General features: G+C 37.5%; 1 protein-coding gene across 3 annotated transcripts; it reads right to left on the bottom strand.

Annotated features, from left to right (window-relative positions):
• Positions 1–795: 795 nt before the first annotated feature.
• Positions 796–53,058, bottom strand: KLHDC1 (kelch domain containing 1). Of its 3 annotated transcripts, none has more exons than XM_059182030.1 (13): positions 52,549–52,995; positions 38,334–38,404; positions 37,511–37,664; positions 37,001–37,119; positions 30,409–30,487; positions 28,758–28,841; positions 24,766–24,849; positions 24,236–24,294; positions 19,153–19,265; positions 17,193–17,265; positions 12,337–12,421; positions 10,620–10,672; positions 796–2,198 (listed from the first exon to the last, which is right to left on the bottom strand). In XM_059182030.1, the coding sequence occupies exons 1-13, from the start codon at positions 52,681–52,683 to the stop codon at positions 2,075–2,077; spliced, it is 1,233 nt and encodes a 410-aa protein (XP_059038013.1). In that variant the 5' UTR covers positions 52,684–52,995; the 3' UTR covers positions 796–2,074. The 3 variants fall into 3 exon arrangements, 2 of the variants coding, with proteins under 2 accessions (XP_059038013.1, XP_059038014.1); XM_059182031.1 differs by having other exon boundaries at positions 799–2,198; positions 37,547–37,664; positions 52,549–52,975; XR_009355653.1 differs by lacking the exon at positions 796–2,198 and adding an exon at positions 13,472–13,530 and having other exon boundaries at positions 10,619–10,672; positions 52,549–53,058.
• Between the last annotated feature and the right edge of the window lie 2,024 nt (positions 53,059–55,082).

The following is a 55,082-nucleotide window of genomic DNA, read 5'->3' as shown; positions in this document are numbered from 1 at the left end:
AATTATTATATGGTTTCACACATAAGGAATAGCACGGAGAACATTAGGAGAAGGAAGGGAAAAATGAAGGGGGAAGAATTGGAGGGGGGAGATGAACCATGAGAAACTATGACTCCAGGAAACAAACCGAGGGTTTTAGAGAGGAGGAGGGTAGGAGGGATGGACGAGCCCGGTGATGGGTATTAAGGAGGGCACGTATTGATTGGAAGACTGGGTGTTATACACAAACAATGAATCATGGAACACTATATCAGAAAGCAATGATGTACTGTATGGTGACTAATATAACATTTTTTTTTTTAAGTAAATCATTTCAAACCGGAAGTGCTTTTCTAAGAGGCTACAGAAGGCATCTGTATAATCTAGAATTTAAATTCACATGATCCACATTTTAAAAGATGTTCATTCCATTCACTTTCATCTATCACAGTTGAATAGGTTTTGATATTTTTCCCTTAAAAATGCTGATAACAGAAGTTCATATAATAATTAATTCTAAGATGTATATTGCCTGAGAGATTCGTTTTCTAAATCTGTTATTCAGCCTAAAAATAGTAAAGAAAATTAAAAAAAGAAAACTTACACTGAAATAGTTTGCACCATCAACTCTAGTGACTGGTTCACACTAATGAAACTAGGAAAATAGTATATCTATATAGTTCATATAATAAATAAAATGTAAGCACAAAGTATTTCAATACATAAATAAAAGCTTTACACATCCAAAATATGGTGTGTGTATGTATATATATATATATATATATATATATATATATATCTGTAAAATTTAATTAGCTACTATAATTATTATAAATTACATATTATTTCAATATAGAAATATATTCTAATGTTTTAAATTTTAGGGATAACTTGAATGGTGCTGTTATGGAGAATAATTTCATGTACTAAGCTTTTTAATAATTCATTGTTATTAGTAATTCAATGGAAGGGTATAACTGATAATATGAGTAATTTCTTAATTATGGCAAAAGTACTGGTTGAAGGAATATAAAGACAAAGACAGTGGGCCATTTCCGTAGAAGCAGTTAATACTGACAGTCAATAGAAAGAGAACATATTTCCAATACGGTGGGTCTTTGAGGACCAGCTCTGTAGGATGGTATGGGCCAAATAGTAGGGTTTCTATGCAGGCAAATTATTAGGTGACCATCTCATTTCATTACTTACAGAAACTACTTTAGGAGAATTCTTCCAAGGCAACAATGTATTTTAATGTGTCTGGAAAGTTAATATATCTACTGCTTCTCAATATTTCAAAGTCTGTATGATAAATATACCTCCACTTTAGATATTTTAAAACATGGTCTTTATATCTACCAATTTGGACAAATTAATGACTTAAGGGTAATGGAGAGATAGTTGAAGACATTTATTCTGCTCCTCAAGTAAAGGTGAGGAAAAGTTATGGTTATGTTTAACGAGAGACTTTGCTACGTAAGCACTGAAGGGCAGGAGGCCAGTACTGAACACATACTAGTGTTTGCCCATTTTATCATTTTGCCCAGATGGATCAGTTATTCAGAGAGATGTTTTTAAATAACTGGGCTATTTAATGAGAAGCTGTAGATAATTTTAAAGTGGTTTGAGAAAATCCATTCTTTCTGAAAGTTGATGTATAGTGTTTTTATCTATCTATCTATTATTGTGTTGGGGGATTTCTACAGTCCTTGGGTTATTATCTCATTCTTGTCAAATTCATATAAACTTTCCGGTAAAGAGTACACCGTGAGTTAAAAATCTCTTACAACTGTACTTACTTTCAGAAAGTATATTTCTTCCTACAGCTTATTAGGAAATTAGTTTACAAATATAAATATAAATTAATTTTCCATTCACATCTTATTCCCATATATTCCATGACATATAATCACTTTAACATAGCATTTTTGCTTCAGATTTTATCTTCTAAATAAAGCCTCCAATTTGGGGGGTAAATATACAGTCTGATTAAAATGTTTACACATGTTAAATATATAGAGTATATAACAATTTAATTACTAGTGATCCACTGATACTTATTTTCTGTTTCTTCTTTTTGGGCTCTTTGTTCTTCTCAGTGATTTGCTGCAGTCCAAAATGTTATTTTTTTGACTACTTGTTGCAGAAGTTTAGGAGGTAATAAAGATATCTGACTTTCTAAAATTAAAGCATTTTTGCCAATGCAGTCAAGGCATGACCTGTAAACAAAACATAACAGAATTGTTAGTTTTTGAACCTGAAGTTATAAAATATTTATAGGTAAGTATTCTTCATAAAAATGATTATAAAATTTTTACATGATAATGTATTTCCTCTGTATTGTTTGGAACATGAGAAGATACACGTTCTTCCCAGAACACCACAGTAATTACGTATTTTTATAGCATAGAGGCCATATCTGGCCAAAATCCAATAGAAACAGAAATTACAATTTACCATGGACCGTGCGTAATGTTATTTAAGCAGAAAAGACTCAGACTTAATATCAAAGCAGTGTAGTCTATAGCAGATGTTTTTTTCATTTATCCTTCCAGTCCAATAATCATTTAATCTTCTCTGAGAACTAATCTTTTTCTTCTATCACCCCAAGATGAATTATCTAATAACCATTTTTATGCCGCAGGACCCGGTCCTCCCCCTTCCCCATTCTGTAACTCACTGCACTGGCACACTCCACTTACACTGACCCAGGGAGAACAGGTCTGAGGAGAGGAATGAAGGGAACAGCAATATAGAAAGAGCCCAAGAGAGACCACCTAAGGTCCACCCTTTCTGGGTACCTCATTCACTTGTTGCCTTTGATTCTCCTAGACAGTGTGTTCTTCCAAATACAGTTCCCTTTTTATCTTCTGCTATGTTGAAGAGGATTTCATATTTTAAAACCAAGAGAAACTTGCTTGTGAACTATCAAGAAAGCATCTATTTCAATGGATAAACTTTTTTTTAAAGATTTTATTTATTTATTTGACAGACAGATCACAAGTAGGCAGAGAGGCAGGCAGAGAGAGAGGAGGAAGCAGGCCCCCTGCTGAGCAGAGAGCCTGATGTGAGGCTCCATCAGAGGACCCTGGGATCATGACCTGAGCCTAAGGCAGAGGCTTTAACCCACTGAGCCACCCAGGTGCCCCAATGCATAAACTTTTAATCAAAAAGGTAAGTAAATCTTTTTAAAATCTTGTAAAGATAGATTCATTTGATTCTGCTGTAGGTAACCCCAGTTGTAATTTTATAAGGACTTACACTCTAGATATTTCAATCTTCTTCCTTACTTTCATGAAGCCTTTTTTTCTCTACCCTGTGACAACTCTAAGGAGAATGAAAAGCAAATGACACAAATCCTACACTTGACTTAAACTTAACTTAGCCACTCTGGTAACACAAGAACTCCTGCACCCCTACCACGACCATGGGGAGGTGGAGTGGAGAGTCAGATGGACTCCGTCATTACTGTTCATTCACTGACACAACAAGTATTAATTTGTGTACACAACTTAGGAAGAGGAAGCCCAATTTTGAGGAAACCCCCATTTCAACTTTTTTTTTTTTTAAGATTTTATTTATTTGAAACACAGAGAGAAAGCATAAAGGGAGAAGGGAAGGAGCAGACAGAGAGGAAGAAGCAGATTCCCTGAGCAGGAAGCCTGATGCTGGGGCTCCATACCAGAACCCTGGGATCATGACCTGAGCCAAAGGCAGATGCTTAACTGACTGAGCCACCCAGGGGCCCCCGACTATTTCACCTTCCAAGGAGATTACAATTTAGTGAAGATAAACAATGTTGTGACTAGGATAACATGAAATTTCCATGCCAGGTACAGGATTCTAGGGGACTCAGAGAGAAAGAATAACCAGGACAACTGCAGCAAGGAAAACCTTCCAGATGGGACGTCCAAGCTGAGACCCTGAGGGTCTCAACAAATAAAAGTATTCCATGATAGAGGAACCACACCTGCAAAGCCCTAGAAATGAGAAATAAGATTTATTACAGAAACTGCAACTGAGAGGTTCAAATATAGCTCTGGCAGAGTATGAGGGGTCAGGGGATATGCGAAGAAATGAGGTACAGAGATCCATGGAGGCTGGGAACATCATGGTAAGGAATCTGCAGTTTGTCTAAGGGCATCACAGTGTAAAATGTGCATTTGCCTTGATCCACCAACATCCTTTGTAGGAATTTCCTCCTGAGAAGATATGCAAGTTTTCCAAAAGCATATACAAGAATATTATACACATAATTTTTTATAATAGCTCCAAATTTTAGATATCCTGAATACATATAAATAGACTAGTAAGTAAATTATAACTTCCACGAAATAGAATACTGTATAGCCATTACAAACATAAATGTAAATCTGTAACTCACTGAATGATTATATATCTACATAAAATATGCCCACAATCTGAGTTTCAAAAGCAGACTATAAACAGGATGCATAATCTGACCCTTTATACCCAAGTGAGTGCGCACACACACACCCTGTGTATACTGCTTTCGCTAAGGTTTGAGGGACTTCTTAGCATGGTTAAATCAACAACATTTTTCATTTTAAAGTGTGGAAGGAGAAACATCAAACTGCTAACAATGATCATTGTAGCTAACAGCTTTTTTTTTTTTTTTAACCATATATTTTTTCATATTGTATGAGTTTTCTTGGTAGACACATTTTATTTTTTATCAGAATAAATAACAGGTATTTTAAAACTATGTATGTAACGGCGTGCGTGTACGATGCGCAGGACCCCCCCAGATCCATCAGATCATGTCAGTTCTCTGAGAGGAGGAACCGCGGCGCACCCATCCTAGCCGTCTTTCCCCCACTGTCTCAACACCGTAAGTGCTAATGTCTTCTGACTGAAATTTTTAAAATAAAGAGAGGGCTCTGGCTGCGCTGCGGGCGGCAGGTTGTGGTGGATATGCCTCACACTAAGCCACTCAATTCCCGCTGGTTTAATTTTAAATTCAAGGCTTTTAAAACAAAGACTTTTTAAAAGTCACCTCCACACCCGAGGTGGGGCTCCAACTCACAACGCCAAGATCAAGAGTCGGGGCTCCACCGACCTGAGCGAGCCAGGCGCCCCTTTTGCAGTCTAGCTCCGGTGCTGGCCTCGGGGAGATGCAGTGCTGGGGCGGGGGGTGCCCCGGAGAAGCCCGCGGGGGGCCGCCTCCGTCCCAGCCGCCGACACCGGCGCCGGCGGCCTGCGCTCCCGGTTACCCGCGTCTCTCCGCCGAGGCCTCTTCCCCACCACCGCTCTCCGCCCATCCGAGCTCCGTGCTTTCTGGAGCAGCGGCCACACGGCCAACACCCTGCCCGTGCCGGCTTCCTCGGCTTCCTCGCTCTAACTGCTCTCTCGGCCGCGGCTCCGCGCAGCCTTCCGGAGAGGAGCGCAGCCCGCCCGCGCCTCGGCGAGCGCCGTCCAGGGGCTGCGGCCGCTGCTCGCGCTCCTCGGCGGCCCCGGGGCCGCTCCCTCCGCCGGCCGGGCTCGCCTCTGTTAACCGATTGCTTCTCCCCGTCCCTGCGGACTTCGTGTGGAAAACCCGTTTGGTCTTCCGAACCTCACTCAGGACAGAGCCGCCTCCGAGATCTTCCACGTCCACCCTCTCCTGCAGGAGACCGGAGGGAGCAGGCTCCCCGCTGCGCAGAGAGCCCGAGGCGAGGCTCGATCGCAAGACCCTGAGATCGCCACCTGAGCCGAAGGCAGAGGCTTAACCACCCAGGCGCCCCCGGCTTTACCTGCTTTTGCTGCCCGCCCAGTGCGTCTGCACTTCGTGCTCTGGCCCGCAACTGGACCCCTCGCCCCGCGGGCCTCGGTGACACTCAGCTCCCACAGGGGCGGACTCGGCGCCCCGTCCTTCCCGCGCGGCCCACCCCGCAGCCTAGTGCGGCTGCAGCGGAGCCTGTGTGGGCTGACCTGCCCTCCCGGCCCGTTCTCTTCAGCCTCGGCGGGGCCGCGAGTGCTCGGCTGTGTGACCGGGTCCTCGACCACACCTTCTCCAAGCCACCGCGGAAGGGATCTCCAGTCTTCCGCGCGCCTCTTACCTTCGTATGTCACCTCTCCTCCTTCCCCGACGACCTCACTACCAACTACAACTTTCTCAGCGCCCTGTCCCCCACGCCCCAGCCAACAAATTCCTCTGCCTTTATATTCCTACTTCCCTCATTTTAAAGCATTCTTTCCTCAACAACTGATTCAGTTAGCTGCTGACTAAAATCCATCTTCTCAAGACCCTGCTCTGACAATTTATTGCGCTTCCAACAACTGGCTGCTGCTTCCCAGCATATAAACAAATACAGTCACCTTTCAACAGCGACAGGGTTAGGGGCACCCAGGTCCCATGCAGCAGAAAAATCCACACATAACTTTTGACTCCCCCCAAACTTAATTACTAATAGCCTACTGTTGACTGGAAACTTTATGGATAACATACTCAGTTAATATACATTTTGTATGTTATATGTTATATACTGTATTCTTACAATAAAGGAAACGGGGAAAAAAGAAATGTTACTAAGAAAATCCTAGGAAGGGGCGCCTGGGCGGCTCAGTCCTTAAGCGTCTATCTTCAGCTCAGGTCATGATCCAAGGGTTCCTGGAGTCGAGCCCCACATCAGGCTCCTTGTTCAGCCGGGAAGCCTGCTTCTCCCTCTCTCACTCCCCCTGCTTGTGTTCCCTCTCTTGCTGTCTCTCTCTCTCTCTCTGATAAATAAGTAAAATCTTTAAAAAAAAAAAAAAAGGGAAGGGCGCCTGGGTGGCTCAGTGGGTTAAATATCTGCCTTCCACTCAGGTTATGGAGATCAAGTTCCACATCCCTGCTCAGTGGAAAATCTGCTTCTCCCGCTCTCCCTCTGACCCTTTCCACTGCTCATTCTGTCTCAAATATTTATTTAGTATTTATTAGTCAGAGAGAGAGAGAAGGAGAGGGAGCACAGGCCGACAGAGTGGCAGGCAGAGGCAGAGGGTGCAGAAGGCTCCCTGCCGAGCAAGGAGCGGATGTGGGACTCAATCCTAGGACTCTGGGATCATGACCTGAGCTGAAGGCAACTGCTTAACCAACTGAGCCACCCAGGCATCCCTCAAATAAATTAAAAAAAAAAAGAGAAAATCCTAGGGAAGAGAAAACACATTTACAGTGTTGTGTGGATTTATGGGGAAAAGCCTGTGTACAAGTGAACCTGTGCACCTCAGACATGTGCTGTTCAAGGGTCAACGGGCTCCTCACTCTTCCTGTAGCCTTGGTGCTGCTTGGGAGAAATGATCCTTATGATTATGGCCAAACACCATAGCACTTTTAGATCCAGATATTCTGTGACCTCTTTACAGTTAGTAGTCTCTCTGTCTTCAGTTCTTTCCTCCCTCCGTTTTTCATTTCTCATTTCCAGTATCTCTTGGCAGTATCTCCTGGTTCACCTTTCACTTCCCTGGTTATTCTCTTGTACCTCTTTTCCTCTAACTCCTCAGATATTGAGTTCTTAGCACTCAGTTGTTAGCTTCATCCCTTTTTTTTTTTTTTTTTTTAGATTTTATTTATTTATTTGACAGACAGAGATCACAAGTAGGCAGAGAGGCAGGCAGAGAGAGAGAGAGAGGAGGAGGAAGTAGGTTCCCTGCAGAGCAGAGAGCCCGACTTGGGACTCTATCCCAGGACCCTGAGATCATGACCTGAGCCAAAGGCAGAGGCTTTAACCCACTGAGCCACCCAGGCACCCTGTTGGCTTCATCCTTACTCTTAAAATTCTTTTTAGGCAGAGCTACACATGCCCATTTATAATTCAGTGATTCTTTTTTTTTTTTTTTTAAGATTTTATTTACTTCTTTGACAGAGAGAGTACGCACTAGTAGGCAGAGTGGCAGGCAGAGGGAGAAGCAGGCTCCCCACTGAGCAGAGTGCCAGATGTGGGACTTGATTCCAGTACACTGGGATCATGACCTGAGCCAAAGGCAGGTGCTTAACTGATTGAGCCACCCAGGCACCCCATGATTTTTTTTTAAAAGTAGGCTCCCTGCACCAACATGGGGCTTGAACTCATGACTCTGACATGAGGACCTGAGCTGAGATCACGAGTTGGATGCTTAACCAACTGAGCCACCTGAGAGTCCCTATCCTCCAATGATTCTTTATGTCTATCACAGATATCTCTCCATATACTTATCTAGTTAATGAATAGCTCCATTAAAGATGCCATAAGTACTTCAAGATCAAAAGGTCCCAAACCAAATTCATCTTTCTAAGCCATCCCACCTTCATTCTCAAACGCATCTTCATAGACTCCCTATTACTAATTCTTCCCTCTTCTTTTCCTACCAAGCCCATTCTACCTCCATCCCTTCACCAGCCCCATGGCCACTTTCAAGATCAGTCCCACACTTTGTGTTTGACCCCTGTAAGACTCTATTAACTTTCCTTACACAGTCATATAACCCTCTAATCTCTTATCCACATTGTTCTCAAAGGAGCTTTCTTATTTGTAATATGATCATCTCATTCCTCTGCTCCAAATTTTTCAGTGGTTCTTGATCTCCCACAAGATAATGTAAATTCATCTGCATGAAACACAAAGGCTCTAGATGATATACGGTTTCTGATTTCTTGTCCAATTCCCTACCTCATGCATATGTCTGGGAACGCTCAAGAATTCAGTTTCCAGGATATATATATTTGTGTATCTTGTACTAACACCCTTGCACTGCTTGTTTGTAGCAAACTGTCTCAAACTTTTCCTCTTCTGCAAAGATTCCCCTACCCCTCACCATCTTAACCACATGGGTAGAAGGTCTTCTTTGTCAGTAGTCCTATTAACTTCGTATATGCTTCTCTTAAAACAATTTTATTTTTCTTTTACAGTTGTTGAACACCTGCCTTCTATATGACTAGCAATTTAAGGGAAAGAGCATGACTTTTCACTTCATAGTATAGTGCCTTCCCATGGCAGGCACTTGAATACTATATTGTTTGGTCCCTGCATATAAAGAACTTACAGTCTACTTAGTGAAAGTAGTTATGTTCACAGCAAAAGTTAAGTAACAGTACAAGACAGTATAATCATGACATCTGCACTTTAGAACTATGGGGCACCTAGGTGGCTCAGTAGGTTAAGCCCCTGCCTTCGGCTCAGGCCATGATCACAGGGTCCTGGGATCGAGCCCCGCATCGGGCTCTCTGCTCGGTGGGGAGCCTGCTTCTCCTCCTCTCTCTCTTGCCTCTCTGCCTCTCTGCCTACTTGAGATCTGTCTGTCAAATGAATAAATAAAATCTTTAAAAAAAAAAAAAAAAGAACTATGTTGGGGTCTTCCAAAAATTCCTAAGTTCAGGCCCTGCCCCAGACAAATTAAATCATAACACATGGGCGGGGGACACAGGCATTAATACTTTTTGAAGTTCCCTATGAGATTATATAACATGCAGTCACAGAAGGAACCATTGCAGTAATAGAAGGAGGGGTCGGTTTCTCTCTCTCTCTCTCTCAAATAAATAAAATCTTTAAAAAGCAAAACAAAACGGAACAAACTTGGTCACTGAGCAACTTCTACTTCACTCAAATCCTTCCTCCTGACCCTCACAAGAAGAAATGGGATTTTAAAAAAAAGATTTTATTTATTTATTTGACAGAGAGAGAGAGAGAGAGAGATCACAGGTAGGCAGAGAAGCTGGCAGAGAGAGAGGGGGAAGCAGGCTCCCCACTAAGCAGAGAGCTCAATGAAGGGCTGGATCCCAGGACCCTGGGATCATGATGTGAGCTGAAGGCAGAGGGTTTAACCCACTGAGCCACTCAGGCACCCCAAGAAATGGGATTTTTTTTCACTATCTTCCAACTAAACCTCGTATATACTCCTTTTAAAGCAAGAATGTATGAGCGAAGACATCGTAAGTCACACCACCAATTATAACAGCTTTGGTATTAAAAAAAAAAAAGAGAGAGAGAGAGAAATTCTACTAAATTAATTGCATATATATGTGTGTCTATTATTGGACACACTTTGATTTCAGAAAAGTTAAAATATGAAATATTTCAGGCTTAGAATCAAGGAAATATAGTAAGTTTAATATTCCCATATAAAAAATATGCTTGTACTATATATTTTAATTTTTAAAAATCACATTGGTGTATGGTTCACTATTGTAAATTTGATTATACTTTTAGGAAGATATAAACATTTTCCTAAATTCAAATCATAAACTACTTGAAAAGTTATCACACTTCTCAAAAAGGAAGATGAAAGAAATTATCATATCTTAATAGCATATACATATCATATCTTTTTTAAAAAATATTTATTTATTTGACAGACAGAAATTACAAGTAGATAGAGGCAGGCAGAGAGAGAAGGGGAAGCAGGCTCCCCACTGAGCAGAGAGCCCGATGTAGGGCTCAATCCCAGCAACCTGAGATCATGACCTGAGCCGAAGGCAGAGGCTTTAACCCACTGAGCCACCCAGGCACCCCCTACTTATCGTATCTTAATAGCATATAATTACATGCTATTATACCTTAATATAATATATTAATATTTATTTTATATATATAGCATATACTAATAAGATATGATAATTTCTTTCATCTTCCTTTATATATATGTATATTTGTATATAGCATATATATATATATAATGAATTTACTTACCTGAATAGTGAATAAGGCTGTGTTTGAAAGATCAATAAATCATTACAGTGGCCCTAATCAACATAAAAAAAGAATTACCAAGGTGTTTAAAAGAATAAAAATGCATTAATAATTTAATATTTTTATTTTGTAAATGTAAAAGAAATTATAAGCACAAATAAATCTCTCCCCCTAGTTATTCATACACACACACACAAACCATACATATACACACACTGCTAGCCACACAAACTTTGGTAGGCCACTACCATTTCTCAGTGACCAAGTTTTTACCTAACCACAACATATACAACTGCAAATTTAAAATTCAGATACATGTTTTTCTCTTAGAACAATGAGCTCAAAATGAGAAAAATAGTGATTTTCAAGCTTTTTTGTTTTTAAGGATAACTTTTCTCTTCCAAATGACTCTTACTTTAAAATCTCTTTATCTTGTCTCTATTTTCCAAATGGTCCCAGGAGTCCCTGGGAATTCTTCATTTGGAAATCTCAGATCCCAGAAGATTTTTTGAATAATGATTCTCTCATCTAAAAGTTAATGTGGAAGAATCAACAGAAAAATGTCCCTAATCCTTTCAAATAAGCCTTTAGAAATTCATAATTTATGATCATGATTTTAATCAGGATTCCTGTTTTAATGATAAACTCTGTATCCTACCAATTTCTAGTGCCAAGAAAAAGAAGACAAACCACAAAATTCGCTTTTCAATTAAATGCAAAGTCGTGGTTTTAATCTTTTGTTGAAACACTGAATTCTCACCCAAAGAAAGTTCTCAGACTTTCAATGTATGAAACGTTTAAATTGGAGGCTTCAAAACTATAAAGTAAACCAAATCCCCTGGAGAGAAGCCAGCTCATTTCAGGGTTCGCCACTTGGCAGGCACAACTCTGGAGATAACTATGTCTAGAAAGATGTCAGGGAGAGTGCTGGCACCAAAATGGCTGGATTCTGGCTGGTGCCTCCTGTCCCTGCCAGTTCTGAGTCCCGCTGTTCCCAGATGTCCTACACAAACCAGAGCAACCAGTCCTGAGCTGCTGTCCCATCACAACACAATAGGAGCGTGGCCACCTTGCTCTGAAATTCCCAAGGTGCAAGGAGTGAAAGAACAATACTCTCCAAATGCTTTTCATTTATTTATTTGACCTTAGTTTTATCAAATTTTAAAACTGCAATGCTTTACTCTTAAATATAAGGTGGGTAAAGCTGTGGCAAAAGACACATAAAGTAAAAAGAAAGTACACTTAAAAATTTCAAGCTACTTTCTTCTTGATGGGAGAAGTTAGCATTGATTTTCCAGTTATTAGGTGAGGTACCAATTTCATGGGGACTTACTACTATACTTAGTAGTTTACGTATACATTATATATATTCTTATGAAATATCAATTATGACTTGGAAACATTTTAATCTAATAAAATTGCAAACACCCATACTATCGTGAGACTCAGGAAAAGAAGGTCACCTTTTAAAAGCTCTTAATAACTTGGCTAATGAGGTTTGTCATTAGTCAAACTAATGAGTTTGATTTGTTAACTCAAAATATCCTGAAATACTTCACAAAAGCTACTCATTCTGAAGATTAATCACACTATCAAGTAACATTTCATATTCTCCTATATTTGGCAATGTGGGAATATCAACAATTCTGCTGAATAGCCATTTAGTTAGAAAAACAAAACCACTCAGAGGAAATAGTTAGATGTGAAATTTTCTTACTGTATCCAAGGAAAGTAAATCATCTTTGCTCCCACCAAATACCATTATTTCATTTTCTTTCCCCAAACAGGCTGTATGCCATAACCTATAATTGAAAATTATAAGCAGAGTAAAATACTATGAAGAAGGAAACTATATATGACATATAAATCAATTTTAAACTGCACAACTTCACATTTAATCTATTTCAAAATGGGCATGATTGAATTTGAACTTTTGGCATATCCTAAAAGAGATTTTGAAGATTCCTCTAGAATCACTAAATCATTAAATTCTCATTAAATCACATCAATTAAGGAGATGACCCCTAATAATTCTTTTCTATTATATCCCCCAACTTTTTTCTAGCCTCTTTATCTTATAGTTATTATCAGTGAAATAAAATTAATTAAAAAGGAACTGATCATCCTATTGCTGAAAAATGGAACTTTCCCCTAATTTTCTTATTATTATCTGCCACGTTCCTGTTTTCATCATTTTTGGCTTTTCTTTCCTGTTCTCTGTTCCCCATCCCCTAACAAACCCAAGTTGGCCATCCCTTCACGCTAACAGTGTCACACTACTTATCACTCTGGGCACAGAATACCAGAATTGTTCCTTATTTTTCTGTCTCTAGTCTCTCTCAGCTACACTTGACTGTTAAATAATATTTCTGAAATGTTTTTAACCACGGACATGTCCTGATCAGGAAGCAACTGTGCCATTTTTCTCAGCCTCATATATATGATCAACAATTATTTCTTTTTCTCATAATTCTTAATTCTTGGCCCCTCCCCCTGCAATGAACCCTCTCTTCCTCCCAAGTTCATTATTTGCATCCCCTAAGAGAAAAGCTGATCTGTCTGTAGGCTTTTGCTCACCCCATTTCTTATGCTTAAGATGATAAGTCATTCTTTCAGGGCCTTAAGCACAGGTTCAAAATCTCCAGGAATCATCCAAATACCCAAACAAACCGGCTCGGTTACCCTCCCTGGTTAGCACCTTTGAAGATTTCCATGTTTATTTTATAATCTTCTGACTTACGACAGAAACTGCTCTATATACTACTTTAATTATCTCATGTGTGGATCTTCTAAAGGTCACACGTGAGGTCCTTAGATCAAAACTTGCCAGTGGTGTGCTGGAAGGAGCTTACCGGCTCGGTGAAACCAAGTCTCTGTCCAAATCCACGTTCAGTACCATCTCAGTGGGAGCCTGAAATTGGCCATGGTGGGCACCAGCAAATACTACAAATTAGGGCTTTTTGTTTTGTTTTTCCTGGAAAGCAGTCATTTAAGCCTTTACCAGCACACCACTGCAACTTGGGAAATCTAATTATATGCTTCTCCTTAAAAATGCCTAAATATGGTATTTTGCATCCAGTGGGGGGTCAAAAACTCTAATTAACAAAAGGAAATGCAAAAAAACACTATAATGTATTCAATTATTAAATAAGTTATTTCGTAGGAGTAGAGCATCTAATGTTCTTTCAGAAATGGTCTGATAGTTCATAGTCATCTCCAATTTCACATAATTTAAAAAGCATAAACATATGTTTGATAAAATTCAGTACTTTGGGGAGCTCTAAATCTCAGGACAAAAAAGTACATGTAAAGTTCTCAATTTTAGAAGATAAATTGAGAATTTTACAAACTCATTGCTTTGACTCTGAATTTTGATGACTTCCCTTAATAGACCAAATTATTGAAGCAACAGACACCCCAGTTACACATTATCACTTATCTTATTACCACATCACTTATTTTTAGGACATTCATCCTTTTCACTTAACTCCCACGAGTGCAAACAGTAGGATTATGCACAATTGGCTACATCAAGTACTTTCCTCAAACGATCACTCACACATTCAATGACAGTTGCACTCGGCACCCAGGATAGAACTGAGTCATAAGGGATTTTGTTTCGGAAATGCTCTGCCCAATTCTCCAACTTATATGTTAGAACATAAATTGATGTAAGTCTTCACTGACACCCAGATTATGGTGTGAGCTTGGGGACGAGGAATTGGATAAAGGAAATGGACTACAAGGAACATTTAATTTCTGGGAGAGGAAGGCCGTGTGTAACCTCGGCAACAATCATGGGATCCATCAGGAAGTACTGGAGGCTCCATAAGTCAATGCTATGTTGGACTTCTTCTATAGACATGTTATTAAAAAAGGTCCTTGCTGACAGCTATTTATCCAGGCAGTTAGATATGGCTAGAAAGATGGCCTTTCAATCACGCCTTGCTCTAAGATGCGACCTGGAGAAGAGAGTGCAATGCTACAAAATGATGGTTTTCGACCAGGGCTGATTTTGCCCCCAAAGGACATTTGCCAATATCTGAAATAGTTTGATTGTCACAACTCCAGATGTGTGTGTGAGGGGGGCACAGTACTACTAGGCTCTAGTGGGTGAAGGCAAAAAATGCCACTAAACACCCTCCAGGGCATAGGACACCCCTAGTAACAAAGAATAATTTGGTCCAAAATGTCAATTGTGCCGAGGTTGAGAAACCCTGCTGTAGGATTACAAGAGGAGAATTGGGCCATTTACATTTCAAATTATAACTTGAAACAGCACAAAATGTATTTAGATGTTAAGTAAATTCTCACTCATAAAAAATTAGTACACATACATATATATATATATGTTCTCCTTACACTAAACTGTATCCCACCTGTTCTCCTCCTCACCTCATACCTGAAGATAGATCTGCCTCTGTCTTATCTGCCTTAGGGAAACTCTGGCCTGGACTTCATCATCGAAGAACACTGGAAAGCCTTTCCTGCCTTGATTTTGGTGACATCTAGCTTGCAACCTGATGTTTGTCTATAGACTGATAGTTTATGTCCTCTCACAGCTGCTCTAAACTTATCACCTAAACATTCTAATAAAGCATATTATTTACATGACACATCAGCTGAATTCAAAGAAATCTCTTTACATAGCTCAGTTCTAACTAATATCATTATTAATAATAGTTGTGTTGCTCTAAATACTTATTAAGGATTGAGTTATAAAATAGGAGCAATTTAAAAATTAAACATATTCTTACTAACATTTTGGTCCAAAATTACTGCAGTCATACATTCAAACAATTGAAAGAGAACTAAGAGCTTTTCTAGTCCAACTCCCTCATTTCGCAGCATGAAGAAATTAATGCTCAGTTTTGTTAAGTGACTTTCCCAAAGCCAAAAAGCTAGTTAGCCAAAAAGCTGAGCAAGGACTAGAACACTGGGTTCCCATATTTTAATATACAACTCTTTAAGTTAAAAATGCATTTCAAAAGATCGAAATTGCTAAAATAATACATTTCAATGCATTTTTATACATGAAAATATAAGAATCATGTATGTAATTATGATAAACTCTGTTTTATGCATATTAATATAAATATAGACACTGAAAGATATACAAATTCCTTTATGCCTTTATCTCAAGTAAGTTACTTGTCATTTATTAAACTTCTGAAATGCACATGACTCAGTTAACTTGACACTTGTATACATAATCTATAGCAAAAAAATTTCTGAAATACATGGCATGCAAAAGAGTAAAATCTATTACTAACTGTAATGATTATAATGTGTTGACTCTGAATTTCCTAAGAATTTATTTTTATTATACTATTCTCTCAAATTAGAAAAAAAAGTATTACAATTCTAATATGGTTTTCTTTGTACAGTTGACCCTTGAACAACACAGGGGTTGGGGCAGTGATACCCCCCAGAACTGAAGATTGACATACGATTTTTGGCTCCTCAAAACTTAAGTACTAATAGTTAACTGTTGCCCAGAAGCCTTACCAATAGCATAAATCCAATTAATACATATTTTGTATGTAATTTGTATTATGTACTGTATTCTTACAATAAAGGAAGCTAGAGAAAAAAAATTATAAAAAATGAGTAAATAAATAAAAAGCAAAATCAGACCTACAAATACAGAGAACAAAGTGATGACTGAGAGAGGAAAAGGGAGTGGGGAGGATGGGCAAAACAGGTGAAGGGGATTGGGAGATACAGGCTTCCGGTTATGGATGAGTAAATCGTAGGAATAAAAGGTACAGCATGGGAATACAGTCAGTGACACTGTAGTAGCATTGCATAGTGACAGATGGCACCTATAACTGTGGTGAGCATAGGTTAATGTATAGAGCTGTTGAATCACCATGTTATACCCCTGAGACTAATGTAACATTGTGTGTCAATTACTCACATTTTAAAAAAGAGAATGTTATTAAGAAACTCATATGGAAAATACATTTATAGTACTGTGTTTATTTAAAAAAAAATGTATGTAGTAAGTGGATCCATGCAATTCAAACTTGTGTTGTTAAGGATCAATTGTAGTATGATCATACATTGTTTCTACAACTTTTACTCTATAATATACGACAAATAATTTACATGTCTTTTTTTAAAAATTCATATTAATGACTACATCAGTTAATTAAAATAATAATCTTCCATCTATTTGATCAACATTAAAGTAATCTTCTAATTAAATTGCAAAAAACCTCTTCTAAAAACAAATAACTACTAAAGCCAACCTCATCCTTGTCTACTTATCAAAAATATTAACATTATATGATACTTCCAATTTCTTAGCCTTTTCATATTATCAGGCAAGATTACATTTACATAAAAGTAACATTTTTAAGTATGCAAACATGGATGAAAACAGAATAGACCATATCTAACAATCAGACATAATTAAAATGATAACTACTTAGGTAACATCTAGCTTATTTGAAAGATATCTTTCTTGATTATTTACAATTTTAATGTCAAACACTATAAAATCAGTGCTATATTTTAATACTTCAGAAATTCTTAACTACTTTACTAGTCATTAACTTCTAGAGTTACCTGGGTCTTGTTTTAGGTAAGTGTGTAAGTTGTTTCCAACCATTTGTTATGACATTATAAATCCAACCATCACCTGCAATTATGACAGTTCAGAAAGTAAGATTAGGTCTTTAGTATAAAATTTAAACTTTTTCCTATATGCTATATTTATATATATATGTACATATATATATGTATAAATATGCTATATTTATACAACTGTCTTTTTTTGTGTGTATATATATCTTCGCACAAAAATTTTCAGAGATATACACAGGTAGAATGACCATGATAATGCACTCTCACATACCCCAAATTCAACAACTATCCAGGTTTTGTCACACGTGCTCCATTTATCTCTTTTTTGTTATTCTTGTGGCTCAGTTACTCTAAAGCAAATCTTAGCTCTTCTGTCATTTCCCCCGTATATACTTCAGTAAACATCACTTTAAAAAATATATCGTTTACAGAACAACAATGCTGTTATCTCATTGCCACAATGCCATTATCATAGTCAACAAAATTAATTCTTGGTATCACGTAATACCCAGAAATTAAGCTGGGTCTGTACAGGAGGTCTCTGACTGCACTGAGTTAGGACAGGGAATTCCCCACATGTCCGTGACTAAAAACACCAAATAGGAATTAAAAACATTAAAGCTCAGGGCGCCGGGGTGGCTCAGTTTGTTGAGCGACTGCCTTCGGTTCAGGTCATGATCCTGGACTTCAGGATCGAGTCCCGCATTGGGCTCCCAGCTTCTTGGGGAGTCTGCTTCTCCCTCTGACCTTCTCCTCTCTCATGCTCTCTCTCACTCATTCTCTCTCAAAAAAATAAAATCTTTTAAATAAATAAATAATAATAATAAAAACATTAAAGCTCAAAAGACATGATATTAAACAACCCCTACTGAAACAAATAGATGTTAGTTTTTTATTAGACTCCAAATCTCTTTTAATTAAAAACCTTCAAATTGGAGAAGCATAATCATTTGCAATACTTAATACCCCTACTAGAAACTCCTCTGTTTCCCTAGCCAGCCTCTGGAATCCCTTTGTTGCTTGACAAATAGTTGATGATCAATAAATTGCTGTTGAAAAATAAAAAGATGTTTCCAGATCCTATATGGAAGTGTATAAATCAGGTTTCTTATGAAAACCTCTCTAGTCATAGAAAACTGAGTTAAGAAAACACAAAACACCTAACATCAAACTAGAGCGTGGATATTCTTAAGTCATTTGTCTATCCTGATGCACAATTTTACTGCTGGAAAAACAAAAACAAAACCCCAGCATGACAAAACCACAGCCATTGGAATCAGCAATGACAGGAGTTCAAAGTTTCTGGCTAAGCACCTTCCTTTATAGTTCTGGAATAAAAAAAGGAGCAACTGGCCTCCCACCTTATATTTCCAGAGCCTTCTGGGGAAGACTGTTCTTCTAATCCCCATTCCAGGCTACAATGTAAGTATCTGGATCAAAAATCAGGAAGGCACAGAACCACAGAATATTACAGTTGAAAGGGGCTTTAATTCATCTAGCTTCCCACCTTTCCTTTTCTATATACCTAGGAAACAGGAGAACGTGGAGAGCCAAAGGTACTAAAGCAAAGGGGTCTTCTAATTCTTTTTTTTTTTTTTTTAAGATTTTCTTTATTTATTTGACAGAGAGAGATCACAAGTAGTCAGAGTCAGGCAGAGAGAGAGAGAGGAGGAAGCAGGCCCCCTGCAGAGCAGAGAGCCTGATGTGGGGCCTGATCCCAGGACCCTAAGCCAAAGGCAGAGGCTTAATCCAATGAGCCACCCAGTGCCCCAGTCTTCTAATTCTTAATGAAAGCATACAGTTGGGGATAAATGTAAACCAGAAAATGAAAGAAAGAGAGAAAGGAAGAAAGGGAGGAAGGGAGGAAGGAAACTTATGTATCAAATATACTTAAGAAAAAAGAATGAGGTAATAATTGTAGGCTAAACTTTAATTGACTTACTTAATGGAATATTGTCTGCACTTAGTCCACCAAATAGAAAAAGTTTATCATCAGCTATTGGTGTTAAAGTATGCCATGACCGATGTTTGGGGTTTTCTCCATTAACAGGAATCCTGTGGTAAGGGGGGAAAAAAATCTAGTTACTGTGTTAGTCAAAATGAAAGTTTCCTCATACTTTTCTAAAAAGCTGCTTTTCCTATCTCCAGCTGCATTAAGATTAAGATTTCAAAAACATTCTTGGGGTGCCTGGGTGGCTCAGGTCAGGATCTCAGGGCTCTCTGCTCAGCAGGGAGCCTGCTTTCCCCTCTCTCTCTGCCTGCCCCTCTGCCTACTTGTGATCTGTCAAATAAATAAAATCTTTTTTAAAAAATTCTTTAATACTTAGATGAATTTAAACAATCTTTTCATTTAGCTCTATGCCACTTGGTCACAGAACACAAACTGAAAATTACAGTCAGTTCCCAGTGCGTGCTTCATATCATGTCGTTTAATCCATATAACTTTTTAAGTTTTTCAACATAATTATTTTTTATGTCTGTAACTTTTTACTGTGGGCCCATGTTTAATTTTATATTTTTAGCTGATTTCCTCAAGGATATTATGGGATTTGGGTTCTGTTGCTTTTACTTTGGTTTACTTCCCTTACAATTTCCCAAAGCTTCTTTACCTGAAAATGCTAGCTACTCTAGCTTCAAAATAAAAGTATGCAGGGGCACCTGGGTGACTAAGTCAGGTAAGCAGCTGCCTTTGGCTCAGGTCATGGTCCTAGAGTCCCAGGGTAGAGGCCCATGTCAGGCTCCCTGCTCAGTGAGGAATCTGCTTCACCCTGTCCCTATGGTCCACCCCCCTCATTATCGAGCTTTCCCTGTATCTCTCTCTCAAATAAATGAATAAAATCTTTAAAATAAATAAATAAATAAATAAAAATAAAATAAAATAAAAGTAGGTCTGGGTGGTTCAGTCAGTTAAGCGTCTGCCTTCTGCTCAGGTCATGATCCCAGGGTCCTGGGATTGATCCTGGCATTGGGGTCCCTGCTCAGTGGAGAGTCTGCTTCTCCCTCTGCCTCTCCCCCAACCCACCCTGGCTTGTGCTCTCTCACTCGCTCACTCTCTCTTAAATAAATAAAGTCTAAAATACAAAACAAAACAAAAACAAAGACGTCACAAGAAAAGAACATGACAGACCAATATTGGTCATGAACATAGACGCAAAAATCCTCACTCACCAAAATATTAGTAAATCAAATCCAAAAACTTAAAAGAATTATACACCATGACTAAATAAGATTTATCCCCAGTATGCAAGGCTGTTCAACACTCAAAAAGCAGCTAATGGAATCTACCATATCAATAGGCTAAAGAAAAATCAAATGATCATATCAAAAGCAGCAGGAAAATAGAAGCATGGCTTCCTGCTCATCAGGGAGTCTGCTTCTATCTCTCTCTCTCTCTTTCCCTCTGTCCCTCCTCACTGCACACACACACACACACTCTCTCTCTCAAATAAATAAATACAATCTTAAAAAAAAAAGTTTGCAAGCCATTCCAGGTCCAGGATAAACCTCTAAAAATTTCAAATACTGTCCTATTCTTAAAGAAATAAAAACACAAGTTCAAAAGTTTAACTTGTGAGGTAAGAGGATACGATACCATTCTCCAGCATTCTGGAATGTTCCAGAATAATATGGGCCATTTGTAGAAGATATAATTATTTTTTCCAAAATGGAAGTATTTTCATGGTTTGTGTTGGCTATAAGAATCATTTTGGTTACAAAAGATTCAACAACCACAAAAGTAATTTTTTTCACAAAAGTATTTTTATTTTTTATTTTTATTATTTTTTTAAGATTTTATTTATTAATTTGACAGAGAGAAATCACAAGTAGGCAGAGAGGCAGCCAGAGAGAGAGAGAGAGAGAGAGGGAAGCAGGCTCCCTGCCGAGCAGAGAGCCCGATGTGGGACTCGATCCCAGGACCCTGAGATCATGACCTGAGCCGAAGGCAGCGGCTTAACCCACTGAGCCACCCAGGCGCCCACAAAAGTATTTTTAAAAAGGAGAGTTCTCTTATAATCCTGTCCTCCAGCGATGCGAAATAATAATAATTTGGTATATATCTTTCTAGGTTTTAATGTACATATAAACATATTTATTAAAAAATATAAATGGGGGGGGGGTGCCTGGATGGCTCAGTGATTTAAGCCTCTGCCTTGGGCTCAGGTTGTGATCCCAGGGTCCTGGGATTGAGCCCCGCATCGGGCTTTCTGCTTGGCAGGGATCCTGCTTCTTCCTCTCTCTCTGCTTGCCTCTCTGCCTACCTGTGATCTCTGTCAAATAAATAAATAAAATCTTAAAAATATATATATATATATATATATATATATATATAAATATATATATAAATATATATATATATATATATATATATATATATATATATAAATGGGGGGCGCCTGGGTGGCTCAGTGGGTTAAGCCTCTGCCTTCGGCTCAGGTCATGATCTCAGGGTCCTGGGATTGAGTCCCACATCAGGCTCTCTGCTCGGTGGGGAGCCTGCTTCCTCCTCTCTCTCCACCTGCCTCTCTGCCTGCTTGTGATTTCTGTCTGTCAAATAAATAAAATCTTTAAATATATATATATATATATATATATATATATGGATCATATATTCTGTTCTTCAACTTTTTTCATTCAATTAATATGTTGTAGAGTATTTCTGTAAGTATAACTTCCTTTGGTAATGGAAGCATAGTAGCCACTGCGCAAATGTGCAATAATTTAAACAATCCCCACTTGGAAACATGAGGGCTGACCTCCAGTTCTTGCTTTTACAATAATGTTGTAACACAAATCCACACATGAGCATGCATCCAATTATTTATCTTTGGAGAAACTCTGGATCAAAGTAGAAATTCCATTTTATGTTTTTTTTTTTTAAAGATTTTATTTACTTATTTAACACAGAGACAAAGAGAGAGGGAGAGCACAAGCAGGGAGAGAGAGAAGGTGGCTGCCTGCAGAGCAGGGAGCTAACAAGGTGGGGCTCAATAGCAGTACCCCAGAATCATGACCTGAGCCTAAGGCAGATGCTTACCTAAGCAGGCATCCCTGGCTTGCATACTTGTTTTTTATTTTACATTTTAAACATATTGCCCCCCTCATTTTACATTTTAAATATATTGCCAAACTACCTTCCAGAAAAACTGTACCAATTTATACCCCCACTAATAGTCTTGTTATAAATGAGCACACCTTGTTATTTGTAATTATTTTTTATCTGATAATTGAAAACTATTATTTTTAGTTCCATTTCTTTGATTGTCTATAAGGTTGAACACCTTTTAAAAATAATTTTGGGGGGCATGTGGGTGGCTCAGTTGGTTAAGTGTCTGCCTTTGGTTGGGGTCATGGTCTCAGAGTCCTGGGACTGAGCCCTGTTTGAGGCTCCTTGCTCAGTGGGGAGTCTGCTTCTCTCTCTCCCTCCCCTTACTCATGCTCTTTCTCTCTCTTTTAAATAAATAAATGAAATCTTAAAAAAATAAAGTAATTTTTGCCCATTTGTATTTCTCCCACGAGTTGCTAATTTATGTTCTTTGTCCACTTTTCTGTTGGATCATTTGTCTTTTTCTTACTGATTTTTTGTTTTAAAAAAAATTTTTTTTTAATTTTATTCACTTATTTGACAGACAGAGATCACAAGTAGGCAGAGAGGCAGGCAGCGAGAGAGAGGGGGAAGCAGGCTCCCCACTGAGCAGAGCGCCTGATGCAGGGCTCAATCCCAGGGCCCTGGGATCATGACCTAAGCCAAAGGCAGAGGCTTTAACCCACAGCGACCCAGGAGCCCCTCTTACTGATTTTCTAAGTTCCTATGGCTTTAAGCCCTGTAAAATATACTGCAGGGGCACCCAGGTGGCTCAGTCAGTTACTCATCTGCCTTCAGCTCAGGGTCTTGGGATCCAGTCACACACTGGGCTCCCTGCTCAGCAGAGAGTCTGCTTCTCCTTCTCTCTTTGCCACTCTCCTCACTCATGCTTTCTCTTTCTCTCTCTAGCAAATAAATAAAATATTTTTTAAAATACTGTAAATATGACTTTTAGTTTTTTGTTTGCATTTTCCAATTTGCCTTTTAACTTTGGTGAAGTTTTTTTTTTTTTTTTAAGATTTTATTTATTTATTTATTTATTTATTTAAAGGGCACCTTTCTGGTCAGTCAGTGAAGCATTTGTCTTCAGCTCATATCATGATCTCAGGGTCCTGAGATCGAGCCCCATGTTGGACTCCCCTTTCCGTTGGGGAGTCTTGTTTATCCCTCTTTCTGCCTCTCCCCACTGTTTGTGCTCTCTCCCTCTCAAAAATATGAATATTTTTAAAAATAAAGATTTTAACTTATATATTTGATAGAGAGCACAAGCAGGAGAAGAGGGAGACACAATCTCCCCTTGATCCCAGGACTTGATCCCAGGACTGCAAGATCATGACTGGAAGGCAGACACTCAACGGACTGAGCCACCCAAGCACCCTGGGTTTATAGCATCTTTAAAAAAACTTTCTCCATTGCAAGATTTCAAAGATAATCTGCTATAATTTTTTTTTGGCCATTTCAGTTTCATTTTTAATAGTATATCTATTTTAGAATAATATATAGCTCTGATTCCATCTCATTACACAAACAGCTAAAGTGATAGCTAAATAGATTTATTCTATTGTTAAATATATCCTTTGAACCACAATTAAAATCTGGCTTTTCCCTACTTCGTTATGTTTACTTGTTATGACCCCAATAAATTGTTCCTTCATTTCTTCTTCTGACCAGTTCTCAAGAATACTTTGTACAAAACCAGTACTTTTACATAATCAATTTTCAACTGCTGGTATTCTCATGTTTTATTTAATTTAGTTAAAGAACAAACTCTGCATTTAAATCTGTATATTCCTTGCTTAGACATATGATCTGAAGGAAAAAGATACTAGTTCAGTTTTAGAGACTCAGATTTGGATTATGATCCAAAAGACAGAGAGACAGACACACACACACACACACACACACGCCTTTTGATTAAAATATACTTAAATCTCATACTTACCTTCCAGACCAAGTCCAGGTATCTAAGTTTAGATAGTGCAAATCATTCATCCTAGTTTGCTAAAATAAAAGTGTGTTAAATTAGTCTGTGTTTTACATCCTTCATGGGCTAAAATTTTGGTTTTAAAATAAGTTCAGATTAAAAATAGACATCTCCATTTTACCAAACATCAGAAATTTATATATTGGGAAAAAATGCTAAGTGTTAATAAAATTAATCTAGAGCTACTCAATTAATTTATCGGGGGGGGCGGGGAGGAAGAAATGGGTTTAAACTAATAGGATTTAAAGGTTCAGAAATTTTAAAAACTTTTCTGGTTATGCACTGATATGAAGGATTCTCTTCACTAACCCATGATTCATAAATCATCATGATTCATGTATAGTCTGTTTACGGGATGGAAAATAAAAGTTACCGAACAGGATTTTAGTATCTTGATAATTTGAATAGTCTGTTGTTCCCCCGAATCAGAAAATAATTTATGTAAGTAGAATCACACATAAAAATACCATTTCCATGAAAACACTAACCAAAACACGTCCGCCAAAGATATAGCCCTTATTTCCAAGAATGGCACACGTGTGTGCAGCTCGGGGCTGTGGAGGAACTCCACCCTGCAAGCAGAGATGAGAAAACAGAATGCAAAACCTTGAAACATGTCTAAGGAAGTCCCACTCCTACGCTCAGTATGAGAAATACCTGACCGCCAGATCACGATTACCTCTGTAATTCAATAAAAATCCTAAGGCAAAATTTCATTCTGAGTAGTAATAATTATAGACAAACAGTGTTCTTCAAAAATGAAATTTAGGGGTGGCCCAGTCGGGGGGGGGGGTCTGCCTCTTGGTTTCGGCTGAGGTCATGATCTCAGGGTCCTGAGATGGATCCCTGCCTCCCAAGGGCACTCAGCAGGGAGTCTGCTTGAGATTCTCCATCTTCCTCTCCCTATGCCCCTCCCCCGCTCTTATGCATGCTCTTTCTCAATAAATAAATCTTTAAAAAAAATGAAACTTATTTACTCAGAGCTTTACTTTTTAAAGTGTTTTTCTTAACTACCTGACATTATTTAGCAAAATAAAGTTTCACGTAAATTTCAGCTTGAACTATAAAGATTTAAAAATCAAATTAAAAAGATTCTCTCTCTCTCTTCCCCCTTCCCTCTTTTCCCACACCCTTCCCCCACAGAGTTCATATTATGAGTGAGTAATACACAATGATCTCAGAGACTCTAAGAAATTACATCCGCCCCCTCAAACTCTTGGGAGTCTTAAATCCTCAATAAGGACTTCACTCTTGCCTTAAGCCAAACATTGCTTTATCACTTACTAAAACTCTTCCCATTAACTGGTAACACTTTTCTATACTTTATTTTGAAAAAATATAGATCTCTTTTCCAGAGAAGTTTGGATTGGTGGGAAAAGAGAGAATATAATGGGTAGATGAATGAATGAGATTTAGAGGAAAAATTTTCTGCATAATTTCCAAGTGTTCATGGTGGGTGCCTTTGTGTATGCATTTCATTCCAAGTTCTGAAAGAACTTTTTCAACATTTTCAGAGCATTGGCTCCTGAATGTGGGCACAGGACATTTAAGCTCTACAGCCAATATCATAACTCTCAAGATTTTTCAGGCTCACTCGAATTACTGTCCTGAAGCCAACACTGGAAGAAATAATTCAGATATTAACAATTTAACACTTATATAAGTGAGAAAGAACCTTTTGAAATTTGATTCTCAGTCATTCCAGCAAAACACAATCATTACCCCATTCCTGATCTGAAATTTTGGAAAAATTATTCTACTATATACACATTGATAATGAAATAAATACCAAACTTCTGTCAAGTGCATTTATTAGCCACCTAAAGTTTCTGAATAAACTGAGTTCACGTAATTCTAAACAAAAACAAAGAAATGGTGATCCCAGGGTCCTGGGATCGAGCCCCGCGTCAGGCTCTCTGCTAGGCAGGGAACCTGCTCCCCACCCCCCCACCTGCCTGCCTCTCTGCCTACTTGTAATCTCTGTCTGTTAAATAAATAAATTAAAAACAAAAACAAAAACAAAGAAATGGAATTTGCATTAATCTGTGTGTCTAATTGTCTAAGTAATGCTCAATGCTTATTAAGTTGCTTGAAATAGTGAAAACAACTCGAAGATTACTAGTATATTGCTCTTAAGGGGTAAAAATCCCATATAGAAAAAACACTTTCAACCTTTCCATTTTATAGATGACACACTAAATGGCTTATCTAAAGTATACAGCTCTTATAGGACAGAATTAGAATGCAAACCCAATTATTTTTGACTTTGACACCGATAATTGGTACACCCTCCATGCTGCCTTGTCTTTTGATCCCAATATTGGGAATAATGAAGTATTTTAAGAACATCTCTAAAAAATGAAGAGACATCCAGGCACAGCCATGTGAGAATTTTCAATAAAATATAAATATAAGAACTCATCAATAAAATATAAACAATATAAGAACTCATTTGAAGAAATCATCAGAGAAATTACACTGAAAATCTTGGTAAATATGAAATAGGGTTAGGTGTGTGTAAAATGTTGAAGAAGGCTATAGACTGAGGTAAGAAGAGAAAGAAGGAGCCCAAGAACTAATTACAAGCTACCTGAGCTCCCTTATCCTCAGGAGCACATTCTACTTTTTTTATTATTATTATTTTTTAAAGTAGGCTCCAGCCCAATATGGAACATGAACTCACAACCTTGAGGCCAAGAGTTGCATGCGCCACTGAATGGGCCAGCCTGGTGCCCTGACAGCAGCATATGCTACAAATATGCCTTCAAGAGCTGCAGACTCCCGGTTTTTCTCTAAAGAAGTAGAGGCAACAGATGCCTGAGAGAGGTCCAGGATGAGTTTCAGTAGATCCAGTCTCAACATGGTTTCTTGGCACCAGCTTGCGGACATAAAATTATCTGAATAGAGATAAAATGCTTTTATTTCATTAACAAAAGACATAAATCTTAAAATTCAAATGGATGTATGTCATTTGTGCATTTTTGTGGACAGTTTTGGTTTTGTCCCTTTAGCACTCCATTTGGCGCAGTTCTGGTGACCTATTGCCCACAATTCTCTGCTCTCCTAGGGTAAGCCCGAGACACGGGCCTAGCTTGTCATCTCTTTGGGAATAGGGACCAATGTAAAGAGTGGGAACCTGCCCAAATATGCAGAGTCCTCTTCTAAGACTAATTTATAGACCTTGAAAGAATACAGCACCAGTGGAAAGGACTGCCTGGATAGCCAGGACCATGTTCCCTCCTAAATGAGCTGGCTGGTCTGCAGTAGACAGAATGAAGCTAGAACACAAAGAGAAGCAAAGAGAAGTTGACGAAGAGCTATGGAAAATGTTGTGATGGTATGGAGTAACTTCCTCTAGCTCCTGAGGCCCTAGTCCCTACAGTTCTTCCACTATGTGAGCCACTCCAAAATATACCTTCCCTCTATGTAAAAATTAATTATGGCTTAAGCTAATTTGAATTTGGGTTTGCTCACTAGTTCATGAAAGAGAATAATAATGTATTTTTGTCATGCTTTAATTGTATGTAGACTTCAAGAGTATGAAATATGGGCTTTTCAAAATTATGGACTTGACTGTAAAAGGATTTAAAAAAAAAGATTTTATTTATTCATTTTTGAGAAAGAGTGGAGGAGAGAGAGAGAGAGCCCGTGTGCATGAGTTGGGGGGAGGGGCAGGGGAGAAGCAGACTCCCCGCTGAGGAGGGACTCTATCCCAGGATCCAGAGATCTTGACCTGAGTCAAAGGCAGACACTTAACTGATTGAGCCACCCAGGTGCCCTAAAAGGACATTTTAAAAGTGCCATCATTACATCATACTTGTGGGTAAAGGACAATGATGGTACCCACTTTGGAAGATTTTTCTAGACAACTTTAGCTAACCTGGAGAAAAATAGGGGATTAAAAATAAAAAGAGTATTAGTGATGGCACTTAAGGGATTATATGATTATTATTATTTTTTAAAAGTTTTTATTTAGGGGCACCTGGGTGGCTCAGTGGGTTAAAGCCTCTGCTTTCGGCTTGGTTCGTGATCCCAGGGTCCTAGGATCGAGCCCCGCATCGGGCTCTCTGCTCAGCGGGGAGCCTGCTTCCCCCTCTCTCCCTGCCTGCCTCTCTGCCTACTTGTGATCTCTGTCTGTCAAATAAATAATAAACAGAATCTTTAAAAAAAAAAGATTTTATTTTATTTATTTGTCAGAGAGAGAGAGAATGAGAGCGAGCACAGGCAGACAGTGGCAGGCAGGGTCAGAGGGAGAAGCAGGCTCCCTGCCGAGTAAGGAGCCTGATGTGGGACTCTATCCCAGGACGCTGGGATCATGACCTGAGCGGAAGGCAGCTGCTTAACCAACTGAGCCACCCAGGCGTCCCAAGGGATTATATGATTATAAACTCAATTGCTAAAATCCAAATAACTTAGCAAAAAAATTCTTTTAAGATATCAATGAATATACAAATACAAAGGTAATTTTTCCAATACTTACTTTAATTTCTGGTTGAAACCAATTCTGTGTCTTTGTATCAAATACATGAACATCATTATGCCATCCCCAGAATATCTGTTCTTCCTAAAACAGGAATTTTTTAAATATTTCAAAGCTTTTGTGAACTCTAGGTTATTGTAATAAATTTCATTGCATATTTACTGGTGAAGTAATAAACACCATTACAAAAATAAAGGTTAAGTGTTACCACAGTCATAAAGCTAAAGTACACACCCATGACTCATAAAGTGTGGCCTCCGGACTAGTCACAGCAGCCACCTGGCAACTTGTCTTCTCATAGGATTGCTTGCAGTGAGTCATAACTTTACTTGTTGATAATCTTCCAATTCTCTCAAAGAATAATCTCTTTTAAAGTTGCAGAGGACAGAATGACATTTATATTTTGCACTCTGTGTTCCTAGAGTACATGCTCAGAATTCCTAATCTTTACAATCAGGAACTTCAGTGGACCATGGTTCCTTTTTCCAAAAAGCTCCAATCACTTCTACTTAACGAAGCAATTAGTTCTTATAGGTCAAACTTGGGCTTACCCTCTAGTTTGTCTTCTAAGAGACAAAATTGTCAGCAGGGCAACCATTTAGCAATTACACTATATTTAGCATCTCTGGATTGTGGAGATCCACTATTCCTGCTTTAGCTTGCCTCTGTGTCAGTTTTATGTTCTATGCCAGAAATACATCATTATTTTTGTCCGAACTTGTCAGGTAATTTAAACACACTAAACAATTTACTTAATTTAAAATATAAATGCAATCTACTTTTACACCCAAAACTATGTGGTTCTTAGCCTAATGGTACTAGGAAAGAAAAAAAATGAGTAAAAATATGTAGATCAAAGTAATGGGAATTTATATTTTTGAAAATTATCAGTAATACTGGAAGTAACAAAATTTTAAGAGGCAAAAGATTTATACAATCTGAAGAGAAACCAGAGTATTAGTAACAAAACTTTAAAGATATTTTATTTTAAAAACGCAAAAATCTTGTAAATACAAAGATCTTTTTAAATACCCATATACAAAAAGATATATATGAAATGTACATATAGATGTACATTATAATGTACAATAATAATATATGCTAGTAAAAGGTAAAAGCAAAGAGCTAATATATTTGTTGATGCTGGGATCAATGGTTTCTAAAGTTATCTTTTAAAGGGTTTCATTTTCATGTCATGTCTTATTTCATTAGTAACAGTTTATTTTCTAGCCAGTAAGAATAAGTAGGAAAGGTAATATCACTACCAACCTACTCACTGTCAAACAGAGGTCAGCCTGAGCTATGAATAGTTCTGGTGGACACACCTAAAAGGAGATGTATTTCAACAACAGCCGTTCTGGTTATCTGTAAGCAAAGTTTTTCCAAGTTGTGCTAAAATCTCTACTTGGCTAAACAGGTACAAGTGATTAATAAAATAAGAAATTACTCTCCCAGTAGCCATGAAGGCTAATACCACTAGGTGAGAGAAGATGAGAGAAACTCGTCCAACTGAATCTAAATCCAAAAAAGAGAAAACACATTTTTTTTCATAGTGTCAATTGTGACAAGTTAAATTGAAAAAGACTGGACTCATTATTTCTAAAGACTTTAAAGTGATACTAAATTAGAGGAAAATGTAAACAGTGATTACCCAAGATGCATCATGAACATCAAAACAGTCTTGGAGTTCATTGTGTCTCCTACACCCATAGCCACCAAAATATATTAATCTGAAAAACAAATACAAAAGAACACACTTTAGAATTCTACTTCCAGTCCGTTCATCAAAAGTTGAAAGAGATCCTCTCTCTCACCCTAATAACCTAAACTAGCCAAGTAAACGAAAAAACCATAGTTAAAAAAAAAAAAATCAAAGAGAGAAAGGAACAAAGAAGTCTAAATGAACTATTCCAAAAAGCAATGAACTGTCAATAAAAGGGAAAAGACCCGTGTGTGGCTACTCTCATTCCTGGTATAAGAGCAAGAGGAAGAAGAATCCAGGATAGATAGAGTTCGTAAAAGAAACCACCCAGATCAGGAGATCTGAAGGAAATACCTCAGAAGCATATTAAGTCATTATAGCACACAGGATGGCTGCCCTCAAAAGACCAAGGGAGGAGGTACAAGGCTGAAAAAGATTTCCCAAGGTACAGAAAGCAAAAGGTGTGACTGGAGAGCAAAGAGAACTTCCTGGTGACCCAAAGACCTCCCAATGAGGCTATGAAACAGGGAGAGATCTTCCAGAGTTCTCAGGGAGGGAACAGTGTACAGAGTACAGTTGAACTTCGTTAGATAATCTGCAGTGCTCAAAGGAGAGTCATGACCTTGCCTCAAAATATTTGAAGGCAATTGTACAACAGTTGCAACAGTTGCAACAATTCCAAACACAAATCAACTATGAATGAGACTGACTAAACTACCACTGACTCTAGCAGCCCAAGAAAAACAGAAAGGCCATGTCCTTTTCTGGAAATAAATATTTTTCTCTAAACCTTATTATTCTTTCATAGAGAATGTCTGGAATGTGGTGAAAAAATTACAAGATACATGAAAAGGCCAAAAAAAAAAAAAAAAAGTGACCTATGATTAAGAGAAAGGTCAATATTAGCTGACCCCAAGGTGGCCCAGATAGTGGAATGATCAGACATGGCATCTACAATAACTATGATAAAGATGCCAACAGATCTAGTTTGTAACAAGTGGAAAACATGCAAGAACAACAGAGCAATTTCAGTAGAGATGTGGAACCATGAAAAAGAACTGCTAGGGGCACCTGGGTGGCTCAGTGGGTTAGGCTGCTGCCTTCTGCTCAGGTCATGATCCCAGGGTCCAGGGATCAAGTTCTGCATGGGGCTCCAGTCCCGCATGGGGCTCCATGCTCAGTGGGGAGCCTGCTTCTCCCTCTGCCTGTGCTTCCCCCTTGCTTGTGCTCTCTCTATGACAAATAAATAAATAAAATCTTTAAAAAAAAAGTATCCATATTAAAACAAAGAGAAGAAAAGAGATTGGGTGGGGGGAGTGGGAATCCAAGGAGCCCAAGCTCTGTGGAGCAATACGAAATGGTCTTCTATCATATAACAGGAATCCCAGGAGAAGAGACAAATAAACGTCTAGGAGAAATGTTTGATAATTACTAAGAGCTTCCTGAAACTGATGAAAGATGTAAACCCACCAACCCAAAAAGCTCAGTGCACTCCAAGAAGGATAAATACAAAGGAAACTACAAATAGGAACCTCAGTGAGGAGCAAAAATTAAAAAAACAGATAAAGAAAAGCCAGAGGAAAAAAAATACATACATGGGGGAACAAAAACATGAACGAGAGTGAATTTCTCATGAAGAAAAATGGAGGCCAAAAGCAATGTAAAAAAATCTTTAAAGTGCTGAAAGAAAATAAAAATGTCAACCAAGGGTGGAGGAAAAAAATCACAAGGGAAATTAAAAATTACCTAGAAATGAATAAAAATAAAAATACAATAAAACAAAACTTATGTTATGTAGAAAAGGTGGTGCTCAGAGGGAATTTTATAGCTGTAAATGCCTACATATTTTTTTAAAAACATCTCAAATCAATAACATAACTGTATACACTAAGGAACTAGAAAGAGAAGAGCACACTAAACCCAAAGATAATAAGAGGAAGGAAATCATGAAAAATAAAGGAGAATAAGCAAAACAGTGAATAGAAAAATAGAAAAAAACAACAAACCAAAAGTTGGTTCTTTGAAAAGAACAACAAAATTGACAAATCTTTGGCTAGGTTGACAAAGAAAAAAGGAGAGAAGACTCAAAGCACTAACACTGGAAATGACAAGAAGGGACATTACTATCAACATTACAGAAATTAAAAGGATTATAAGAGAATACTACAAAAACTATGTCAACAGATTGGATAAGTTAGATAAAGCAGAATAGTTTCTGAAAAGATTCTATAAAAAATGGCTTATGAAGAAATAGGAAAACTGAATAAACGTATATAATTGAGTCAGTAGTCAAAAAAATCTCCCCAAAAAAACAAGCTCAAGGCCAGATAGTTTCAGTGGTGAACTATACCAAACATTTACAGAACAATCAATACCAACCTTCTCAAAGTCTTCCCCCCAGAGAAAATGAAGAGAAAAGAACACTTACTAACTCACTCTATGAGGCCAGCCAACCCAAAACATTAGAACAAAAAAACCCTGCCTATGTCTGATAAGAGATTAATATCCAGAATAATTAAAGAACTCCTATAACTCAACAACAAAAAGACAAACCAATTTTTAAAAATGGGCAAAGGACTTAAATAGACATTTCTCCAAAGAATATATACAAATGGCTAATAAGCATATGAAAAATGGTCAAACCATTAGTCCCTGGGGAAAACCACAATGAACACCACTTCACACCCATTAGGATAGCTATTATTTTTAAAAAAGAAAGAAAGAAAGAAAGAAGAACAAGTGTTGGTAAGGACATAGAGAAATTAGAATCCACTACACTGCCAGAGGAAATAGGATATGGCACATTCATTGGGGAAAAACAGTTCAGTGCTTCCAAAAAAAATTAAACATAGAATTACCATATGACCCAGAAATTCTACTCTTAGGTATATATCCAAAAGAATTGAAAACAGGGACTCAAACAATACTTGAAAGCCAATGTTCATAGCAGCATTATTCACCACAGCCAAAAGGTGGAAACAAAGCAAGTGTTCATCAGATGAACAGATAAATGCACACAATGCATATAATGGAATGTTATTCAGCCTTAAAAAGGAATAAGTTCTAATATCATACTACAACTTAGTGAACTCTGAAAATATTTTAAGTGAAATAAGCCCAACACCAAAGAACAAATATTGAATGATTCCACTTCTGTGAACTATCCATAATAGGCAAATTCATGGAGATAGAAAGTAGATTAGAAATTACCAGAGGCGGGGAGAAAAGAGAATGGGGAAGTACTGCTTAATGGGTATAGAGTCCCTGTTGGGAGTGATGATAAATTTGGGAACTAAATAATGTTGATGGTTGCACAAAATTGTGACTATAATTAATGCCATTGCATTAGACATTTAAATATGGTTAAAATGGCACATTTTATGTTATATGTATTTTATCATGACTTTATCATGTCATGATAAAGGTGTAGTAAAAAGTAAGTCTCTCTCCTACTCTCAATCACTCAGTCTCCCTATCTAGGGCAAATACTGTTTCCCATTTCTTGTATATATGAACAAGAAAAACTTCAAAAGACCAAAAATACTTTGTAGAGTTGGGATCAACTAAGTCTAAGATACAAAAGAACTCATCATAAAGAAAAGATTGGTAAATTAGACTATACTGAAATCAGATTACATTATTGAGAGAATGAAAAGATACATACCCAATAGAAATATTTACCATATGTACCAAAATACATAGAAGAATGTTCATAGTTGTGTTACTCTAAAGAGTCAAAAAGTAGAAATGCCCCAAATGTTTATCAACAGTAGCATGAATAAATATTTTGTAGTATTTCATGAAATAGAGTAATATACAGGAAAGAAAACAAACCATAGGTACATATGACATCATGAATGACTCTCAAAAATATAATTTCAGTAAAAGGATAAATTCTATAGGATGCCATATCTAATATAAAAAATTAAAAAATAACTAATTTAGGATACTAAAAGTCAAGATAATGGTTTCCTTCAGCAAGGAGGATGAGCATAGTGATTATGAGTGAACATAATCAAGGATTCTAGAATATTGATGATGTTGTTTCTTTACTTGGGGGGGAGTTCATCTTGTGATAATTATTTAAGGTATACATTCATGATTTATAGTCATCCTATAAGAATGTTCTGTAAAGCTTCAATATCTACACTAGGGAAGTATTTGTACATTAACCAATCAATGTAACAGAATAGAAAACTCAGATCAAAATACCAGTGAAAATTAGGTGAATATATGATAGAAGTAGGGAAATAACTGAGTTACAGACAGGTAGCCATTCAAAAAAAGATAAACCTGGATCCATATCTCATAACTATTCACAGACTAAGTTCCAAATGAATCTACAATTTAAATGTAAAAAATAAGAAAAAAGGGGTTGAAGGCTGGGGTAAATGGGTGATGGACATCAGGGAGGATATGTGTTACAATGAGCACTGGGTATAAGACTGATGAATCACAGACTTGTACCTGTGAAACAAATAACACATTATATGTTACTTAATTTAATTTAAATTTAAAAAATAAAAAAATAAATGTAAAAAATAAAATGACAAAAGTGCTAGAGGAAAATATATAGGTAAATTAATATATAACCTTTTAATCAAGATTTCAAGATCAGGAAGCCACAAAAGATAAAGATAAAAAAGGAAATTACTGATAAACTTATCTAATAAGTTTCAAAAATCTGTTTAATGCATGCAGAACACATTAAGTAAACTCAAAAGACAAATGACAAATTGGAAAAATATTGTCATATCGTATCATGGTCAAACACTAATTTCCTTAATATATAAATAACTCCTAGAAATCAAGTTTATAAAAAGGAAAACTCAAATAGGAAATATTACCAAAGGATACAAACAGTACAGAGAAAAAGAAATAAAAATTGCCCTTAAACATATGAAAATACATTCACACCCACAAAAAATATTTTTCAGTGAAAATGCAAAAATAAGACTGAGATATTTCTCATCTGTCAGTCTGGCAAACAAACAAACAAACAAACAATTGGAGTTTGCTAGCAAACTCTTGGCAAGACTATGGAGAAACAAGCATTCCATTGTTGAGAATGCAAAATGGCCCCACTTCTAAGGAGGAAAAATTGGCAGAATCTATTGCTATAGATTTGCGTTCTCCTTTCTTATGTTTAAGTCCTAATCCCCAGGATCTCAGAATGTGAACTTATTTGGAGACATGTTCTTTACAGAAGCGATCAAGTTAAAATGAGGTCCTTAGGGGAGGCCATAATCCAGTATGACTGGTGTCCTTACATAAAGGATAAACTGGAGACAGACACACATACACAGACAAACACTCTGTGAACATGCAGGTGGAGGTCAGAGTGATGCCTCTACATGCTCAAGAACATCAAAGATTGCCAGCAAATCCACCTAAGTTAGGGGACAGGCATAGGATAGATACTTCCTCTAAACCTAGAGAAGGAATCAATCATGCTGACATTTTAATCTTGGACCTCCAGTTTCTAGAAACATGAGAAAACACATTTCTGTTGTTTAAGCCACTTAGTTTATGGAATTTTGTTACAACAGCCTTAGCAAACTAAACATTTGCCAAAGTTATAAATGCAATCTCATTTTATCCAAATGGATAGATCTGCAATCATTCATACACACACACACACACACACACACAACACACACAGAGTCATTAAAGCATAGTTTGTAATAGCAAAGGAACTGAAATAAGTATTGTTTTGTTTATACCAAATAAACTATGGTATATCCTCAAAGGGATACTATGCAGCTATTAAAAGAAAGGAAAGAAAAGAGAAAGACAAGGAAGGGAGGGAGGGAGGGAGGAAGGAAATCAGCTTTCTCACTCAAGATACAGAAAGATGAAGATCTCCATGGTATACCGTTAACTAATGGAAGCAGCAGGGTGCAGAAGAATGTAGAGTACACAGCCATTTGTGTAAGGAAGAGAGAGAAAAAAGGGATACATGCATACACTCTTACGTATTTGCTTCTATTTGCATAAGGTAACACTGATGGCAGTGGTTTCCTATTTGCATCTTGGACACACCTGAGGAGTTTCAAAATATCATAACCCCAGAAATGACTATTTAATTGGTATGAGGTATCACCTAGGCTTTGGAATTAAAAAAAAAAAAATCCTCAGGTGATTCCAATGGCAGACCAGTTTGGGAACCACTACTCTAAGAATACAAGATTATTTGTGTATGGTGGAAGGGAACAGAGTGGATGGGGATGGGGTGGAGCCAGACCTTTCACTACCGACTTTTTAATAAGGTTTCAATTTTTGAACCTTGTGAATGTGTTAACTATTCAGGAAGTTTAATTAAATGATAAGTTTATTTAAAAAAACAGATAGTTGCTTTCACGATGCTTATCTTTATGACATGGCTCTTATCCAGGAGGCGGAATTGCTATTACCAACAGGATCAAAACAAGTTTGTAATTATACCTTGAAAAAAAATACAGACTTTCAAGTTTTCTCTATTTCGGCCACTGGCGGTAACCCTTACTTAAGTGTAGTTAATGAGATGATTTTGCTGCATTACCTGTCTTTATATACCCAGCAAGAAAGTTTATCACGTGGTGTGGGTGGTTGTCCTTCAAAACTGGTGATTTTTTCCCAAACGTAGGTTCCATCTCTTGTTCGCAAATTAACAAAATAAAGCTTTTAAAAGAGGAGAACACCATTAGCAGAGAGGGCATTTAAAAATTAAGTCTGTGTCTGAGGGATATGTGATCCAAGAATTAATAATATTTCCCTATTCTCTTTAAAAGTAAGATTTTTCATTGTAAAGTTAATAAAATTAGACTGTGTTTTAGAAGCAAAAATGACATGTGAGACATCCTGAAATGGATCCTGTCCCATCATGCTCTGCCCTATAAGACACCAACTAAGCATGGAGCTAACTACAAAGCAGAAAGACATGGAAGAAGAGAACACAATGGCTGCATATTCCCTCTATTTTTAAAACTCTGTAAGCTCAAGATTTTCTATTTTTATCTTCTTTTTTAAATATGTGGAAACTTGTGAGAATAAGTGACACACTAAATATTACATTTTGCTGCATTCCTGAATTGAAAGAAAGTATTACTCGATTGCTGTATCCTTTGTCATCATATCCTCCAAAAACGTACAGCTTTCCATTAATGCAAGCACCACAACTTCCTGACATGGAGGTAGGCAGTTCTCCTTCCATGAGGTGCATGGTCCTGCAGCAAGAATAACATGCAATTCCATGACTTTTTAGAAAGGCAAATTAAAAATTCCCTTTGAACTCCATGAGTACTCTTTCAATGACAACTGTCACTGACAATTACAATTGAAATGCCATGGTAGCCAATACTGTAAAAACCCTAAGATCCATGGTAAAGATTTTCCAGCCTATCGGAAAAAAAACTGCAGAATCATCTTGTATCACTAGAATTGGGAATTAATTGGTAGAACAAAGCAAAGCCTTCTGGGGCAGTCTCAGCCTTCAGAGGAATGGCAAATGGCAAAGAGCAGAGAGACGAAGGGAGCAAGGGAAAGAAAGAGCCAGAGAGAATAAAGCATTCAAAGAAAAAGAAAGGGAGACAATAAATGTTGCAATATGTTCTAAGTTTGGTCTTAATTTCCCTGTAATCTATGAAAATATTTAAAACGATATTAAGATTGGACATTCTGGGGCACCTGGGTGGCTCAGTGGGTTAAGCCACTGCCTTCGGCTCGGGTCATGATCCCAGGGTCCTGGGATCGAGCCCCAAATCGGGCTCTCTGCTCAGCAGGGAGCCTGCTTCCTCCTCTCTCTCTGCCTGCCTCTCTGCCTGCTTGTCATCTCTCTCTGTCAAAAAAAAAAAAAAAAAAAAAGACTGGACATTCTGCAATTGAAAATTACTTACCATAATGCACTATCAATATCATAGGTCCAAATTTCATCATTAGGCAAATATACTTCATTGTCTTCAATAGACTAAAAACAGAATACATAAAATTATGTTTATCAATTACACAACAACAATTAAATAGTTCCTCAGGATGGGAAAACTGCGATTAAGATGCTGCAAAATAGAAAAACATAAACAGGCTCCAAGATGGGTTTTTCAATTTAAATGAAGATAGATCAAAAAAGAAGGGGGAAAAAGACATCTTAAAAAAGAAGGGGGAAAAAGACATCTTCTAAGAACAAGTGGCAAACAAGAAACTTCTAGAATACAAAATAGCAAGTATATGAGTCTCAAGGAAAAGACTCAGGGCAATTAAACCTTACAAAAGGGATTCTGAGTAAGGGAAAATAGCAAAATAATAACATTCTGAGCAGAACACCAAAGACTACAAAGTCAGGAAGAAAAAGAATATCAAAAAAGGACAATATGTTTTGGATGAAAGGAAGGAATTAAGAACGGAAATTTTTATAAGGTATATTTAGAGCACTATATCAGATATCTTGATTTACTGAACATATTTTTTGAGTGCCTACTATGTGCAAGGCATAGTGTTAGGTATTCATTAAATACAGACTCTAAGGATCAAGATAAATTTACCTAGTCAAAGTGACAACTCAGAATCTGAATAATCTCTAAAGAAGCTGATAACATAAACAGAACAGTACATTCTGACATTTATGATAAAAAGAGAAAAAAGAATAGAGAAACAATCTTATTTATATTAAGTCTAAAAACTTAGGGATTAAAACAAATCCTTATACAAGTTCCCAAATTTATTGGTCTGCAAAATAAATCAGAAAAGCTAGTTTTAAAAATAGCAGTTTAAGTATTTTTAAAGCTATATGATGCATATATTATTTATACACTAAATGTTTTCTCATTGGTTTGTTAAATTTTAGAAGATAGTATCTTGACTACCAAGTATCTGACTTCTACCACTATCCCACACACACACACACACAGAGCAGAAAATCATTCTGTTAATTCGAAGGAAAGCTGCATTCATGTCTGGTTGTAGAAGTCATATTAGATGGATAAGTAAGCACATAATTTTAAGAAGGAGTGTAGTAACCATATGATTCTAAGGTTTAACGGCATCAGGCTCCAGTAGCCTCATGCACACACTTTTACAACGGAAATATTACAAAAATAGATTCTGTCACTATTAATCCTTTCAGTGCTTCCCAGCTGCTCCCAGGATAGTCTGCAGTTCTTCTGATTCTGTACTGTACAGCATCTGCTACCCTCCCAAATCTCATCTTGCCTTTCATTCACTATGCTCTAGTCTTCTTTCAGTTGCTAAATTTCTGCAAATTCCTTGCTGCAACAGGGCCTTTATCTGTCCTCTTCTCTCTTCTGGACATGCTTTCCCAGAATTTGCCTGGTTAACTCCTCATTCTTTGGAAATCAGTTTAAATGTAATCTTCTGTAATCTCCTAGAATAAGGGTAAAGGATTAAGGTTCCTATTAAATGCTCTCCTACAGTACTCTATTTGCCCTTCCAAGTCCTTTGTCTGCATCGCATCCACTTACTACCACTAACCCATAGCTTCGTGAGTGCAGGGGTCATGTTTATCTTGTTCAAATTCTGTTCCCAGAGCCCAGCACAGTAACTGCACTTAAAAGGCAAATGTAATGTTTGTTGATTGACTGAGTGAATGGATACATGAATAATACTTGTTAAACTGACAGCAGGCTCATCTCAGCCTGATTAAAAAAAAACAAAACCTCTTTCACTGATCTTTAAATGGGGTGGTACAAAAGAAATAAATCAAAGAATTGAAAAATTTGGACTTAGATCCTTGTTTTCTGAGATATTTCATTCTTAAATTAACCCCTCTTTTCTACATCATCAAGTTTTCCTTCTCTACTAGATCATTCCTATAGATATCCAAATATGCCTTAATATCACTCACCTTTAAAACAAATAAACCCTCCCTTAACTCCTTCTCCTAATTCTTGGCTCTCTTCACAACAAAACTTCCATTCTTACTATAGTGAATGTCTCCACTGTTTCATCTGTCATTTTCTCATCAATCCAAATAAATCTGGCTTCTGAACCCATCATTCCACTAAAATTGTTCTGTCAAGATGAACCTAAAGAAGAAAATTAGTTAACTGCGTAATCTGGAAATATGGCCCAGAGAGATGGAATATACAAAAAAGAAGTTAAGAGACATTAAGAAAGAGAAGAACTTAGTCTAATCAGAAGTTCATTAACATGTAATAGAATGAGGAAGAGGCAATATTTGAAGAAACAAAGGGTGAGAATTTGGGGCGCCTGGGTGGCTCAGTGGATTAAGCCGCTGCCTTCTGCTCAGGTCATGATCTCAGGGTCCTGGGATCGAGTCCCGCATCGGGCTCTCTGCTCAGCAGGGAGCCTGCTTCCCTCTCTCTCTCTGCCTGCCTCTCCGACTACTTGTGATTTCTCTCTGTCAAATAAATAAATAAAATATAAAAAAAAAAAGGGTGAGAATTTAGTAAAACTGATGAACATCATCAATCCTTGAGATCTAGGAAGTCCTAACAAGATCTAAGCATACATAAACAGAAATCCATACCAAGACACATCAGTAAAACAATAGAACATCAAAGAAAAATATATATTCTTAAAAACCACCTGATAAAAAACAAATCACCTTCAAACAAATGGCAACTAATGACTGAATTCCCATGAGTAACAACCAAGGATTAGCCAATGTGTTTAATGAAAAGAACTGTCACCGTATAATTCTACACCCAGTAAAAGAATATATTTTAGGAGCACCTGGGTGGCTGAGCCAGTTAAGTGTTTGCCATCGGCTCAGGTCGTGATCCCAGGGTCCTGGGATGGAGCCCCACATCGGGCTCCCTGCTCAGTGGGAAGCCTGCTTCTCCTTTCCCTCTGCTGCTCCCCCTGCTGTGCTTCCTCTCTCTGTCAAATAAATAAATAAAATCTTTAAAAATATATATATATTTTAAGAACCAAGGTAAAATAAATTTTCAGGCAAACCAAAGTTGAGACAGTTGGCCAATAACCCTCATTTAAAGAAATTCTAATAGCTATGTTATTTCAGACAAAAGAAAAATGATCTGCAATTAAAGATCTGAGATGTGATAAGAAACAGTATGACAAGATATCGGTAAATGTGTGGGTAAATTTAGACCGTAAAAAGGGTTAAATTTTTTTTTTTAATGTTTAATTTAAGGGGAGGGAAACAGGATAAGACTACCTAGGAAAAGGGGTGACTGGACTTGAAATTTTCTAAAGTACTTGAACTCTCTGGGAAGAAAGAAAACTATTACCTTTGAACTTTGCCAAGTATTCATGTTGAAATAGAGTAGCTACTACACAGTTAGAAATAAATCATAATTTCTACACAAAGACAAAAAAAAGTGTAAAGAGAACCAAAAAAACCCCTTAAACAATTCTTGAAATGAGAAAGTTGAGAAGGAGGAGGAAGAGAAACAGAGAGAGGTAAATATAAAACATATCTGGGGAAGCTTGGGTGGCTCAGTCAGTTAAGTGACCAACTCTCGATTTCAGCTCAGGTCAGGATCTCAGGTGGTGAAATGGAGCCTCACATCAGGCTCCACACTGGGCATGGCACCTGCTTAAGATTCTCTCTCTGCCCCTCCCCCACCCCACTCCTGCTCCCCTTCTTTCTCTCAAAACAAACACAAAACCAAAAAAAAAAAAAAAAAACCCACATCTGGGGACACCAGGGTGGCTCAGTGGATTAAAGCCTCTGCCTTCGGCTCAGGTCATGATCCCAGGGTTCTGGGATCGAGCCCCGCATCAGGCTCTCTGCTCAGCAAGAAGCCTGCTTTCCTTCCTCTCTCTCTGCCTGCCTCTCTGCCTACTTGTGATCTCTGTCAAATAAATAAATAAAATCTTTAAAAAAAAACCCACATCTGGTAAAAATAGTATATCAGAATCACATTAAGTATAAATTGGCTAAATAAACTCTTCAGATAAAATATACAGAGTGCCAGGTTAGACAGAAACAAAATCCAGTTATTTTCAGGTTATAACACACACATCTAAAATACAAAGATACACACAATTACCATCAGAAGATAGAAAAAGGTATACCATGCAAACATTAACCAAAAGAACACTGGTGTAAATGTATTGAGAAAACAGATTTTAAGGCAAGTAATGTTTTAAGGCAATACAGAGTGAGGGGATCATTACAAAATGATAAAACATTCAATTACCTAGGTAAAATAATTCTAAAGTCCTATATACATTAAAAGATAGCTTAAAAAACATTAAAGTAAAAACTGACAGGACCACAGGAAGAAACTAACAAATCTAGTCAGAGTAGGAGTTTTTAATGCCTGTTTATAGTCACTGATAGAATAGGAAATAAAATAAGAAGGATATAAGAGATTTGAACCACACGATCAGCAAGATTGATAAAATAGGCATATATAAAACACTTCACCTGATCATTAGAATATATATTCTTTATAAAAACAAAGGTATAGGGGCACCTGGGTGGCTTAGTTGTTTAAGCAACTGCCTTGCACTCAGGTCATAATCCCAGGATCCTGGGACAGAGCCCCACATCAGGGAGCCTGCTTCTCCCTCTCCCTTTGCCTGTCCTCTCCCCATGCTTGTGTGCATGCTCTAACATTAAATAAATAAAATCTTTGTTTAAAATAAAAGAACTAAGATACATTTATGAAAACTGATCACATGCTAGTCCTGAAAGCAAGCCTCAACATATTCCAAAGGACTGGCAACAAAGATAAGCACATTCTGAGTATAACACAATTAAGTTAGAAATTAATAACAGATACCTATAAAAATAACATAGAAATTTAAAATATTTTCCCAAACATATGGGTTAAATAAGAAATAATAGCGGAAAGTATAAAATATTGGGATTATAAAATAACAAAATACTGCTCATCAAAATGAGGAAGACAGCTAAAGAATTTTAAGAATTTAAAAGAATTTTAAAATCTCAAAAAGAATGAGTTAAGCATCCAACACCAGAAGTTCAAGAACTAACAACATAATAAACCGATAGAAAGTAGGACATGAAAGGCAGACATTAATAAAATAAAGAAACACAAAAGAGAAGATCAAATAAACCAAAGCTGGTGGTTCATAAGGCTGATAAGCCTCTGGCAAAATTATTCAAAAAAGGAAAGAAAGGAAGTTGCTATTAAATGATTTTAGGAACAGAAAAAGGGATATACCTATAACTACTACAGAGATTAAATAGAGGGTATTATGAACAACTTAGATTTATGCCAAGAAAAAAATTTTTTTTTAAAGATTTTATTTATTTATCAGAGAGAAAGGGAGAGCAAGCACAGGCAGACAGAATGGCAGGCAGAGGCAGAGGGAGAAGCAGGCTCCCCACTGAGCAAGGAGCCCGATGTGGGACTCGATCCCAGGACTCCCAGGACGCCAGGATTATGACCTGAGCCGAAGGCAGCTGCTTAACCAACTGAGCCACCCAGGCATCCCTATGCCAAGAAAATTTAAAACTAAATGAAATAGATAGATTCCTGGAGCTAGTAATGGGGGGTGAGGGAACCTTACCAAATTTGACTCAAGAAAAAAAATGGAAAATCTCAACAATCCATAGCCTTAAATAGATTGAATCTGAGATTTAAAACCTCCCCTACAAAGTACCAGATGGCTTTATAGATGAGGTCTTCCAAACATTCAAAGAATAATTAACTCTTTCTTACAAAAACCATCCCAAAAATAAAAGAAGGAACAATACCGAATCCACTTACAAAGGGATGTATAAATCCTCCCTCAATGAGACAAACCATAAGAGCCTCTTAATCTCACAAAACAAACAGGGTTGCTGGGGAGAGCGGGAGAAGGGAGAGGGTGGTTGGGTTATGGACATTGGGGAGGATATGTGCTATGGTGAGTGCTGTGAAGTGTGTAAGCCTGATGATTCACAGACCTGCACCCCTGGGGCTAATAATACATTATGTGTTAATTTAAAAAAATAAAAAAATTTTTAAAAAATCCTCCCTCAATAATTAGCAAACTGGACCCAGTAATGTATTTTTTAAAAATTATATTAACTTACATTTAACCTAGAAAATGCAATATTGGTTTAGCATTATAATACTATTACTATATATTATCCTGTTAAAAGACTAAAGGAGATAGGGGCGCCTGGGTGGCTCAGTGGGTTAAAGCCTCTGCCTTCAGCTCAGGTCATGATCCCAGGGTCCTAGGATCGAGCCCCACATAGGGCTCTCTGCTCAGCAGGGAGCCTGTTTCCTCCTCTCTGCCTGCCTCTCTATCTACTTGTGATCTCTGTCTGTCAAATAAATAAATAAAATCTTAAAAAAAAAAGACTAAAGGAGAAAAAATATGTTTATCTCAGTATGATGCAGAAAAATCACTTTCCAAAATTCAACAGCCATTCATCGGAAATTAGATGGAAGAAAACTTCCTCAATTTGAAAACGGTTATCTACAAACAAATAAACAAAACACTAACACAAACATCAAACTTAATGGTTAATAGTTGAAAACTACCCTTCTGAGATTAGAAACAAGAAAAAAAAACAGCTGCTATTTAACATTGTACAGTGCAGTAAAGAAAATTAAAGGAATAAAATTTGAATGGAAGAAACAAAACTGTCATCACTTGCTCATTATATGACTATCTACATAGAAAATAAAAAGAAAATTAACAGATTAATTATGAGAATTAATGTAAATTAAGAAAGCTTGCCAGAATCAAAAGTATTCAAGGTTGATTGTATTTCAAAACACCAGCAATAACCAGAGAATTTAGTTATAAAAAAATTAACAATAGAAATAAAAAATACAAAGAAATAAATACACAAAAGATATACAAGATCCCTATGAAAACACTGTAAAACGTTATCAAAAGACATTAAAAGAAATCCTGAGTAGAGAGATATACTATATAATTGGAGAAGACTCAATTCCACAACATGTCTGTCACCCTTCTATGATCTAATGATTAAATACAGTAACATAAAATTTCAATAGGGTACTTTATTTGACAATCTCACTCTCAAGTTTATACAGATGAGGAAGCACTGAGAAAACAATTACACAGTTCCTCTAAGAGTTAAATGCAGAATAACCATGTGATCCAGCATTTCAACTCCTAGGTACTCAAAAGAATTGAAAATAGGGGCTCAGCTATTTGTATGCCAATTTCATAGCAGCATTATTCACAGTACACAACCAATGGCAACAATCCAAGTATCCCATCAGCAGATGAGTGGAAAAGCAGAATGTGGTACAGACATACGATGTATCTTATTCAGCTGTAAAAAAGAGTGAGGTTCTTATACATACTATAACACAGATGAACCTTGAAAACATTGTGGTAAGTAAAATAAACCAGACTCAGAAAATACTGTATTATTTCAATTCTTTATAATATCTAGAAAAAGGCAAATTCATAAAGACAAAAAGATTAGAAGTTACAGGGACTGAAGAAAGGAGTATGAGTTATGGCAGAATGAATACAGAGTTTCTGTTTGGAGAAATAAACAATTTTGGAACTAGACAGAGGTAACATTGTATAATGTTATGAATGTAATTAATGCCACTGAATTGCACACTAAACTATGAGCTAAAATGGCAAATTATAAGTTTTACATATTTTACTGCAAAAATAAATAGTAAAGAAAACTACAAAAGCACAAAAGGCTCTAAAAAGACAAAATATCCCTGAAGAAAAAGACAGAGTGGGTATTTAAACTTCTAATTTAACATTTAAACATTTAAGCTTTTAATAAAGCTATTGTAATTTACATAATGTGGTTCTGTCAAAAGAATAAAGAGATAACTGAATATAATAAAGAACCTAAAAACAGATCACACATACATGAAAAGCTGATGTGTGATAGATTGAGTTTGCACATTAGCATGGAAAGGGGAACTATTTAATATATGACACAAGGACAATTGGTTATCCATATAAAAAAAATAATGAAACTGGATCCCTATCTTAAACCAATTAAGCAAACAAAAAATTCAGATTAAAAAAGGGTTGTGGGACACCAGGGTGGCTCAGTCAGTTAGGCTGCTGCCTTCAGCTCAGGTCATGATCCCAGGGCTCTGGGATTTCTCACATCGGGCTCCTTGCTCTGCAGGGAGCCTGCTTCTCTCTCCACCTCTGCCTGCTTATGCACTCACGCTTGCTCTCTCTCTCTCTGACAAATAAATAAAATCTTTAAAAAATAAAAAAGGGTTGAAACGATGGCAAAACTGAAAACTGTTTAGAAGACAATATAGAAAATTTTATGATCTCCATATTGTTGAAGATTAAAGATGCAGAATGCACAAACCATTAAGGAAAAGACTGAAATTACATTAAAATGACGAACTTGTGTTGAATAAAAGACAATCATCCAGAAAGCCCAAAGACAAGCTACAAACTGAGAAGATCTATTCAATTCATATAATTATATACTTAAAGAATTCCTACAATCAGTTTGAAAAAAACAAATAACCCAAATAGACAAATGAGCAAAAGATATGAATCGCCATTTTTACAGAAGAGGAAATACAAATAGTTTATAATAGTTCATAGGAAAAGACACTTAACTGTAATAGTAATCATAGGAAAGCAAATAAAACAATGAAATATGTCACACTCACTGGATTGGAAAAATATTTCAGGCCAGATGGTATCAAATGTTGTCAAGGATGTGGAACAAGGAGGAGGCTGATGGGAGTGCAAATTGATACAAATATTTGGGAAACAGTGACATCTCTGAGTAAATTTGGAGATGTGGATGCCCAGTGACCCAGCAGTCCATTCCTTGGTATGTGCCCTAGAGGGTACGCATGCTCTTGTGCACGTATAAATAGGAGACATGTTATAAAAATGTTCAGTCTAGCACTCATTAACAATACCAAAAAAAAAAAAAAAACCCAAAACATTCAAATATTCAACAATAGTGGAATAGATAAATTGCAGTAAATTCACACAAAAGAATATTGTACAGGACAGACATCAGGTGAGTGAATTCAGGGGTGATTTTCAAGATATTTAACAACCAGGCAGCATGGAAACTGACGAATCAGAATGGACATCAAGTCAAAACTGGTACAGCCATGCAAGGGCACAGTAGCCAAATACAAGCAATGTGTGAATCTAGAACACATACATTTACTAAAAGAATTAAGTCACAAAAGAAAATGTATGCTAGGATTCCAAAACCAAATAATATACTGTTTAGAGATAGACATGTGTGTGGCAAAACTATAAAGAGTGATTAACTAGAAATCAAGATACTGGTACCCTGTTGGGTGGCAGGAGCATTGTAGTAAGTGAAAGACAAACAAAACTTCTAAGGTACTTGTTCTCGTCGATTTCTTAATCTGGAAGTTAAACATGTTTGACTTAAATGATACTTATTTTACATGTCCTTTTTGTACATACGTTTTAAATTTTAACATTAAGATTCTAAAATTTTCAGAAGTGAATATGAAGTCTCTCACAAAATCCTCAAGGGAAGCTGGAGAACCAGCCTCTGATCTCCATGAGGAAGAGCAAGTTCTGAAATTGAGCCAGAGAACAGGACAGGTGAGCTAACCCATCACTGGGAAGCAACATGCTGCAGTTTGTAGCTCTGCCCTTTAGGTCAGGGACCTCCATCTTCCTATAGATTCTACTGCTGGTTAAGAATCCTCTTCAGGTCCTCGTTCTTACACCTTTACTCCAAGTCCAAATCTAGCAGATTGATCTGAGTCCAAGCCACTTGCCCACAACCTAGCTGCAAAGGAGGCTAGAAAAATGAGTACATGGCACCCAGCCTCTTTTTATAGGTGCCACGTAGACTAGATGCTGGGACTACAACAGGGAACAAAACCTCTATCTTTATAGAATTTACATTCTAGAGAAGTAGGTAGGAGGTAGTCAGACAACTACAACATATATCCCTAACAAGACATTTGATGGGCAATACTACAATAGAGAAAGGAGGTTCAAATTTTGGGCATCTGAAAAGAATAAGTGTCTTCCACATGACATGAACAGCCTATGTCATGGTGTAAGAGTATGTAAAGCAGAACGATTAGGTTAAAGAGAACACATACTTAAGGCTTTTGATACCCATCACTAAACTTCTCCTTAAAAAAGGTCATACAAATCTGTGCTCCCATTATCAGATTAATTAATTTCCTCATGTCTTCTCAAAAATTCTCTTTGATTTTGCAAATTGAAGAAGAAAAATCTCATTTTCAGTTGGGTTCTTTTGATTCATATTGTATTTCTTCTTGTGTAAGTTGCTTGTACATATCCACTGGTCAATTTTCAATGGAGATACTTTTATTGGTATATTTATAAATCTCTATTTTTGCCCATCATATATGTTGCAAATATTTTCCCCAGTTTGTCATTAGCCTTTTTACTTTATGCTGTTTAAAAGCATTTTTTTTTGCTTTTTTAAAAGTTTGATCTACCAATCTTTTTCCTTCATACTTTTACCCAATTCATTTTTCTTTTCTCAACTTAAGATTTTAAGAGTCACATATTTTCCTCTGATATGATATAGCTTAATTTTCCTACATTAACTCTTCAATCCATGGGATGCCTGGGTGGCTCAGTTGGTTAACCAACTGCCTTCGGCTCAGACTGTGATCCCGGAGTCCGGAGTCCGAGGATCGAGTCCTGGATTGGGCTCCCAGCTCCACGGGGAATCTGCTTCTCCCTCTGACCTTCTCCCCTCATGCTCTCTCACTGTTTCTCTCTAAATAAAATCTTAAAAAAAAAAAAAAAAGAAAGAAAGAAAAAAACAACTCTTCAATCCTAAGGCTTTAATCTATCATTTTCTCCATTTATTAAATAATTGTTTTTCCAGAATTAAAACGGTACCTTTTAAGTATAAAATAGTTTGGTATGCTAGGCTGTTTATGTAACTTCTTTTCCATTCCATCATGTTAACTCATCTTGCATCAGGAGCACTGCTGTAACTATTACAGTATTGTGGTATGTTTTAATATCTGGCACTGTAAGCCTCTCATCTTGATTCTTTTCAGACATGTTCTAAATTGATCTTCACTTTAAGTCCACATCCAGAACAGAAATACGTAGTTAAGCATATTTATGTACATATTTTTATAAGGAAAATTTCAGGGCAAAAATAATTAAGAGCGATTGTGTTATGGAAATAAAACCCTAAAAGGAAAGCATACCACCTACAAACATGCTAAACCCCTATGCTTTTCCTCCAAAATTTGGGAAAACTACTCAGAAATTCTCAACGTTCCTTGCAGCAGTACTAAAGTTTGCATGATACTGAAAGGATATGGAAGAAGTAGGTGCAAAAGAATATTCTGGCACCGATTCAAATATGCCACTTACTTTTTTCAGCACTTCCACTCTTACCTCTAGAAAGAGGTAGAACTGTTTTCTGATACACTATCCTACAGAATACATCTGACAACAGAGTAATGAGTAATCTAGACAGTTATCTGTAGGCCATTCAAGCTTCAGGATATATATTTATGAATTTTAACGCACATTGTTTTTTGTTAGTAAGGACGAAAACTGCAGCTATACAATCTGGAATTATTTGATCACTATTCTTCATTATTGACTACTGGATTACCTCCAGATTCCACGGCCTTTTAGCTATTTTCTGTTCAGAAGGATCTGAATAAAACAGAAGGATTCTACTTTTTCTCATGATATTCAGTGTCTCTTTCTTGCCTCCCATTTTTTCCTTCCACTCATGTCTTAGACATATTTTAGCTGCTAATCCCTGGAATTTAAAAAGTACAGGCATATCTTGTTTTATTGCACTAGCTTTACTGCACTTCACGGATATTGTGTTTTTTTGTTTTGTTTTTTTTTAAACTGAAGGTTCAAGACTTCAGTGGAGGAAGGAACTGCAGACATGATAGAAATAGCAAGAGAACTAGAATTAGAAGTGAAGCCTAAGTTGTTGTTATCTCATGATAAAATTTGAGCTGATGAGGAGTTGCTTCTTATGCATGAACAAAGAAAGTGGCTTCTTGAGATGGACTCTACTCCTGGTGAAGAGACTGTGAGATGGTGGAAATGACAACAAAGAATTTAGAATATTACATTTTCTATTCTTAATCAGGCAGCAGGACAGTTTGAGTACTGACTCCAGTTTTGAAAGAAGTTCTACTGTTGGTAAAATGCTATCAAAGAGCAACACATGCTACAAAGAAATCATTAATGAAAGCAAGAGTCAATTGATAACGCAAACTTCATCACTGTCTTATTCTAAGAAATTGCCACAGCCACTCAACCTTCAGCAACCACCACCTTGATCAGCAACCATTAACATCAAGGCAAGACCATCCATCGGCAGAAAGATTAAGACCTGCTCAAAGCTCAATGATGGTTAGCATTTTTTAGCAATAAGATATTTTAAAATTAGAGTATGCATATTTTTTAGACATATTGCCATTGCACATTTAATAGACTACAGTATAATGTAAACGTAACTTTTATATGCACTAGGAAACCAAAAAAATCATTTGACCTCCTTTATAGTGGTGGTCTGGAATCAAATCCCCAACATCCAAGGTATGCCTGTAGCAGACTCCAGTTAAAGCTGTAAAGCACTTTTCAGAGCAGTTCTAACAGCACTCTACTCATTGGATCAATAAATGGTCTACTCACTTACTACAACCTGAACACCTGGAATCTTATCAATTACACGATTTTCAAGATTAAAAGGAGATGAAAAATATTCAGACATTTCATTTGTAGACCCAAAAGAAATATACACTGTCACCAGATCTGAGATAGTGGATTACTTTTTTAAACGAGATTTTTTTCACTTAACTTTTACAATATTAAGAATCAATATAACAGAGGAAGTTTGGCACCTACATCTTCAAGTGGCAGAGCTCAAAAACAATTAAAATATTTCTTCTGCATAAAACCATCATTATATCTAGGCTCCTTTTCTATAAAGAACAAATGGTGGAAATATTAGACATTGAGAAAGCAGAGTCATCTAATTTATGTTAGTTTATCATGGAAAAAATAGCCTTTGGAAATCCAGTATACCTACCTTGGAATCTCCTGCCCTTGAGGTCAAATGGCCATTATTCATTCTCATTGACTCATTCTCTTTGACTCATCATGCTTATTTTTAATGGGGCTATTACTTACCTTACAGGGTATGGAAAAGATTATATAAGATTAGGGATGTGTAAGTTCCTAGCACATGCCAGGTATAGTAGGCACTCAAAGGTTAGTTCTAATTTTCCCCTCCTGATACTGCACCAAATTAAAAATAAACACACAAACAAAACAACAACAAAAACCGACTTGGATCTGAGAATCATTTAACAGAGATAGTATGTACTTTATTTCAGTGAGTGATTCAGTCATGTTACATCTGTCACATAACAGTATCGAGACAGTCAGAAAATGTAGGTTCTATTTCCAAGAGAACTTCCAGATGGCTTGCCTTTAAAAACAACAACAACAACAACAACAACAACAAAAAAAAACCTGTAAACCGAAGTGGTTGGCATATATTCCTGAACTGTTTTCTGGCTTTAGAATCCTTGGTTCTATAATCCTATGATTATAAAACAAAACAAATACACACATTCAAACCTCTCCTGTAATAAGCATTTAAGCAATTTTTAGCATATTGTTGCTAATATGCCTCTATTTTGAGGCTCGAAAAAACTTCGTAATTGCCCAATGATAAAGGAATGCCACTAAAAATCGCTTAGAAATATTCAAATGCTTCAGTGATTTCAATATTCCGAATCGCGCTGGAGCAATAGGGAAATATTTACAAAATAATAAACAGCACGGCGTCCTCGTCGTGCCTGTAAGTCTGCGCAAGCATTTAGAGATAATTAATCGCGCAGAGACGGACTTAGCGTTGGCCAGACCGGGGGTTACTGGACAGCTGCGGGGAGTCGGGGGGAGGTGGGCCGGAGAGTGGGAAGAGCCCCGGAACGCGGGTTTGAAGGCTTTCAAAGTGGAAGCAACGGCGGGGCGGCGACAAGCCCTGGCGCGGCTGGGAGACCGGCCGCCCGCGGAGGGACGGGCGGGACGCGGGGGGCGCCGGGCGCGCCGGACCCTGGCCGCGGACCGGCCCCCAGCCTCGGGGCCGGGTGTGGGCGGGCGCTCGGCGTCCGCTCGGGCCCAGAGGCCGGACGGGCTCCCGGCGCGAGTCCGCCCCGTCCCGCCTCTTCCCCTTACCACGTAGCCCCCCCACACGTAGAGGAAGTTTCCGTCCACCACGGCGCAGTGGCCTCTGCGCTTCTCCGCCACGCATAACGGCTGCGAGTCCGCCATCCGCGCCGTCGCCGGGTCCAGCCGCTGGGCGCGCCGCATCCCCTGCCCACGGAGCGGCCTCTCCTCCCGCCGGGCTCCTCCACGCACTAACGGAACGCGTCGAGGGTCGAGATTGGTGGGAAGGCGGAACGAGTGCGTCTGCGCCGTCCCGCAGCCCGCCCGGGAAGCCCGGCCCGGGGTGGCGTTGCGGGTTAGGGATGCTCGGGTCAGAGCAGTGAGGGGGGTGCCTTGGCTTCGGAGTCCTGCCACCTGCTAATTTCTTTCCGCTTGGGACCGCGTTGTTTTGGCAGTACAACCTCACCGTGTATCTTATTCCCTTGATAAATAGACTTCTGGTTCATAATGTTGCTGCTGCTGTGACATAATATATTAACTAATGCTGTGTGTGGGTTTCCTTTTCCATTCAACCTCCAGCAAAGACGGTTATCCACAAGAATGGAGGGTGTGTATCTGTGTTTGCATGTATTTATTAGAAATAAAGTAATATTTAATATATATCATATGTGTCTATGTATGTATATGTATATAATATACTAATTATATAAATCTATATATTATATAGTATATAATAATTACAATAGTGTAATGTATAATACACATATGTATATGACATAATATATTAAAATATAATGTATGTATATATATATATATACACAAATATATATGTATATATATATATAATCTCTTTGTTTTTCATTAGGGATTTTCTAAAACGTCTTCCAGCAAACTACAGCCTGGGGGCCAAAGTCACTCTGCCGCCTGCTTTTGTACTGCCCACAAACTAAGATGATTTTACATTTTTAGATGGTTGAAAAAAATCAAAAGAAGAATGCTGTTTTGTGACTCGTGAGATTGAGAAGATCAAATTTCATCATCTGTCCATGATGTTTTATTGGCACACAGCCACCCTAATTCAGTTAAACGTTGACTATGGCTGCTTTAACCCCACAACCACAGGGTTGGGTGGTCTGAGTTGAGCAGTTGCATCAACGACCATATAGCCCACACTGCTGGAAATATTGAGGGTTTGGCCCCCTACAGACAAAGATGGTGAACCCTTGTCATTAAATGATGCTATGGCCAGGAAGGAAGATGATAACTCTACCAGTGTCTGTAAATGCGCTTGTCCAGAATCATTCTTTGAAGAGCCTGTGGCTGCTCAAGACTCAGAATAAGTTCATTTATTCATTAGTCGGTATATATTAAGTACCTGGTTAATGTAGAGCATGGGTTTTCAGGCTCTATTGGACTGGAAACACTGAAGGACTCAAGTATTATTGACTCCCCAGAACCTAGTACCATGTAGATACTAAATAAATATTTGTTGACTAAATGAGCAAAAAGACAAAGTGAATTTTAAGATGAATAAAACATAGCTCTAATACAGGGGCTTCTAAGTCCAGTTAGAGGTAAAGATATATAAAGAAATAGATGTGGTGTAGGATGAAGAGTTGTATAGTTGAAATGTGGACAAAATACAGCAGAAAAATGGGAAGGAAAGATGCGATCTATTGAGGAAGGGGGTACACAAAGAGAGACACTTGAGTTTTCTTAAAAGTTGTATGAAGAGTTTAGTATGACTAGAATGATTATAGAGAGCAGCCAGGGATGAAGTTGAGACAGGAAGTCACGCAGTTTTGTTCATTATGCCAAGGAGTCTAAACTTTAACTGTCACCCAAAATGGTCTTAAGTGAGGAGTAAATAATAACTTAATTATTAGAACATTTACTTTGTTGGGGTGCCTGGGTGGCTCACGTGGTTAAGTGTCTGCTTAGGCTCAAGTTGTGGTCCCCAGGTCCTGGGATGGAGCCCTACACCTGGTTCCCAGCTTAGCGAGGAGTCTACTTCTCCCTCTCCCTCTGCCTCTTCCCTTGCTTATGCTGTCTCTGTCTCTCCCTCTCTCTCTTTCAAATAAAAAAAATAAATAAATATTTAAAAAAAAAAAAAAAGAAGAAAAAGAAGACTGCCTGTGTGACTCAGTTGTTCAGTGGCTGCCTTCAGCTCAGGTCATGATCCTAGGGTGGTGGGATCGAACCCCACATCAAGCTCCCTGCTCAGCGGGGAGCCTGCTTCTCCCTCTCCCACTCCCCGTGCTCCTAACTCTGTCAAATAAAAAAAGTTTTTAAAAAATTGAATTAAATTTTAAAAAAAGAACATTTACTTTGGATTGTGGGGCAAATGGGGGAGTCAAGACTGAAGACAGAAAGATGGGTAACATCCAGCACAGGTCTGGTGTACAGTAGGTACTCAGTAAATAGTGATAGCACTAGTAGTAGTTATTAATATATGTAACCCACATGCTCATGGTGGGTCTTTGTCCCAGGAACTACCTTTCCACCTGCAGTGGAGTTCCAAAGCCCTCTCCAAGATTTCTGTGAATTCTTAGGATTATAATCTCTTAGTCACTTATGCCTTTAAACTCCTCCTGCTACTGGAA

This window comes from Mustela lutreola, chromosome 7 (assembly GCF_030435805.1).
Source record: "Mustela lutreola isolate mMusLut2 chromosome 7, mMusLut2.pri, whole genome shotgun sequence".
NCBI classification, from domain to species: Eukaryota; Metazoa; Chordata; class Mammalia; order Carnivora; family Mustelidae; genus Mustela; species Mustela lutreola.
Note: the sequence above shows the minus strand (reverse complement) of the source record. Positions and strands in the feature narration are given on the sequence as shown.

Coding starts and splice junctions, on each gene's coding strand:
- KLHDC1 (XM_059182030.1), bottom strand. CDS start 52,683: ATGCGGCGCGCCCAGCGGCTGGACCCGGCGACGGCGCGGATGGCGGAC. Junction 30,488..37,000: donor TGCTGGGTATATAAAGACAG/GTAATGCAGCAA, acceptor TTTGTTTTTCAG/ATTAATATATTTTGGTGGCT. Junction 24,850..28,757: donor GGTTTCAACCAGAAATTAAA/GTAAGTATTGGA, acceptor CTCTGCTTGCAG/GGTGGAGTTCCTCCACAGCC.